The sequence below is a fragment of the Alnus glutinosa genome, chromosome 1 (assembly GCF_958979055.1).
Source record: "Alnus glutinosa chromosome 1, dhAlnGlut1.1, whole genome shotgun sequence".
NCBI lineage: Eukaryota > Viridiplantae > Streptophyta > Magnoliopsida > Fagales > Betulaceae > Alnus > Alnus glutinosa.
Genome location: NC_084886.1, coordinates 28409507 through 28480960, shown reverse-complemented (window position 1 = coordinate 28480960; position 71454 = coordinate 28409507). Strand labels below are relative to the sequence as shown.

Sequence of the window (71454 nt, the reverse complement as noted above, 5' to 3'; positions counted from 1 at the left end):
GTGGTTGCCTCTCTTGTATACTTTTCGTGTTCGAGGCCTTTGTCTTTTTCTTTTCAATATGTTAATGAAAATAAGAAGAGAATGTAGGAAAATGAGTTGTTTTATATATCACCTGTCAGTCTATCCATTCGCTTATATATAGGAGAAGAATTTACAATATGACAAAGAACATTCTAGAAAGAGACAACTGGTAGTGAAACCTCATCAAGGCTATCTTCTAGAAGAGTACAACATAACATTCTCTCTTTAACACTCGCCCTCAAGTTGGAGCATATATGTCATATAAATCCAACTTGGAACAGAGACTTTAATCAACATTGGGGTAAGTGGCCATTGGTGGCATGCATATGAGTTTGCCATGTACATTATACACATGAATCTACCTTCTTTTCTTTTCTTTTTTACCTTGTAGTTCTCGTTCGCTCCCCTCATTGATCTTTCTCTCTTTCTTTCTTTTTTTTCTTAAAATTTAATTTATAATGATATCCTATTTTCTCTTTCCTCTTTTAATAATTTTATTTTTTAATAGTATGCTTTGTCATCTGTTAGAAAAAATTATGGAAATCATAAAATCCTAGCTACTTTGGGAAATACTTTAATGTAGAAGTATATCAATTTCACAATTTACTTGGTCTAAAGCTAATTACTTTTCATGCTAGAGTGCATGGAGGTCTAGTGGCTTAGGCACTCATATTGATATTCTTGAATACTGGATGTGATGTGGGTTGGTAAGATATTTGTTTGAACCTAAGGTCTTTATTGGACTTTTACAAGAATGTTCTGTTACTGTGCCATTTTGTTTGTTCGTACTTCAAATTATATATTTTAATAAATATAGCATGTTTTGGAACCTTATATGTTACACAAACTCTATAGATTGTCCATGCAAAGCTAGGAAATCATATGTATTTCTAAACAAGAACCCTCAACATCCTAGGTATTAAGCTTTTTGAGGAGGCCAAATTCTCACATTCACAAAAATTCTTGGTGACCATTTTGCTTTGGGAGAGAATTTATTAATTCATTTTTTAAAGAGTTGGGACTAATAAAGGTTCTATTTTTCATAGGTATGGCATTTCAGGCGTTTAATACTCGAGGCTCTCGATGGTGACTTGCATGATGAACTGGGTTTCATTGAGAATATTGCTAAGAGTAACTCCAAGAACTATCAGATATGGTGAGCCATAGTATCTGTACATGTTGATTTGTTTGTTTTCCTTTCTGATGTATGTAAAATAGAACAAACATTTAATGAAGATGTATTAAAAATCGTAAGCTGATGTTTTATATCAAACAAGATGCTATCACCCTATCCTGAACTAATTGATTTTCAAAATTGATGTAACATGCTATAGAATCCTTGTTTTGGATTAGCATTTCGAGAGCTAGGGATAGCAACATGGTAGATTTGGTTGCCTTTACTTCTACTTGAATCACTTAGGGAGTCCTGTATCAGATGGCCGGTAGGTTTTGGCCCATCTGGGGAGATTGTTGTGTGGGATCAGGGCAATGAGGTTTGGGTTGGGGAGGATGGAGACTCCGCTTACCCCTTGGGTGTCTGTCCCCCCGACATGCCCTTGGATTGGGTGTCGGATGGTGTTGAGGATGAAGATCCGTCCTTCGCGATTTTGAATGCCATTGAAGAGGATTTCCATCGGGTTAAAAAGGTCGCACGTCTTAAGATCAAAGGGAGGAGCGAGGTGTTGAATCTAAAAAGCTCCATTAACTACGGCAATGCTAGTGTGCCCTCTAGGCTCAGGTGAGGAAAGGCTCAAGTGCTGTAGTGTTGAGTGCTTCTTGTGGGTTTCGGGTTTAAGGGCTTAGGTCCTTGTGGGTTTGTTTGGGTTTCTTTTTGTGGGCTGGTTTGGTTGTTCCTGTGTGATGCAAGCGTGCCCTCTAGGTGAAGGAAATGAAAGGTTCGTGCTGTAGCTTTGAGTGCTGCTTGTGGGTTTTGGGTTTAAGGGCTTCAGTTCTTGTGGATTTGTTTGGGTTTCTTTTTGTGGGATGATTTGGTTGTTCCTGTGTATACTCCCTGTGTACTTAGAATCGCCTTACGCTTTTTTAATAAAACATTTTTTATAAAAAAAAGAAGAAAGATCTGAGTTTAGCTTAAGAATAAAATCGAAGATATATATAAAATTTGAGCATTACACATTTTACCCTCTACTTATTATGTGAGGTAGTTCTAATGTGTGCTTGCAAGCAATTTGTGAAATGTCAACTGTTAAAGTAGTTTTATCTTATCTAGTTATTCTAGAAGTTGTGGTTAGCTTTATCTTGTTGATAGGGTATAACTATCTGATGTTAGTCTTTGTACTGTATCTCTGTTATAAATAATACATATATTTGTGTTTTTGATGGGTAATGTAGCTGTTTGACCCACCATTTATTCATTTACATCAACGAATGGAAAGGTTTGATATACAAGCAGAACACCGAGTACAAAGTGATTTTTTTTTTTTGCCATTTTACCAAAGGAATGGATTGACCTGCCTTTATTTTATTAACGGGGTAAGTTCAAGGTTGCCCTTGTAATTATGACATATTTCTCTTAAAAGTCTTTGTATTGGTGGTTTCATTCTGGTCACAAACAAATCCAAATGGATTAGGCCTGTCGTTATATTAATCGCAAGGGTGAAGTGATGAAGCTATTGAACAGGTTCTTTATTTTTTTTCCTTGAAATCCTGTTAAATTGACTAGGGCCATTCTATCATTAGAACCTTTCGTTTTTATTTTAAGTGAGTGACATCTGATTTTGCAGATTTATTAACAAGACAATCACATGCCCTCTCCATCTGAAAATTGCTCACTCTTTCCTTTTTGGTATCCCTTGATGTTTTTCAATGGTTAGAAGTCAAGGCCTGAAACTTTTCTGCTTTTCCAAATTACTACTCTTCTCAAGTACTTTTTCCCACCATTTAGGGTTATAGAATGAGAGGCTAGAAGCAGAATAGGTTCCAGTCCTTTTGATATATCAATATATGTGAAGAAAGAAAAAGATAGGATGATAATATCAGCTCATGTTGAAGACTGCGTTGAGGCGTGAGGTTAGTTGGTGCGTTTATTGGCTGGAACTGGTGGAACCTTTTCTTTCAAGTGTTTTATCAAGTGGTATCATGTCGTTTTCGCGAAGATGGTCAATGGAATCCAAGGATTTTGAATTGTTAGTAGTGGGAAGTGAAATAGGGATCCGTTTCCGTGAAAGTTGCAAAGGAACGTTGAGGTCTATTCTTATGGATAGAGACGAGATAGCTTGGCTGGTGCACATCTTCGAGGAGCTGGTGGTAGTGGAAGAGTTGGGTTTTTTGGAATCAAGCTCAACCTAGGTTTCCTTGGATCATTGCTCAACGTTGTTTCAACAAGCATGGTGGCTTCTTGGTGGTTGAGGAATTTGATGGTGGGGGGAAAAGTGGCTTGGTCCTAATTCCAAAAGAAAGACGCGGTAGGCTGAGATCTTTTTGGCTCGGCGTTATGTTTGGTTAACGAGCATTTTAGAGCTGGGGTTAGATTAGTGGCGGCAGAACCAGAGGTTCAGGCGGTGAGGGGGACCAGGAGGAGTTGTCACCACTGGAGGAGAGCCTTGGTGTTTCTCCAAAGCCGGTAGCTAGGTTGCCTAAGTGGGTGAGAGAGCTTTCGGTTGGAGTTTCGACGGACAAGTCTATCCAAGCTTCGGCGATCACCAAGAGGAAGATCCAAGCTCTGGTAAAAGTATACCCAGTTTATGGCGAAAGCAATTCTGGTTTCGGTGAAGACTTCCCATCCTCCAGTGAAGCTTTTCACTTTGGGTCCTGCGGTTTCTGAAAAGCAAGTTGCGAAAGAGGGGGGGTGGCTTCTGACGCACTTTCATTTTGTTGAAAGTCTTGAGCTAAAGTCTTGAGCTTTCCAATCTGAGAGAGACGTTGCTGAAGCTAAAAGAGGAAGTAGGCATTTGTTTGATGAGACTGGACTCGGTTGTGGATGGGCTTCTGGGCAGTGAGCCTATGCTGAGTTTACATCAAGCCCTTCCCAATTGTGGACCTAAACTCACCTCAAAGGATCGGGTAGTTAAATAGGCTGGTGTCTTTCAACCCACTGGTGCCTTTAAACCCAAACTCAAGGGTCCGGTTTTTAATCCCAAGAGTAGGGCTGTGTCTTCTAAAAGGTGCTGGTGGATTTGGGTGTGGGTTAGGAGACCGACCCAAAAGGGAAGGTCATTGCCACTGGTGGGTCGGCCCATTCTTGGGTGGCTTTGGACGCGGGTCAGCCTGGTGACCCAGGCGCATCGTCGTCTGCTGGGGGTGTTCCTGCCGTACTGCGACCGCCGGTGTCCACGAGTTGCTCTCTCTCGGTGAGTGGTGCGGTGAGTAGTCCGTTGGGGCTTTCGGGCTATCCTTCTTCAATGGCTCTTTCGGCAAGATTCCGGTGGCTGTTTTGTTGCCTGAGAGGGTCAAGTCACAGTAAAGTCTGCCGGTGAGTGTGATTTTGGTCGCCGATCGTGTAGTGCTGCATCAGTTGCTGCCAGTGAGTGTGACTTTTGCAATCTTCGGTGGTCAAGGTGAGAGATCTGGGGCCGTGGTCTCTGTTCTGAGACTGCCAGTGTTGTGTTTTCTGTGTCTTGGACAGATGGGTTGGGTTTGTCAGTGGATCTCTCTTCGTTTGCTCAGTCTCTACAAAGGGCTGCTTCTAGCTTGCCAATCGGGTGCTCAGATTTGGTAGTGTTTCAAGAGGGTGCTCAGTGTAATGAAGAAGAAAGCAGTAGGGAGGACTTGCGTGTTGCGGAAGAGGTGGAAGGAGAAGTTGAAATTGGTAGGTTGCCTCCTCCAAATACCTATTCCCCATCCTCGGGGGGTCGTTCGGGGTATTCTAATTAGGTTATTTACTGTGCGAGTGAAATTTATCCCATTGTGGGGATCTCGTATGTGGGTCGTAAGTTGCAATTGCTGGGCCTCTTGACTTTTCTTGAAGAAGAACGTCGACTAGAAGCGTTGGTGACCTGTCGAGTTGTAGTATGTAGGGTAAAAGGGAGGTCAAGAATTTGGAGAGTTTAGTCAATTATGATACTAGAGGTTCTTGTTTGAGCCATGGTAAAAGGAAGTAGGAGGGGTCATCCAGTTTTATTATGAAGCCAAGAATTCTTTCTTGGAACGTGAGAGGGTTGAACAAGAGGAGTAAACGCCCAAGGGTTAGTAACTTGCTCAGAGATTGGAAGGTGGATATTATTTGCTTTCAAGAAACTAAGATTCAAAGTTTATTGCGCAATGTTGTGCGCAGCTTATGGGGTTGCAATCATGTGGGCTGGTGTTCCATGGACTCAAATGGGGCCTCAGAGGGCATCCTGATTATGTGGGACACAAGGGTGGTGGAGAAGGTCGATGAGTGTGTGGGGGATTTCACCCTCGTAGTCTCGTTCAGGAACTTTGCGGATCATTTCGTCTGGGCCTTTGCAAGTATATACAGCCCGAATTCTTGATGCGATCGAAGACTTCTTTGGGATGAATTGGCTAACATTTGTAGTTGGTGGAACTTGCCGTGGTGCATTGGGGGGGACTTCAATGTAACACGTTTTCCCAATGAAAGATCTGGCGAAGCTCGTCTTTGTTCTGTTATGACGGATTTCTCTTACTTTAGTTTTGATCATGGCCTCATGGATCTCTTGCTGGTTGCTCTTTTACTTGGTCGACTTCTCTTGATCCTCCTGTGTGGTCTAGGATTGATTGTTTTCTTGTTTCCCATGATTAGGAAGTTTGGTTTCCATTGGTTTCTCAAAAGAGGCTTTCTCGCCTTTATTCGGACCACTTCCCAATCCTCCTTGATTGTGGTGGTGTTTCAAGAGGGAGCAGGCCTTTCAAATTTGAAAACATGTGGCTTAAAGCAGAAGGTTTTTTGTGGGTCTGGTGAAACAATGGTGGGATTCTTATTCGTTCCAAGGTTCGCCTAGTTTTGTTTTAGCTCGCAAGCTCAAGGCTTTGAAATTGGATTTGAAGAAAAGGAATGAAAAGGTGTTTGGCAATGTAGAGAGAAACAAGAGGAAGCTTATTGACGATCTTCAGGCTTTTGATGTTATTGAAGAAAGTAGGGCCTTAGGTGAGTAGGAGATATTGAGAAAAGGCTGAGGTTCTCTTATGGAGGAGGTGAATTGGAGGTAGAAATCTAGGGTGTAGTGGTTGAAGGAAGGTGACAAGTGCACTTATTTTTTCCATTCCATAGCCAACTCAAATAGAAGGTACAACTCTTTGGACTCCTTATTGATTGGTGATACTCAATCCTCTGATCAGACAGAAATCGGCGTGCACATTGTCCAGTTCTATCAAAAGCCTTTTATCGAGCAGTGTAGGTGGAGGCCTATGGTGGATGGAATCTCCTTTGATTTTGTTTTGGAGTCTGAGGCTAGTTGGTTGGACAGAGCTTTTGAGGAGGAGGAGGTTAGGAAGGTAGTGTCAGCTATGGTTAAAGATAAGGCGTCGAGTCTTGATGGCTTTTCTATGGTTTTCTTCCAAGCGTGTTGGGATGTTCTGAGGGTGGACATTATGGAGGTGTTTAGGGACTCTCATGATGGAGGTGTATTTGAAAAAGCCTCAATGCTTTGTTCATTTTGCTTATTTCGAAAATTCCATATGCTATTGCTCTCAAATATTTTCGGCCTATTAGTCTTGTGGGAGGAATTTACAAAATTATTGCTACAGTTTTAGCAAATAGATTGAAGACTATTATGGAGAAGGTAATTTCTAAATCTCAAAGCGCCTTTTGTCAAGGGGAGGCAAATTCTTGATTCAATCTTTATTGCCAATGAATGTCTTGATAGCAGATTAAGATTTGGAGAGCCTGGCATCATTTGTAAAATAGATTTGGAAAAAGCTTATGATCATGTAAATTTGGAGTTTCTTTTGTATATGCTCAGGAGGTGTGGCTTTGGGGGAAATTGGTGCTCGTGAATAGCTTATTGTATCTCGTCTGTGCGCTTCTCAGTGTTGGTGAATTGCTCCCCTAATGGTTTTTTTAGTAGCTCTCGTGTGTTGAGACAAGGGGATCCTCTCTCAACCTTGTTGTTTGTTTTTGTGATGGAGGCTTTGAGTCGAATGATTTATGATGTGGTTAGTGGGGGTCTGCTAGAAGGCTTCAAAGTTGACAATGCTACTTTCTCTCATTTGCTATTTGCCGATGATACTTTGATTTTTTGCAATGCTCGTCCTTCTCTGTTGCGCTATCTTCGGAGTCTCTTTCTTCTGTTTGAAGCTGCTTCAGGCTTGAAGGTTGGCTAAGTCAGTTTTAATTCCTGTGGGGGATGTAGATCAAGTGGAAAGCTTAGCCGGAATCTTAGGGTATGGGGTTGCCACTTTGCCGGTGAAGTATTTAGGTCTTCCACTGGGGGCTTCCTATAAGTCTTCATATATGGGATGGTGTTATCGGGAAGATTGAATAGCGGTTGGCCAGTTGAAAAAGGTTATACCTTTGCAAGGGAGGTAGAGTCACCCTTATCAAGAGTACCATTGCTAACTTTACCCATGTATTTTTTGTTTCTATTTCCTCTCCCGGCAAGTGTAGGTTTTCGCGTTGAGAAACTGCAATGAGATTTTTTATTGGGAGGGGTTAGTGATGAATTCAAATATTACTTGGTGAGTTGGTCCAAGGTTTGTACCCCAATTTCAGAGGGAGGGCTGGGTATCAGGGACTTGGTGATGTTCAATCGGGCTCTGTTAAGTAAATGGTTGTGGCGTTATGGGATTGAGAGAGAAGCTTGGTGGAGAATTGCAATGGACTCAAGTTTGGCAGTTTATGGGGAGGTTGGTGCTCCTTTGAGCCCGCAAGTGCCTTTGGGGTGGGGTTGTAGAAGAACATTAGGAAAGGGTGGGAACATTCTTAAGCTTTTCTAGATTTGAGGTGGGGGATAGGACTAGGACCAAATTTTGGCATGATCTGTGGTATGGGGATTCGGTTCTTAAGGAAGCTTTTTCTGTTTTATTTGGTATTGCTCGTGCGAAGGATGCCTCTGTTGCGGACAATTTGGAGCTCTCGAGTGGTTCAAATCAATGGAGTGTGAGCTTTTCTAGAGAAGCGCATGACTGGAAAGTGGATGTCTTTTATTTTTTTTTTTTTTTTTTTTTTTTTTTTTTTTAAGGTGTTGCACTCAGTTAGTATAAGAAGAGGTAGTAAAGATAGGTTGTGGTGGGTCCCTTCCAAAAAAGGATTGTTCAAAGTCAGGTCTTTCGTTAGCACTTTGGCTTGCTCTATTGAGTCGATTTCTGTGGAAGTGTGTGGCGAACTCAAGCTCCTTCGAGGGCGGCATTTTTTGTGTGGTCGGTGGCCTTAGGCAAGATTCTTACATTGAATAATCTTAGGAAGATGCATGTTATTTTGGTGGATAGATGTTGCATGTGCAAGCGAAATGAATCAGTGGATCACTTTCTTCTTCATTGCTATGTGGCTTACGCTTTGTGGAGTGCTCTCTTTACTCACTTTGATGTGTCTTGGGTTATGCCTAAGAGTCATCGACTTGTTTGCTTGTTGGTGGACGTCTGGAAGGCCGAGAAGTGTTGTGATTTGGAAGATGGTGCCGACATGCCTTTTTTAGTGTGTTTGTAAGGAAAAAAAAAAATAGGTGTTTTGAGGATTTGGAGAGGTCCTTAGAGGATATTTTAGCTTCGTTTTGGACGGTGGCTTTTGTATCCCCTTTGTCGCTTAGTTTTAGTGATTTTCTTGTTTGTTTTTCATTTTTTAGTTAGGTGCTTTCTCTTTTATACCTCCGGTGTACTTATGGGTGTCTTACGCTTTTAATAGGACCAATTTATTAGTTATAAAAAAAAAAGAATGAGAGGGCAACATTAGTATTGAACAAGTCTCAGAACCTCTGGCTCAAAGTGACTTTGGTGTGTGGGCCTACCACTACTCACTAAATAATGTGTATGAGTTTTTAATTTAACCAGATTAAATTTTGACTAATATCCATGTTATCAAAAATAAGCATCTGCATTAGAAGGGAATAGAGTTTCTTGCCACTGTTCCTCTAAGCTTAGAATAACAATGCCTTATCTTCCCCTGCCGGAGTCATTCTCTAGTGTATTTAGTTGATGGGCTCGTTTACTAGTGTAATCTGGCCAACAAATCCTTTTGAACCTAGATTTTTTTTTTTGTAAACAGTAGTTTCGTTTGAATAGGCTCTTCTGATTATGTAAATTCTAGTGAAGTTGTCCTTTTAATCTATTCAACCAACTGCCAAATTGTCGTTGAGATATTTTTTGGGGTTTCTATAGCTTATTTTGCCCTTACCCAGGTACCACTGCATTGATCTAAGTGACAGATATTTGTAGGCATCATAGGAGGTGGGTTGCTGAGAAATTGGGAACTGATGCTACAAGCAAGGAACTTGAGTTCACCAAGAAGATACTTACTGTTGATGCTAAAAATTATCACGCCTGGTCCCATAGGCAGGTTTGTTGCCTTCCTTATGCCAAATAAGCCACACGGAACTCCTCCTTGTATGTATATTTTAAGATATATATATATATATATATATATATATATATATATATATATATATTTGGTAGTAAAATAGTATTTTTTATTTTATTTTTTTGTTTTCTTTCTTTTCTCTTTAGTGCAGTGGGTTCTGCAGGCACTAGGAGGATGGGACGATGAACTTGATTACTGTCGGGAACTCCTTGAAGAAGATGTTTTTAACAATTCTGCTTGGAATCAGGTATTGTGAGTGAGATGTTGCATTTCATCTTTATAGTTTGTTATGTTAGTTAGTTTTTGTAAATCAGCCATCATCATATGATGTTTTGTTTGGAACAGAGATACTTCGTTATAACAATGTCTCCTCTCCTGGGGGGCCTGGAGGCTATGAGAGAGTCTGAAGTGAGCTACAGTGTTGAAGCCATAGTAGCCCACCCTGAGAATGAGAGCTCCTGGAGATACCTTCGAGGGCTTTACAAAGGCGACATTGAGTCTTGGGTGAATGATTCTCGCGTTTCTTCAGCTTGTTTGAAGGTTTTGAGGGCCGCCAAAAACAACAACTGTATCTTTGCTCTGAGCACGCTTTTGGATCTTCTCTGCCATGGTCTCCAACCAAGTCAAGAGTTGAGAGATGTTGTGGATGGTCTCAACAACACTTCAGGCTCAAATCAACCCGATCCTGACTTGGCAAAAACTGTTTGTTCTATCTTGGAATGTGTGGACCTGATGAGAGCTAACTATTGGAGGTGGCGCAAGACCAAGCTTCCTGCTCAGCCCACTTAATACCCACAAAATTGTGTCGTCTCCTCTGGTATTTCCGAGCATGTATGTCTCTGTTGATCTGAGTGAATGTACACAGGATAATCCTGTTCTTGACATGGTAACCTTAATTAAATTAGGTTACATCATTCGAATCATTGTTCATAACTTTCCTAAATTGTGAATCTTAAACATCTCATTCTAACTAATTTGGAAACCTTATGTTTAAAGTCTTGTGAATAATCACATCTTCTTTAGGAAATTATCGTAGCCCAAAATATTCTTAGGAAAATTAGATTCCAAAAAACATGTTTTAGGATCGAGAACAATCAATCAAAAATCTTCAAAGCAGTTGAATTAAAATTCAACACAAGCGATATATCATAAAGCCGATAAACACAAAGAACATGTATAAAATTTAAACTAAGTTTTCTTGAAGTTGGCTCTGATACCACTTGTTGGAGATTATGCGCTAATCAAAGTATGCGCAGCGGAATACCGATTCCAGAAATTTTTTTTCTTCAAGATAAACATGGCAAGATTAATTTAACAAACATGTTCAGGGTACCTACAATCGAAATTGGCCTCTCCTAGGCTACTAGGACTAGTTGACTTTGGTTGATTTGCTAATTTCATGTTGAATAGTGAGGAATGTGTTCTTCGTGTTCTTGACTCAACCTCAATTTATAGACTTGGATTTACACTCATGATAGGGCTAGAAGATAAAATTGGAGTCGTAAGAGAACTATAATTCCAATCCCTACTATCTACTATCTAGGACTAGGATTTTAATCTTACCTTAATTGCTACTAATTTTCTAACATGGGCTTGGGCTTTATCCTTTAGGCTCAATGCTCCTTAATCTCTTTTTAAGTCTTTTGGAATTAATTCAAAGAGCCCATAGCTCTTAAATACTTAAACCTATAAGAAATTAATTCCTTAAGTCCATAGCTATTTAATTGCTTAAACGCATATGAAATTAATTCCTAAGCCCAATCATCTCTAAGTAATGAGCCACTTAGGAATCATATTCCTTTGACTCATGTTTTATCAAATAAAACAATCCAAAATAAATAAATACATAATAGAGGCTCATAGCATATTGTCAATTTACATTAGCTCAAAGGGGGACCTAAAGGGAAAAATACAATTAGTTTTAAACAAGTCTGTGACAATATCACACGATCCTATTTAATCACAAATGATTTCATTAAACAAATGTGACTGCATTTTAATATGTATTTTCAAATTAATGAATCAAGCCTCTCGACGTACTTATTTATTACATATTACCATTCCATGGAATCATTTTGTAGTCGAAACAAAGTCAATACACTGTTACTTAGTACACTCAAGCCCGAGCTTTAGGATAATCAACCTCCATATATATATATAATACACAAACATACAAAATAAGTCGCCACAGTGACATGACTATTTGTCGCTCAGCCAACATATAATACACATTCCATAATATGTACTTGATAATTAGAGTCAACATTTATGCAGCAGAACATACACAACATAATCACTATGCAGCATAATACATATCAATAGCGAAAAGACATCTATATATACATAATTGTTTTACAACAAAAGAGCTGTACATATGTTTATCTGTTTAAGGCTTATCAACATATACATTACATCACAAAATAATGGCTTCACAAAAGGATAGGTGACACAAACGTCACAAGCCATATGCAAAAGTTGACAAAAGAATGGACAACCCCCGGTCTATCACATTACAATTGTCGCGTCAAGCTCTAGTTGTAATATCCCAAATACAGTGTTACGGGGTCGTCATCCACGTCAGGTGTACCTGCAGCCAAAGGAACATCATCTACATGGTTGTGATGGTAGCCACATTCATATAGGTGAAAGTATGAGTTCACCGCCTTAACACATAATACTGAGGCCTCAACGGTTTGATACTCACTGAGTTTTCGCATAGAAACAACCTTTCCTTTTATCATTCGATTACAATATTAGCTACCATTTTTAGTTATGAAAATCCGTCTCTCAAAAACATAACATAGCTGATAAAGTAAACATCAATATTTCAAAAATACATGAAAGCATACTATGTAGCTGTGAACATATATGAAAGTTCCAGTCATCCCACCTTGAAAGTATCTACATATAGACCCATCTATATTATATTACTTTTATAATCGGTAGCTCAGGCATACATGCACACGAGAACTCCTGTTTAGGGTTCAAGCATACAAGTATATCTAAGCAGGAAAACTAATGGCATCATACCTACTATAACAGAGACACCAGCGTTTTCAAGTATAGGTAACGCCATATCGAAGTACATTAAAGCTTAGTGCCTTTGATGCGTCGGCTCAGTCATACATATACACGAGGAAAGCTCTAGCATGTAAGTATGTCTAGGTTGGAAAACAAATGACAATTCACTTATCTATACAAAGACGCATGCATTTCCAAATCTGGTAGCATAAATATCTAAGTACATTGAAACTCAATGCCTTTAAATCATGCAATCTAGCCGTAAGCATATACATATGCGCTGTGTCATTCAACCTCATAGGCATATAGATACGTCTAGCATGAAAACTACTACATTTAATCATGAAAACATCTTAAAGATCATAAAACAATGTTATGCATGCTCATGTATATTCTATTTCACTCTAGGACTTATCCCGACAACTTCAAGGATATCTCTTCTTGTACACTTATTCAACACTATGGGGCTCTCCGAGGTAATGAGAGCTTGCAACCCACTTCTCCTAAGAACTTGTCCTTCACAATGTTATTAGAAACTCATTCAACCAATTTCTACACAGGCCTATCTAGACTCCTTAGTGGGTTGTCCAGACATGTGCTGAGAAATGCAACTTTCTACTAAGCTCATCTGGACACGTTCCGAGAAAAACTTACTGACTAACCCGTCCGGACACAGAATTGGTCCGTCCAAACGCACAACTCAAAAACTCAATTTCAAATGTAAGAAAAGTGTTTTTCTTTCTTATTTTACCTAATTATTCACTTAATTAGTCTAATTCATGTTTTTAGTATTTGATTAACATTTTGAACGTTACACAAATTGTACAAAACACATGAAAAGATAATAATAATAAGATATATGGATACTTCGAGGGAGCCATAACCTCCAAAAACACATTAAACTATATTGTAGAAAATAATAATCAACAATTTTCTATTTCTATCAATAACCATCATATCAATAATACAACGTGAGGCACTTCGAAGTGCCATTCCCACTTTCACTCTTTTGCCTCGAGACTGGAGACACCTACTGACTCTCAACATGAGAGTACTTTATTTGAATAAAAATCCTACTTGTCCTCTCAAATTAAGAGGTCATTTATTCTTATGATTACATCATAATCATTTTTACTTGGACATGACACAATTATTTTCCTTTGAAGTGGAAGGAAATTTAACAATGAAAGCATTTATGCTGTCCAACTCAACGTATTGAACAAATTAATACGGCCTTGCATCCGTAGAACAGATCAACCGGTAACTAGAACAACAAATAGGGGGTTTCCAAGGCCAGAAGCAAGGACATCACGAACAACCTGGTTCTGAGACACCAACATATATTTAAGATGTTCCTAGTCTGTTGGAAAAACTTTAGGAGGCCTTCTTCTGTTTGTACTTTCTGGAAAAAACGATATACACCAACATATTTAAGAAGCTGAGAGCAGCCAAAAGCCAGAAGAAATAGTCAAGATGGCCCTCATTCAAGTTATCTGGTATCCATCCAACATTCCCACCTTTTGTTGTGAGGTAAGTCACAATAGTCAAAATCAAAGAGCTCAAGTAATTCCCCAAAGAATTTGTTAGAAGTGACAATGCACTGCATAAACTACGCATGGCATCCGGCGCTTGCTCATAGAAGAACTCATGTTGTCCAATGAATGTAAATACCTCTGCAGCACCCAACATGAAGTATTGGGGAATTTGCCACAATATACTAAGTGGTACGGCGACGTCTTCATCAACTAAACCAAGCTCTTTTGCAAGCTGCAATCTCTTAATCTCTACGATAGCAGCAGCCGAAATGCAAAGGACTGACACAAAGAGGCCAATTCCCATCCTTTGTAACTCTGAGAAGCCCCTCTCATTGCCTGTAAATTTCCTTGCAATTGGGACAATCCCCCTATCATAGATAGGTACCCAAATTACAACACTTATGATGTCGATACTTGAGAGAGAGGCTGCAGGAATGGTGAACGAACCTATAGTTCTGTCCATCATCTTCCCTTGTTCCACAAATAATGAAGACATTTGTGCATAAACAGCAGAAAAAACAATTCCAGACGCCCAGATTGGAAACATGCGGACCAAAATCTTCAATTCCTCCACCTGTGTCACAGTGCAAAGCCTCCAAGGATTGAACAAGTCTCCACTTTTGATATCAACATCTGAGACTACAGCAGCTTTATCAAGGCATCTGTAAAAAATATATATAACACAAAAACTTTTTTGAAGTGGAATTTGTTTAGCAGTTTAGGAACAACAGATCAAGTGAAACTAAACAGGACAAAATAACAGAATATAATCCCTTCATCATTTTCTTTTTTCTGAATAAAACCATTCCAGCAGCTGTTTCTGCAAGAATTGAAAATAAGCTATCATGTTTATAGAAGTAAACATGATAGCTTATTTTATGGAATGTCAGGAAAAACCCTCACATATGTGCTGTGTTAAATCTATTCTATGTCCAAATGTACAATTTGTATGATGATTAAATAAAAGCAACATATATATTTTTTTAACTTGCCATATTAATGAAGAAGAAGAAGATTACTTCAGCTCATCACTGCGGTCCAGTTTACGACTTCCTTTAATGGTGGATCTTCCGTCTTGGGTTTCATAGAGGAGACTAGTATCCTCTGGGACCTCCACATTTCGCTTATGAAATGCTGCAACCAAGACCTGGAAAATTCTTGTAAGAGGGCTTCCCCCTGGTCTCTGTAATCTATAGAAGGGCGTGCCTAAAAAGAATATTGCAATACCAATGGCCATAACCAATGTAGGAATGCCATATCCAAGACCCCACCCAACATCTTCTTGAATCAAAACAACTAAACTAGTTGATATAAAAGCACCGACGTTGTTAAAAAAGTAAAACCAGTTGAAGAAGGATCCCTTCTTTCCTCTTTCCCTGGGATCTGTATCATCAAACTGATCCGCCCCAAAGGGCCAAATACACGGTTTGATCCCGCCAGTCCCTAGTGCAACCAAATAGAGTCCAATGAAGAACACTGCATACTGAGCTGTTGTAGCTGAAGGGCATACCGAATCCACACATTCAGCAGGCTGTAATGCAGGAATTGATGCACAAAGAGTCAACGTACACATCCCCTGTGCAAAATAAAACAAACATGGAGATGCATGGATTATAAGAAGAAGAAAACTGTACCATTGCCCTCACTAGAGCTTGCTTAATTAATTATGCATGCATGCTTACAAGGAGATAAACTGCGAAGAAAACTATCATTGTCCAATATCTTCCCCAGTATGCATCAGCTAAGACGCCTCCAATGAGGGGTATAAAATAGCAAGTGCCTTGCCAAGTAGTAACATTTCTTGAAGCGGAGACAGTTCCCTCATGTAGTTTGCTGGTAAGGTAAGTAACAAGATTAGAGGAAATCCCATAGAAGGCCAAACGCTCGCAACCTCCACTACCTGTATCGTACGACGTTACAACAACTGTCAGATATCAAATAACAATAATAAATAACCGGGACAATATATATTACAAACAATTACCTAGAATGAAGGGGCATGCTTTCCACTTTCCAGTACTATTCTTCATAACAGGCCTCCCTTTAACGTCAACTGAGCCATCTCCAGCGACCATGTCATGATTCTGATCGAAGAGATAAACCATCATATAACCATCATCATATATATATATATTAAGCTTCTAATTGCCTCATCACTTGAATAACGAATGTACATGAATGTTCTGAAGATAGAGAAATTAAAGCAACCAAATATAACATTAAACATTGATGATCAAGTCGTATATATTCCCACAAGTAATTAAGGCATAATATCCAACGATGAAAGCCGAGTTGTCTGAACCAAAAGATAGAGAGTGCATGAATGTTCTGAAGATAGAGAAATTAAAGCAACCAAATATAACATTAAACATTGATGATCAAGTCGTATATATTCCCACAAGTAATTAAGGCATAATATCCAACGATGAAAGCCGAGTTGTCTGAACCAACAGATAGAGAGTGCACTTCATCCCCCACCCCTTCCACTTCAATGATAAGTGGGTGTCGGTAAAAGTTATATTTAATTAATTGTGTCATTGTGTTTTATCTGCATTTAATCCAAGTCTTCAAATCTATACAACGATGCATATATATATATATATATATATATATATATATATATATATATATATATATATATATACACATACATACTTCAGGCCAAATCACAGAAACCCCACTAGAATTTGGCATCAATTAAATCCTCAACTTTCACAGAAGTTGTCATAAAAGGATATATATATATATAGCAGTCAGCCGTCTAGGAAAGAATTAGAAAACACCATCCGCATTTTTGGCCATGTTCAGGTCACCTGGACGTACGGCATTGTTGGTCAATAGGTTTTAGTGGATGCAGCCCATGGGAACAGTGAGAGGGAAACCATGTTTCCTCTTGTTTTTTCTCTTTCTTAGAAGGCTGACATGTTCTTCGTATGGGTGGGCAAAAAATCGATCGAGCTAGTTTCCAAAATTTCAATTGAGAAATGCTATATAAATATAAACTTTTATAAAGAGAGTCTTACTAAGATGATGTAGAGCTTATTCATTAGTACTCAAATAATTTCTTTTTATTAATTATTTTGATCAGTTCCAATGAATAAGCTTCACATCAATTATTAAGGTTTCCTTTGCAAAAGTTTAAATACATGTAGCATTTCTCATTCCAATTGGGCGGGTCGGATTTTGAAAGAATTTTGAATTTTACCTCTTAAGTTGTACAACTTTTTTATTTTATTTTGCCTACTATGTTTTAAAATTGGCAATATACCCCAATTAATAAGTTTATGAATTTGTCAAATGTAACCATTCCATTAACAAAATCCTTCTTCTTTGACGGAAGAACGCTGGTGCACGCAGGTTTTTTTTGGTGACAAATGTCCTTAAATTACCCTCAACTTTGACGTATGATTTCCCCAAAATGCCCACATTTTTCAAAAAAGAAAATAAAAAATTGGTTGTAGCTAACCCCCATGGGCCATTTGGGGGTGGTTTCGCCCACCCTCAAATGAGCCATTGGCCACCCCTATTTATTTATTTTTTTCCTTTTTTCTTTTCTTTCTGTTAACTTTTTTTTTTTTTTTTATATCAAAGAAAATTGTTGCGTTTTGGACTTTTTATCTTCTAAAATCCCACATCTGAGGCATGTGGGCCTTGTGCCTTCTTTCGTCGGAGAAGATGAATTTTGTTAACGAAATGGCTACATAGACAATTTTAGAAACTTGTGGGAGTACATTGTCAATTTTTAAACAATTGAAGCAAAATTTTAAAAAAAATAATGAAAGGGTGCATGAGATAAGAGAGAATCGAAGATCAGAGACGAGAGGAAGAAGACGGCTTTGGGCTCTAGCGCCATGTGAATGTGAACTATGAAGTGAAGAGAGGAAAAAAAATCTAAAACTAAACACTGAACATAACCTATACGACGTCGTTTTGGTAAATATATTAAATACAAAAATATATATTATACATAAAGAGTTTGCGGATAATGGTTTTTGCAAATTGCATCCGCATGTACAAATAATGAATAATTGCGAATAATAGATACGGACAGTTAATATATGCTCGCATGTACACCCCTAATTACGAATATTACAAATAACTGCATTCGCATCTACAAGTACACCTCTGGTAGAAGGATTTTATCTGTGAGATTAATGCATGATACATACAACAAAAAGTGGAAAAGGAAACGTGAAAAGCAAAAAATATGGCCTATATATTTTGTAGCAAGAAAAGAAAAATCATCAGGGAGAGAGAGAGAGAGAGAGAATGAAAAAAATGTTCTAGGTCCCAAACTGACCTAGAAGTGGGGCCAATTTCTAAATTAAACAAAAGAGAGAGTAATTTGCTTTGGATTTGGAAATGAAAGCAAGAAAAGACCTATAAATGATAAATCAACAATATTTAAACAGTAACTTAAAAACAAAAACACCATTTAAACAGAATTTTATTAAACAGAGATTATCACGCCTTTTGGGTGCACATCTTATCTTAAGCTGACTCACCTTGTGGCTACCAGTTTTATATATATTATAGGAAATAAGTGCGAGGGTGGTTCACATGAGGAGAAAGCAAGCCGCAATTGTATTCTTGGTGACTGGCACGCGGCCTTGGCCCTGGTGCCTTGTGACCAATATTCACTATAAATTGAGACCATGAGAACAGAGCCTTGTGTTTTAACTTTAAGAAGTGAAGGATCATCGTATTCGCATGGCCAAACCATAGTCGATCTTTTTACAACTAGCTAAACAAGCAGAGAGACACAAAAAGAGGGACCAGATCCTCTTCAGTCTAGAGAATCGGTCGTTTATACATAGAAATATTTTTGTAATTTTACTTGGTATGAAATTATAAAAATTCGGTTGATTTTCAACCGAAGAAGATACGATACTAAACAAAAAAGAGAAGAAGAAGAAAAAACACCCTAGGCGTAGAAAAGGCACCACACGCCATTGACTGAGAAAAGAAAAGTACAAATCTGACAAACACAAACAGATAAGAGAGAGAGAGAGAGAGAACCTGTACTACTAGAGCACCATCATCTTCTATCAGCGGTCTCTCTTCGTCCACAGCAGCCATCTCTCTCTCTCTCTCTCTCTCTCTCTCTCAGAACCCAAAGCCACACAATAATATTAGACCACGAATTCTACGTGACTCGCATTAAGAGCGAAGGGGTCAATTAATAGCACAATGGTTGGATGGTCCAAACATAAAAGAATGGTAGCTTCGGCCTAAATTATAATGCACAGTAGAGATGAACGGACGTTAGATCATCTACTGTGATTTCGAAAGGGTGGTTGACTTTGCTTCTCAACCTAACAATCGTACACAGATGATACCCCAAACACCGTTTGTATATATATATATATATAAATCTCTGGCAGATCGAACCACGGCGGGCCCATTGGGGGAGAAAAATCAGTGCAGTTGATTGAGAGAGGCCTGAGCTTGACGTTTTGAATGTCTGTTCGTTCTACCACTAAAAATCAAGGAAGGTGGTGTCAGCGGTTGGGATTGTCGGATTGAGAAGCAGCCAACACAAGAGATGATGGGTCGAGAGCATGAAAATGATATTTGATGAAATATAGAGATATAACTTAGAATTATGTTCATCATTAAATTTTTTTTATTGGAAATATTTAACACAGAAATAATACAAATTAAAGCATTCTGATTCCAGAGAGAGAGACCTTTAGAGAAATGGCTATAACATTTGGCCCATGGAAAAGAGCCTTAATTAGAAAGATAATTTTCTTGGAGAATCCTTAAGAAGCCTTCTTTTCTTTGTACTTTCTGGCGCACACAACGTATACCAACAGATTTAAGAAGCTGAGGCCGGCTAAAAGCCAGAAAAAATAATCAAGATGACCCTCATTCAGATTATCTGGGATCCATCCGGTGCTCCCGCCCTGTGTTGTGAGGTAAGTTACTATTGTAAGAATCAAAGAGCTCAGGTAGTTCCCCAATGACGTCGTCAAAAGTGACAACGCGCTGCATAAACTCCGCATGGCATCTGGAGATTGGTCATAGAAGAACTCAAGCTGCCCTATAAATGTAAATACCTCTGCAGCGCCCAACAAGAAATACTGGGGTATTTGCCATAAGATACTGATTGGTACAGCAACATCTTTGTCGACCAAACCTAGCTCTCTTGCAAGCTGCAACCGCTTAATCTCTACCAAAGCAGCGGCTGACATGCATAGGACAGAAATAAAAAGGCCAATTCCCATCCGCTGCAACTCTGAGAAGCCCCTCTCTTTGCCAGTAAATTTCCTTGCAATTGGGACAATTACCCTATCATATATGGGAACCCAGAAAATAACACTGATGACATCAAAGGATGAGAGAGAGGCTGGGGGAATCTTAAAAGACCCAACACTTGTGTCCATCACCATCCCTTGTTCCACAAACAATGTAGACATTTGGGCATAAACAGCAGAAAACACAATTCCCGTGGCCCAGATTGGAAACATGCGGATCAAAATCTTCAATTCTTCCACCTGTGTTACAGTGCAAAGCCTCCACGGATTGGAGAAATCCCCACTTTTGATCTCGGCATCTGACAATACAGCGGCTTTATCAAGGCACCTGCAGTGAAAAAAAAAAAGTATACTGAAATTTTTCTGTGCAGAATTGTTTTGCAGTTGACAAATTCAGGAAAGAATGCAACAATTTTGATGCAAGTACATACAGTGAAATGACCTCATGTTGTCGCTACAAGAGATTAATATTCAACTAAAGAAACATAAATCTAAAACGACGTCAAAATTTTAAGACAGATAAGGTATTAAACTTTCTTCCCACTACATTTAATTGCAAATGGGACTTAATTATACATTCCAAATCATTGCAGATTGTCTGAACCATGCATACTCACGCTATCTGGTCTTTCCTCAGAAACTGTATGGGACATAAATAACAGGACATCAGCCATGCTCTACAAAGAAAATGCAACAAGAATCTAGGAGACACAAAGAAAGAAGAAACAAACAAACAATACATCCACTGACATCGAATATGAAATCCAATAATAATTTACCTCCCAAGCATAGAAAACATATACAATAAGTCTTCCACTTAATAATATGCATGCAACACATGAAGAAAGGTTTTTCAGTAGTTTACTCTTTGATAAAATGAAATAAAACCTTTAGAAAAGAAAACTCTGATAAGATTCCTAGCACATAACAGCAAAAATAAGGGTAAGAAAGAAACAGAATATGAAAAAACTAACAAGAATTGCTAGGGTCAAACATAGCAGCTCTTAACGAAAGAAAAAAAAAATCACATAACAAGCTTACTCAACCATGAGAGCGAATTTAGCTTCCATGAAACAAATTTTGTTTCATTATGTTTCCTAATGCACCTAAAATAATCTCACAAGTTTTCGTTGGGCTGAAAAGAGTAAGCCATCCAAAGATAAATGACTTGTCTTGAACATGGCAGCTATTACAGAGAGCAGGTTCTTTCAAATGATATGCTTACTCAACCATGACAGAATAAGTAAAGATGAGAAGGGCACTTAAGCTCCAATGAAATGAATATAATTCTACCATGTTCTGCAATATACCTAGGCCCATCACATTTTCATAGAATTCAAACCAATCACCACTGTCTAAAGAATCACCAAGACATTGTCATTCTTTTATCCTCTTCTTTTCTTTTTTTGTCCTTTTTCCTTCTCCACATAAGATACAACTCACTAGACAGACCCCACGCACGCCTTTACCACTTGAGCAAAGACCAAGGGGCCTTCATTCCTATTCATTATTCTGAATTCAGTGATTACCAATTTGACAAGACTAAATTCTGTGTAAATGTTTTTTGTTCTTAAAAAAGGAAGGGTCTCGTTTCATGGGTATCCAAAATATGCACTAATGTGTGTGCTGCATATATGCACATTAGCGAACTAGTTCTGCAATGACAAAAGAAAACCAATAGCGGCTTGAAAACATCTTTCAGAACTGAAGTGTTTAAATTCAGGAGAACATAACAGAGAGATTACTTTAATTCATCAGTATGCTCCAGTTTCCGACTTCCTTCAATGGCAGAGTTTTTGTCTTGTGTTTCATACAAGAGATTACTCTCTTTAGGGACCACCATATTCCTCTTACGGAATGATGCAACCAAAACCTGCCACATTCGTGTAACAGGGCTTCCCCCTGGTTTCTGAAATCTATAGAGGGGAGTGCCTGAAAAGAAACTTGCGATAGCAACGGCCATAAAAAGTGCAGGAATGCCAAATCCTAGACCCCACCCAGCATTGTCTTGAATCCAAACCAAAAAACTGCTTGATATAAGAGCACCAATGTTGATAGAAAAATAAAACCAGTTGAAGAAGGATCCCTTCTTTACCCTTTCCCTTGGATCAGTATCATCAAACTGATCTGCACCAAACGACGAAACACAAGGTTTGATCCCACCAGTTCCCAAAGCAATCAAATAGAGCCCCAAGAAGAAGACTGCATATTGAGCTGGAGTAGCTGACGGGCATACAGAACCCACACATTCAGTAGGCTTCAATGCAGGAACAGATGCTGAAAGTGTCAATGTACACATTCCCTGTGCAAAAATTGATGACTTTGTGTTACAACATTTCAAGTACATAAATAAATGATTTGTGGAAAAGCAATGAGAGCACATCTTGATAAGGAAAAACAATTGTACGCCAGATGGCATCCTTCATTAAAACCTCTTTACTGAGCATTGCATGCATCAAAAAGGAATGCTGGATGCCTTCTGGTCGCATCATAGTATCAAGGTTTGTTCAAAAATTAATTCCATAGGAATGTAGTAATGCCTTTCTGGTTAGAGCTATGCTATTGTAGGCAAAGAAGCACAATGGAGGGAAGAAATTCAGCTCAGAGTGCACCAAATTGGTATTTTAAAATTTTTTGAGACAATCATCGCTCCTCAAATTCCTCTCTTTCATGTCCTTCACCTTCCTTCAATTACTACAACTAATTAAATAAGAAATTTTTCATCATACTGTGTTTAGTAGCATACTTCATAATGCTTACTTATTCTGATTCAATCCTAATTGATCCCTTATTCAAGTAAGATAGTGCCAGATCAAACTTTGTTTAACATTTCACAATACACGGACTAACAAATTCATCTAAACATAGAACATATACGCTAGAATAAGTTCACAATCATCTTTGAAGTTACTGCTTGATCGCTCCTTGAGTAAAGCATTGCCTATGACATAGGACAAGATTTACACTGCAAAATGCAAAGGTGATATATCAGTAACTCCTCAATTCTTATTTTTCCCAAACTATCTTATTTTTCTCTAATCTCTATGAATTGGAAGTGTTAGAACATTCTCAAACAACCAAACTGTGCTCTTCAAAACTAGAAAATGAGAACTGCACTTCAAATACTGATGAGAATTATGCAAGTATGACAGACCTGAGAACATGTATAATGAATGATGAAAAAACCAGATGAAAAAGAAATGAGGACCAATGGCTCTCACTTGTTTGAGGAACATGAATATGTGAGATGTCATGTGGTCCAGCAATGAAATACTTAAACGAGTGAAACAAAGGATAAATATACTAACAATGAAGTAAATTGTGGAGAAAGCAGCAATTGTCCAATATCTTCCCCAGTATGAATCTGCTATGACAGCTCCAATGAGGGGTGTAAGATAACAAGTCCCTTGCCAAGTGGTAACGTTTCTTGCAGCAGAGACATTTCCTTCATGTAGTTTGTTGGTAAGATAAGTAACAAGATTAGTAGCAATCCCATAGTAGGCGAGACGTTCACAACCTTCGGTACCTGTATTCAATGTAAAATACAAATGTCAGGAATAAAACCAATTAGATGAAACATGACCACTGGAGTAATGTCAAGAACAATAAATCACCTAGAATGAAGGGGCAGGCTCTCCAATTTCCAGTATTCTGCTTCAGAACAGGCTTCCCATTAAAGTCAACTGAGCCGTCCCCTGTGTATTGGCTGCTGCTTTCATTCTGAAGATAGAATAAAAAGGTCAGACATGGATAGAGTAATAGAAGCTCTGAATCCTTTATACTAGTCAAATAAAAATTCTTTCTGAAAGAAAGCCTCAATAAAAAAGGCAAGGGCATATTTTAATGAAATGAAAGATCGATAATCATCTGATAATTCAATCAAGGGTAACCTCCTAGAACTTATCAACTTGGTACTCAAGAATTGGTCCAAATAGCTTAGTAAAATCAATTCAAGTAGTAACTAATCTTGAGGCACCTAGAGTCACACATTAGGATGCTATCATTCCTATTGTTCGTTATCTGCAGCAAGCTCCTCCTGGTCTCAGTATATTGTATAGGTAAAATGGACACTTTAGGGTGGAAGGTTTAAATTATGCAGATTGCACAGTTTCTCCTTCCAATATGTGATAATATCTCACATTTCTCTAACTTTTCTGATTTTGTGGATTTTTTGTTCTTCTTTTAATCATTATTGGGTATCTCTTGTCCAATATTTTAATGACATGAATTATTTATCACCAAAAAAAAAAAAAAAATCGATCACGTAAAAGAGTAAGAAACAAACAGTGGTAGCGCGATCTAATGCAAAAGTTATGTATAGACTACTGGGGAGCTAATATGGTTACAACATTTTCTTCAGAAATTTAGTTTTTCGGCTCCTACCCATTATTTTGTGATATTTAGGTTGCACTACATATTGCTCCTGATCTGATATTTCATGAAAGGACTAAATATAATGAGGTTGATTGCCATTTCATTCAAGATAAGATACCAATCTTCTCGCAAGAACTTTCGCCAGGATCTTGTAGACGCTTCCTATCAAGCTGATACCTAAAGTCTCTTATTTCCAAAAGACCAAGCTTCTTCACAATAGACCAACAGGCATGGAAGAAGGCAATGGTGAAACCATCCAGACCCGGCGCTTTGTCTACCTCCATACTCAGCAAGGCTTGAAAAACCTCCTCCTCCTGAAACGGTCTCTCCAGCCAATCCGCTTCTGAAGTGTCTAAACAGGGGAACTCTAAACCATCTAACTTAGGGCACCGATGAGCTTATTCGGTGAGGAGATTCGAGAAGTATTGAACGATAGAATCTTTAATCTCTTTCTCGGAAGTAATAATACCATCGATACACAGGCTAGAGATAAAATTGTTTCTTCTATGAGAATTAGCAAGGCGATGAAAGAACACCGTTTTGTGATCCCCTTCCTTAAGCCAAATACCCTAGATTTTGCCTCCAATTGATTTCTTGCATAAGGGCCACTTCTGCCAAATCATTTTTAGCCTTTTCTATTCTAGCTCTCTCGTCGGCTGCCAGCTCTCTCTCTTTTAAACCATCAAGAGTTTGAATCTCTTCCAGTAAGAACTTTTTCTGTACTTCTACATTCCCAAATACCTCTTTGTTCCAATGGATCAAATCAGCCTTCAATTGCTTTAGTTTGCTAAAAAGGACCTTTGGGGGTGCCATAATAACGATAAGAATTCCACCACTGTTTAACAAGCTCTGCAAACCCTTCAACTTTCAGCCACATATTCTCAAACTTAAAATACCCCGCACCTCTTGTCAAACCTCCACAATCAAGCAAAAGAGGGAAATGATCTGACACAGTGTGAGGGAAATGACGCTAAAGCAGATCTGAAAAATGTTCCTCCCAAAGAGGAGAGAAACTAAAAATCTTTCAATCCTAAACATAGACGAAGGGATTTTGATTATTGGACCAAGTAAAGGAACCTCCAGTCAAAAGGAGATCCAGCAATCCTAACGCAGAAATAAAGTCTGAGAAATCCCCCATAGCAGACGTTGAACGGTGAGCACCGGCGCGCTCATTCGAAAACCGGGTAACATTAAAGTCACCTCCAAAGCACCACAGAATATCCCACCAATGTAAAACCCCAGATAATTCTTCCCAAAGCAGAGGCCTCTCAGAATTATCAATAGGGCCATAGACCCCTGAGAAGGCCCAAACAAACTGATCCATAACTGATTTGAGTTTGCAGGAAATAAAAAACAAGCCTATTGCCTCTTCTAAGCATTCCACAACACGCTTATCCCACATCAAGAGAATACCACCAGAAGTGCCAAAGGCTGGCAGCACCACCCACCTAGTGAAGGGACCACCCCATAGGCTTCAAATTGTACCCACATAAATATTCTCCATCTTGGTTTCTTGTAAACAAACCACATCTGGCTTCCAGCTTTTTAGAAGATTAATAATGCTAACTCTTTTTCTTGCATCATTAATACCTCTAACATTCCAACTAACAAATTTTAAAATCATAAGAGAGATGAGGCCTTACCACGGACACGAGAACGGGGTTTGGAGAGTTTACCACTGGAGTCGTAATTCACTGAGCTAGCCAGATTATTGAGTTCTCTAATAACTTTTGAGCTGCCCCCAGAAGATTTGTTGAGAGGTCTCTTCGGAGTGGATTTGAAATGCTCCTACATCTAGATTCAATCTCAGAGAAAAGGCTATGAACCTCCTGCTCTAAATCTTCATAGGAAACTCCCAAGAATTTTTCCAATTTGTACATAGGCCATTCCCCCCATACTGGGGATTCCATCTCTGATGTGTGAGCAGACCCAATGAATGAGGTGGTCATCACAATCTGGGAATTATCTGATCCCATAACAACGACAAGCGCATTGCTCACTGTAGAACAAAAGGCAGGATTGACCATAAAACCACTGCCCACTGTAGAAAGAGGAGCAGATGCCGACAAAGTGCTAATTGGCATACTCTGAAGAGGTTCCAAAAGCTCTGGTGCAGAATACACTAAAAGTTCATAGTTTGCCGGACAAAACACAGTAGAGTTTTCCGACCTACTCTGAGAAGCGTCCATCAACTCTGACGAGGGCGTCTCTGCCAGCCCACAACTCACTGGAGAGGGAAGACACCTTGCTGATAGAGTTCTCCCTGTCATTCTTTGGAGAGGTTCCGAATACAGAACCACCATCTTCTCCGATAGAGGCTTTGACCCATGAAAAACCGAAAGGTGCGAGAAACTCGATAGAATCAGATAAGGTCAAGTGCCCGTGATCAGGAATGGGTTTAAACCCACAGACTTAGGGATTGTCAAAGAGCAACCCAACCAAATCCAAAAAACACGAGCGGGTGTCTATATGCCGTGGGCTACAAGACCAAGGACACGAGAATAAATTAGAAGTTGATCTAAGAGAGAAGGGCACTGTCGTGGTCCAGATACAGGTGACAGCCCAAGTCTTCATACCCGTCGCTGGTGAGAGAGGACTGGCCCAAAGAATTGCCTTGGGTGAGGTCCAAAGACCACTTATCCAAAGCTCTAGGCCCATCACATGGGGGGAAAGACTGGCCAAATGAAGCATGTGCCTTTTTTCCCCACGCTTGAATGATACATAATCTCTTCCAGTTCATGTCCTGCACGCCCTGTCCAGGCAGATTAATCCTCAACGCTCTACCCACCTTAGGACGACACCTGTCTTTGAAGGATTTAAGGACCTTCCATTCAGGATAAACCACCGCCCCAACTTTTATCCTCCAACCCCCTTTGGCTCCCTCTTTTGTCTCTATGCTAGTGCGTGTTTCAGGACATGGACTAGAAAGGAAAATAAGACATAAAACCGTGTTCCTCCTGTCCGTTACCGAAATTGTACGATGGTTTGTCCTTCCAAGATGAATTCTGGATTTGTCCTGTTGTTCTGTCTAACCACCATTGATGATGAGGCCGAGTTTGATGGAGCAGGAGCGCCACCAAGACCTTTTGGTATGGACTGGGCTTTCTCGGCCAAGATGGATACTGGTTTTGTCCTATTGTTCTGTCCAACCACCATTGATGATAAAGCAAAGCTCGATGGAGCAAGAGCGCCACCAAGACTTACTAGGATGGACTGAGCTTTCTCGGCCAAGATTATCTGAACGAAAGTCCTGCCTACATGGGAGGGGTCTGTCTAAATGAACGTTGGAGAAGAACAAGTTGCCGAAGAAGTCTGTTTCACGGCGAAGAAATGAACGTTGAGGGTTGGGTTGGGGTTCTTTGTTCTTGTAGGTTTAGGTTCTCGTGGGTTTGTTTGGTGGGCTTCTTTCTTTCTTTTTTTGGGCTGTTTTTTTTCGATTTCCAGCTTTGCGTTTTCTCTTGTATACTGCCGGTGTACTAAGGGGTGCCTGACGCTTTTAATAAAGTCAGTTTATTACTTATCAAAAAAAAAAAAAGGCTTTAGCAAAAAACACAGCACCTTCCCAAATCCACACCAACTCCACTTCCCTTTGCCTTCAGGAAGTAGAATTACACCCCGCCTCCCGACTCCTGCCTCCACTAAACTCCTCAATGGCCAAATAAGCCACGGCACACTGTGACTTCTCTGACAGAGGATGACACTGTGGGCATCTCTGATTTTCGAAAGAAACCTTCACAGTATTCCAACCTTGCTACCTCCTCCACCATCGACAGAAGCCAGAAGATACCTTCTTAACCCAAACAGACCGAATGAACAAAGCCTATGCCCACTCAATAATCTTAAGACATAAAGATTTACCCCTCGAGTCTAAAATAAATTCAAATGACTTCGATTCAACACAAGATTTTGCCCATGGTGAAAGCAATCACCAGAACAGCGTGTTGTAAACCCAAAAGAAGTAAAGATAACCATAAAGAGGACCAAGGACGATGATATCCAATGAGCTAGCCGAAGAAGAAGACTGGCAAGCTATCCAGTGAGAGAGAGGACCCTAGAGCATATTTGTTATGCCATCTTCTAGGTGCATGGGTCTGTTTTCCCACAAAGCACTCTAACGCATTCATATTTTGTAGTGACCTAAGAGAGTTGTGAAAGCTTCAGGACCAATACTTGTAACCTTGTGGGAAATGTCTTTTAGAGGGGAAGGGATTGTAACCATCATAAACGGACTGATGGGTTAGACTCAATGGTCTATAGGTAGTCCTAGAGGTCTACGGGTGGTTCTGTAAGTGTAGCAGTCCAAGGTAAGCAAGTATGTGAGAGCCAAAATCTAAGCATTTTCTAGAATTGCTTCATTGTTGGAAGACTCAAGGGCGAGGACATTCCAAATATGTTGAGTTATCCCCGCATTGCTAATTTGGAGCATTTGGAGAGAAATAAATCAGCGCCTTTTTGAGCATCATGAGTCCAATGTGCTACGGCAAAAAAATACTCAGTTTTTAAATCTTTTTTAAATTGAGTTGTAGCCTATGTTCCCAATTTTTCTTCTTATATAGTCTTGTAGATTTAGATTTTCGACACCAATAAGGTGATTGCTTCTCTTGTATATTTTTCGTATACGAGGACTTCAATTCTTCTTCTAATAAATTATTATTCATCAAAAAAACAAATAGAGAAGAAAATCTGAACAGATCTGAGGAGTCATGGGAAAGCGTCTTGGTAAGGTGTCTGGGGAAGCGATTGAGTGTATGGGTAAGTGTTGAGGGGGGAACATTGAAGGGAAAGGTTTGGGGAAGCACAAGAGGCTGCAATTGACAGAATAGAAAGTTCCGTGGCTGAAGTCTACATGAGCTCCGAAATCGGTGTGTTAGAATGTTGTACAGCTGGAAACCAAAAGGAGAGGAAGAGACAAAGCGCTAGAAGAGTGTAGAAGTGGATCTTAACGGGCTGAGCTATTAGGCTACTATAAATCATTGGGCTAGGCTATATTGCATGGTGCAAGGGAGAGGCCCATTTCGAATTATTCTATAATTGTTAAGCCCACCAGTTGTTTACTTTTGCTGTAAGTGTAAAATTGCAAGTGTAAGTGTAATTGCAGTGTAACAGTTAGTAGTTTATTACAATCTGTAAGTGTCTTACATGGCTTAAATACAATATTAACCATATGTGTATGTAAGCTTTTGGGCACCCTCTCCTTGCAAGCCAGTTTTCAAGGGTGAGTTCTACCCAAGATTTGTAACAATTTGGTATCAAAGCCAACAAAGGCGTCACCATCTTCCAATTTGAGAAGAGACTTGAATGTTTTGAAGCAAAATTTGATTCGGAGATGCGTGAGATAAGAGAGTTATTGGCTACCATAAACTCCAAATTTGATCAGCTAATTGCTCCTCCAACAGTGTCATCTCCACACCCATCACAACCAAAAACACCAACCAATTCTAACCACAACCTAGTCCCTTCGACACCCCCACCACCACTAACACCGAATTTTCCACAAAACTTCAACCAATCACTGCCTAAAATTCAAGCACCCGAAACCCACCCGATCCAAACAGCACTGCTAGGCCCCACAGTAGCACCACCATTTTTTACCAAACCGGCCACCACGGAAGCATTTGAAACGCTTAGACCCCAAAGTTGTACCTGAGTCACTTATCACTTTATAGAATTCATCGTTGAGGATAATGACACTTTTAAGGAAGGAGTGTTGCAATCCTCAACAAGTTAGGACTATGAGTCCTTATATCTCTGCCTATCTCTCGGATTACTAAGAGTATGAGTTAGTCTTTGTGTTTAAGTTAGTTTGGAAGTCTTTGTGTTTAAGTTAGTTCGAATTACTAATAATGAGAACCTTACTGTCATAGGAGTCTCAATATTGATGTTGGAGTCAACTATTGTAGAAGAGGGCATCTAATCCTATAAGGTGTGTCACGTGGGTAAGAGTAAGTTCTGGTCTAAATCAGTTTGTAAACTCTATTTAAGTAATGTTTTGGAATAAAGTTGGCAGAGAATTAAATAGCAAACCAACGCCTGCGTTGTGAGGTCTTAAGGTTCCTCTAAAATCCTCTCATATTCTCAAACATATGTTTGAAGGAGGTCCAGGTGCCCTCTAAGAACCTACCCAAAGTATCCCGTTACGAACATAATATTTAGGTTCGTAACATAGTTAGAGCAACTGTTAGAAGTTAAGTTTGTTGTAACGATTGGGCAGAGTTAGGATAGTATAAGTACTGTTGAATTCGGTAGAGAAGACAAGAAAAATACTGTAATCGTTCTGTTCAAGAACTTGGGAGGTTTGGGCTTTCATTCGATTTAAAATCACTACCATTTTCATTTCTTCAACCTTTTTCGGTGAAACTTTTGTTCAAATACCCAGCGTGCAGCCTAAGAACGACTGGGTCAACCAAACCTATTCCAAAGACATCGAACCAGAGCACTTGAGAGGTACAAAATTCACTTTGGAATAAAAAAGCAATCTCCAAAATATATTTATCCTTCTATAATTTGAGGAGGTCCATAACTCCTCTTAGTTCATACAAAAAGACCCAGAATTGCATGTGGATAGTCAATAAGAGATAAATATTCATCAATCATCATCCAAGATAAACAATCTGTCAGATATGGAAAGAGCTTCAGAGAGAGAGAGAGAGAAACAAAACCTGTAAAAGACCAACTTCCAAGAGCGATCTCTCATCCTCCTGCGAACCCATCTCTCGCTCTGTCTGCCTAAGATTCCAAAAGGTAAATGGAAGAACTTCCAAGGAACGAAGATACTTAACAAACACGGAATGGTACAAGGAAACTTTTCTGTCTAAGGTGACGTAAAGGGCGCGACTCGCGAGGATTCCTCGAAAAGCTAACCAGGTCAGTGACTCAGTGGTCACGAAGAATGGTAGGTTGCGCCAATGCGATGGAATTTGTGCGCGTATTATTCTGAAAGCTTAGCAAATAGCACAACTCGCCAAATTAGGAATCAATCACTGAATAGCGATGGGAAATTATCTGACTTTTCCAAATTTCAATAATAATTTCATAAATAAAAAATTATAGAAGGACCGATCAAGCCATCCTTAAGAAGGAAGCTCTTGTAATAATTATAATGAAGTTTTATCTCATAAAACTTCACTTATAACTCCTTATTTTTTTTTATTAATTTTATAATCAAGTGTATTCAAATTTAAAAAGTATAAATTTAAGGAATTTATCTTTTAATTTTTTTTTCAATTTCAACTATCGTTAGAATTTTACATTAAATCCTGTCAAAATTCTCAAAATACCGCTCTTTATTAAAAAAATAAAAAATTTTAAGGATTTAAATTTTAGTTGGAATTTAACAAAATTTGCAAAAATACATATACCTGAACTTGCAAAAACACAAGGTCTTCTGAGAATTTTGATAGAATTTAATGTATAATTCTAACGGATGGTTGAAATTAAAAAAATAAATAAATAAAATTGAAAGATGGATATATATATATATATATATATATATATATATATATATATATCATTTTTAAAGTTTGAGTACTTAATTAAAAAAAAAAATGATGAAAAATCAAGATTTCTAAGTGAAGTTTTTTCCTTTTTATTATTCTGATAGTTTAGTAGTTAGGCCTATTTCAATAGTTGGTTGAGTAGTTAATAGCATGTTTAGGGTTGTATTGGGAAATAGATCTTTTAAAGTCAAAAAGATTTTATTGTTGAAGTTTTTTGCCATTTTTAGAGTTAAAAAAACAAAGAAATACTTTTAGAGTTTTTATATCAAACACGCAAACTTTTTGTTCCGTACAACTTTTTAGTTATTAAAATTATTTTTAAGCTATCTAACGCAATTTCAAACAGGGTCTAAGCATAGTTTGTTAGATTATTAGCTGTGAACTTGTTAAATAGCTTGATGATAGTAATCAAAAGGGCAGTAATCAAATTTGTAAAAATTAGTTTGTAAAGAGGTTTTGGCTACCTCAAATGGCCATTAATCATGTCTTTCTTTTCTTATCTTCTTATCTTCTTTCTTTCTTTCTTCAATTGTTTACAATTCCATCAAATCCTACACCCTTGAGTTTTTATTTATTTTTTTTCGTTTTTTATTATGTGATTATTATTTTTGAGTTGGGCTAAATTTTTTTTTGAGTTGGCTTAAAAACGGGTCGAAAAACAAGGCAGGTAAAACCCGAGTACAATTTTAACTTAAAAAACCAATCCAAACAACTTTTTCAAATATAATCCAATATAATACAATACTCAAACATGTTCTTAAGATCGTTACAAATTGTATCTGAACCCCTCGATCCTACAATAGAGATAGCAAACAATACCAAATGTATTAAATGAGTTGACTTTAAAAATGAGCCAAATTTGGAAAGGTATGTGTTAGTTTATTGGCCACATTCTATTAACAAAATCACTACCATATTAGGGTACTGCTGAAACAAAAACACCATGATTCAAAGAATTTTTCAAAGATATTCAAAATATTTTTACCCAATATGGAAATGGCTTAATATGACAAGTTCAGTGTCACAAGTATCAAGAAATGCAATTTTCGAAAGTCAAGGAAGATTCTAACGCACTTACAGCTCTGCAAAGGCGGTTTCTATTGTGACCGTCCGAACGGCCAGAGGAAGTATTCGGACGCCCACCAGTGTTCGAAGAAGTGTTCGAACACTTTAGCAAACACCAATCACAGAGAGCACTTGTTCGAACAGATGTCCGAACAACCCAGCGAACACCTAGACTCGAGAGCTCATGTTCGATGAGGAGTCTAAACAGTAAACTGAAAAGCTGTGAATAGTGAAGATAGCATGCAATTGTCCGGACGCACTCACTGAAGACTCCTGAAGAAAGCGTGTTATTTGAAGTCGGTTGTTGCTTCACGTCCGGACGTCCTCTGTCCCAGTCTAGACGCCGCCTAGGAAAATTCGAATTTGTGTTAAATTAGATTTTCTAAAGTCTATTTAAAGGGGCTTATAGGCTATTGTTTTATAAGAATTCGGAATTGAATTTCATTGTGTTAAGAGATGGTATTTAGGCAGAGATTGTGAGATCAACTACTTCTCTTAGAGTTTTTCTTTGTGTGTGATTTGATCAACTTGAAGTCTAATTTAGGGAGGAGCCCTAAGTTAAAGCTGTCCATTGAAGACTCCCTCAGACAGGAGGTCTGGTTGGGAAGTGTTCACGTATAGGTATGTATCAAAGTTAAAAGTACGACTACTGCATCGGGTTATGTGAGTACTACTACCTTATAACTAGCTTTGTCTTCTGAATAGTGGATTTCTTAAGTTTAGCTGTTCCGAAGTAGTTTTTCTCTTGGATAAGAGTTTCCACTTCATCACCAAAATATATGTTTTATTTACTTTTCTGTATTTCTATTTTGGTGAATTGTTGATCACACACACTTAAATTAGGAGTCACTGTATATTTTTTAGTATGAAGCCTTTAGTAAATAATCATGCAAGTATATTGGAATGCTCACGGAAGATGTTGAATTAATTTAGACAAGATTTTGAGTAAATTGAACAATCTGATGGAGATTGTAGATATTGAGAACAAAGAACCTTGAAATGACTGAGGAACAACTAGATCAACTGAAATTCATTGAAGAACAATCAATAACAAAAAGATGAATCTATGACAAGCAGGCTATACTATAAAAAAAATAATTAGGCAGCCGCTTAAAGCCCGCAATTAATGAATACTAATAAGAATTTTTTCTATATATTTTTTTTGAAGGCTTAATTATAGTCAATACTTTTTAATTAATGCCTATAATTATAATAATAAGTAATTAAAAATGCTTAATATTATTGCTCCCGCATTTTTATTTGTATAAAATTTTTATTTGTCTATTTAAGTAGTTGACATTTACGATGAAATTTATGAATTTAATTCTCCAACATTCCATTATTAAAATAAACCTTAACAAATTAATAGTATTAAATACCGAAAAATACATATACTCTCTTCAAACTACCACCATATTCTCAATATCCCCATCAAACTACCAATTGTGTCAATCTCCACCCTAAACTACCAAAACAATGTCAATGTCCTCCCAATGACAAAAATACCCTTCATAATTTTTTTTTAATTTATTTTTTAAAAAAATCTTAAAATTATAACAAAAAACTATAAACTATAAAAATAACAAAATAAAAACAGAAAAAACCAAGACAATTAATTTATTTTTTTTTTGTTTTTTTTCTTCTTAAAACTGCAAAAAAAAAAAAAAAAAAGCTGCAAAAAAAACTGAAAAACCAAGGTGATCATTTTGTTTTATTTTTTCTTGTTTTAATTTTTTTTTTTCGTTTTAATTTTTTTTTTTATTTTTCGAAAACAATTAAAACTGCAAAAAAAACTGAAAAACCAAGGTGATCATTTTGTTTTATTTTTTCTTGTTTCAATTTTTTAATTTTTTCGTTTTAATTTTTTTTCTTTCTAATTTATAAGGATATTTTTGTCTTTTTGAAAAAAATTAGGGTCATTTTTATTTTTTTGTTGGCCTTAAGGGAGACAATGACATTGCTTTAATAGTTTAGGAGGGAGATTGGCACAATTGATAGTTTGAAGGAACATTGACAATGGCGTAGTAGTTTAAGGAGGGGTATGTGTACATTTCCCTATTAAATAAAAGAATCAAATAATATTAAAGACATTCTTAAAAAAAAAAAAAAAAAAAAAACATAAAAAGGGGGGGGGGGTTAAATAGAGTATTGGTACTTGTGGTTTGACTTTTTTACTTTTTGCCTTCTGTGCTTCAATTTTTATCACAGAAGATACTTGGACTATGAGAAAAGACGAAAAATGGTATCTTCGTCCAAAAACTAACAATAATCCACGTATCTATTATCAGGTGTTGACACGTGTCATATACATTAAAAAGAATTTTTTTAAAAAAAGCTAATTAATAAAAAACTAAAAATAATTGAAAATAATAAAACTTGAAAAAAAAAGTATTAAAAACGTTTTTTTTAAAAAAAAATTGAGAAAAGAAAAGAAAAGAGGGGGGTGGCCTGGGGGTGGCCGTGGGTGGTTTGCCACCCACAAGGGCCAAACCCCCTTAATTTTTTTTTTGACTGTTTGGCCACCCCTAGAACGATTGGGAAAGGGATGGCCGAATCACCCACATGGCCCTTGAGAGTGTTTCAGCCACCCCCAATGGCCAAATTCCCTTATTACTATTGATATTATTATTATTTTATTCTTTAGCCCTTAGGGTTGGCCGAACCACCCCAATGGGCCACAGGGGTGATTCGGTCACCCTCAGATCAGCCAAGGGTATGGCTCAGCGACCCACCCTTTTTTTTCTCATTTTTTTTTTTAAAGTTTTTAATATTTTTTTTAAAAAGTTTTATTATTTTCAATTTTTATTATTTTTATTAATTTTTAATGCTTTTTATTTTTCAGTTATATATATATATATATATTTTAATGCATATGACACATGTCAACACCTAATAAAAGTTGAAGCATAGGAGAAAAAAAAAAAAAAAATCAAACCACAAGAGGCAAAAAGGTGTTTAACCAAAAATATAAAAAAATAAAAACTCTATTTTTTAACTTTAAACGTTCTATTTTTTAAAACAATAAAAAAAAATAATAATAATAATATTCAATTACGTTATGGGTAGAGATTTTTAAGAAGTTATAACGAGCATTAAACAGCCAAAATTTCAATTAAAATTTAAAATGACAACAATAAATTTTGAGCCTAACTGCCGATTGGATCATTTACAAGAGGCATAATAGTTTACTTTAACATTCAATACTAATAATAAATAATTTATTCCAAATATTAAAAAGGTAGAAATTAAGCTATACAAGTACTCCAACGTTTAGATTTCAATCTTCTCTCTAGGGCTTTCGTCTGTGACCTAGCAGCGAAGGAGGAGCATCTTCTAGTTTGGTTACGGCTATGAAGCATTGTGGGGGTTTTTGTTTCCTTACCCGTCTGATTTTTCCTTTTGTACACCGAATCCTTTGCTGTTGGGGTTTCTCACGGTGGTTCTTGACTAAGATGGTGGAGGATTTATCCAAGTTATGGAGCAAATTCTCTTTATCTGCTGAAGAGAGTGCAGAGGTTGAAATCCAAGAGGAGGCTTTGGAGGAGATCATGACACGGGGGCGCTGGTGTTTGGTGGGCAAACTCCCAGCGGATCAGATGGTGCCGAAGGAAGTGATCAAAAGCACTATGAGGCGGGGGTGAAAATTGATGGGCGCGACTAATTTGAAGGTTCTGGTTGAAAATCTCTTTATCATTGAGTTTGAATATGAATGGGACAAGCCAATGGTTTTGGAAGGTAGACCATAGATTTTTTATGGGAATTTGTTCTCAGTAGAAGATTTTGATGGGTTAACGCCCCCGTCTCATATTAATTTCAAGAAGGCTGTTTTTGGGGTCAGGTTTTACAATCTACCCCTGGCTTGTATGGGTATAGAAACAGGTTTCAAGATTGGCTCCTCTGTTGGTGTTGTGGAAGAAGTAGATGTGCCCTACGATGGAGTGGGGTGGGGGAGAATTTCTCAATTTCTGAGGTTTCGCATTCAATTGGATTTGTCAAAACCCCTAGCACGATGTAACAAGATTGTTATGGATCTAAGGTTTTATGATGTATTTGAGAGATTGAGAGATTGAGATTGGGAGAAATTCTTGTGTTGATACTAAAATCTGATTACACTATTGCACTAGCTAGGAGATTCAAAGAAGCTATGCTAGTTGAGATATTGGATCACAGTTCACCGTGTGAGCCCACATAAGGACGAATTGGGCTTATATAGTCCAATCAGAATAGTAGAGCCCAATCTGTTACACAGATTTAACAAGCCCACTGATTATTACAAGATTACTAAAAAACCCTTCAGTAGTATCTTGAGACTTGAAGCATCAAGCTGGAACCAGCTGTTCAATACTAAGCTCAAAACAAAGCTAACCATCACGTGCGCCAAAGAGACCTATACTAAGCTCTCTCTCTCTTCTCCAGCAAAGTTTGTTCCAACTAAGCTCCATAAGTCACTAAGTAAAACAAACACTAAGAAGCTAACCAATTTTTCAGATCTAGAGAGAGAGAGAGAGAACATGAGAGCCTCAGATAGATCGGCCGGATGGTGGGCATAGGTGCTGCTTCGTGGTGGACTGTGGTGGTTAGAGCTATTAGGTGGTGGTGGGTGGGAGGTGTGGAGGGAAAAAATTTGAGAGAGAGGGAAAAATGAAATGAGACATGATTCCTGTGCTGTTGTCCAGGAATCAAGAGACATGTGTGAATCTCACGTGTGGTGGGTCTTATCACATGGGTCTCACGTAAGACCCACTTCATGTCTCTTATCTCTTGCACAACTGTTGTGTAGAAGACATTAACCAAATAAAACTGAAACCAAAACCACGCACGCAAGAACGCTGTTTTCAATTTGTTTTTTTTTTTTTTTTAAACTATAATGCTACTACGTACGTAGCAAAGCATTAGAGCACTTGTAGTGAACTCACCAAAGTTTAGTAAGATTTTGGCTAAAATTTGCACTTTGGTTATTTTAGCTACCCACTTTTTACAGACATCAAATATCAAACTCTTTAAATATTCTCTACTTCAAATAAATACTATTTTTTTTATTGGTTTTAAAACAACCACTTCCAACTACCATGAAACCAAAATTTATTAGAAATTCAATGTCCATACAGCTCCAACGTCCAACGCCCATACATGCTCCAATGTCATTTTGTGAATTAATGACAATTGATGAGTATAGCTCCAACGCTCATATAAGCTCCAACGCTCATTTTGCTCTTAAAGAGAATTGATGATCAGTACAAAAACCAATACTCATTTTATGCTAAGAATTAATGGAAGTGGTTGGATGTTTGGCTCTTAATGACAATTAATGAGTTCAAAAATGAAAAATCAAAGCCCATACATGCAAAGAAGTAATGGAAGTCCCTGGATGCTTTAATACCAACGTCCATACATGATAAGAAGTAATGGAAGTCCTGGATGCTTCAATACCAACGCCCATAAGAATTAATTGAAGTGGTTGGAAGTACAATTTCCAACATTTGTTCAATCTCTTAAGATTACTAAGAGTGAAATTCAAGCACAACAGGTTGCAGACAAAAAGTTCAAGGTTCAACGTTCAAGGTTCCACTTTAAAATTATATTTAACTTACAGATGTCATACCTTTCTTCCCCATATGGCAAAACAGATTCTCCCTCCATCAAGCTGTCCAGCAGGGATGCTGTTGATGGCATTAAGAAGGAGTCCAGCCCATGCCCATATTACAAGAGGATTAACAGATATGGGAGTGCCTTCCTTAAGCACATTGCCAAGAAGCAGCTTTGCTATAAAAGTTGATGTGCACTAGTTGATACAAACATTCAATTTGTAATGGGCTGCAAGTGGTCAATCTGTTAAGATTACTAAGAGTGAAATCCAAGCACAACAGGTTGCAGACCAAAAACAACAAATCCTTGGAAGACAATATTTTCATTATCAACAGTACGGGACTTGGTTTGAATACATCTCTAAAATCAAACATTTATGGATCACAAACAGATTTTATGGTCTCATAAAGTAACTATTCAACTTATGACAACTAAAACAGAAATGTATGAGGAAATCAACAAGAAGCAAAAAAATCCATATCTATAAGAGATGAACAGCACTGATTATATAATCTATAAGAGATGAAAAAATCTCATATCATTTTTCTCCTATCTCTAAATCATTCACTTCTCTTCTAAAAAAATGTAAACTTCCAAAATTGCAATAGATATTGATAAACATCCACCATCAATCATGAACAAAATAAATCACACTTAAGTTTACTAGATTCAAAATAAGCTAAAGGTTGGCAATGATATCTCCATAAACAATCTGATGTATTAAACAGCAAACCAAGAGATTGGACACCCAAAGAAGTAAAAACTGATACCCAAAGCTAAAGAAAAAAAAAAAATCAATACGAAAGGAGTAAGGTCACAACTTGAGAAATAACAGGAAGCAACAAAATTGAATCATATGAAGCCCTCAACTCCACATCCCCCGGAAAAACAACAGATCCTTGGAAGACAAATAAGGCGTACGCATCACCTGAAACCCAAAAGCCAAATGTAACCAACCAACATATCAAATACACAACCCACATCAAAACAAAATCAAATAATAGCAGAAACACACAATACTTCGCAAGTGCCATTATTCAGCAATCAAAATCATATATCGGGCTTCATTTCATTTGCAAGTGCTAAAATTCCAACAACCGATAAATCCAATGCAAATTAATCTTCCAAACGCCACAAAGATTTTCAAGATTCATGCTCTGAGATCGAACACAGTCAAACCAAATAAAAAACTCACAAGATTAATCACAAAAAAACCATCCATACCCATGAAATTCCTATAGTCTTTGAAAACGTAAAGACCCACGAATTTATGTTTATAGTAATCAAAATCACAAAGACCCACAAAAGAAACCCAATAAAAAGAAAAGCTTAACATACACAGAGTCGGCCACAGATTCAATTTCTCAGATTTTATCAAGATCTCTGCCTACTTATCACGCAAGTCGGCCACAGAGAAGATGAAGAGAGATTCAAGACCCACAAACCAAAAGCAAAATACGAGATTCATAATCAAAATGCATAAACCAAATCATATCTGTGATTCAAAATAAAAACCCATAAACCAAATCAAGTCTGAGATTTAGAATCAAAACCCATAAACCAAATCAAACCTAGGATTCAGAAGGTTGCAAGAGGTTGACACGTGAGAAGAGGCACAAAGGAGCTCACCTTTTTCGCTTCAGGAGATTGAGAACGCGGGAAGGCTAATAAATAAATAAAAAATATGAAGAGACGAGAAAAAGATGGCTCAGCAGACCAGACGAGCAATTTAGCCACTCACCAAATTTACTGTAGCACTGACGAGTTTGTTAAAGACACAATTTTGATGAAACTCGTCTGATTTTAGTAATTTCATCTCTTTGACGAGTTCACTACAAGTGCTCTTACTCATTGGGTTTAAAGACTTTTTTTTTTTTGTGTGCTTTTGTTGAATGTTTTTGAATGGCTTCCATAATATGGTTTGACTGTGGACCCCGATTCCCAATCCAACAACTTTCTCTTTTATGTTATTTTTTTCCGCTCTTTTTTTGGGTCTAAATTTTGAAAGTCTGATGTGTGAATTAGATTCGCCGCGTCCTTCTTAATCGTAATCGTTGATGGCTGCGGTATGCCGGTTTCATCTTGAAACCTTCAGCTTAATTGGCTTCTGGTTTATTAAATTACTTAAACGCCCTTTGAATTTTTTCTCTCTTCTTTTGCCGACACGCTATTACTCCTGTCTTGCTGTTCATACATATAACTAAAATGTCGGGTTCTCATCTTCTCTTCACATGTTATAAAACAATTTCATATGAACTTTATTTTACGGTCAGATGCCTTCTTGCTTCTTCTTCTTTTTCTTTTTTTTAGATATATTTCATGATTTTTTTTATTTTTTATTTTTTATGGAAAGGTACTCTTTCATTAAAAACAACCAAACAGTACAACATCAAACACCACGAAGGTGAACATAATTAGACACCCTAAATGTGTAAATACATCTTAAAACATTACTGACAGTTGCTATTAAAATAACGCAGCCAACATAATGATGTCTCTACGTTGACATACATCTTTACTTGATCAGGGAGTCGGTCACACATTTTGGGCAACTGTCAAAGACTAAGTTAAAATGCACACGAAGCAGACTGTCAAAGGAAACTCAAACAACAACAACACAGGAAAAGCTCAACAGAGAAGCTGTTTGCCAGAAAAACCACCGCCTGTGACGGCGCGTGCAACACACGCGCCGCCACCAGAAACAAACCCATCAACCCTCAACCGCCAAAAACCTCTGATCACCACCAGAACCACTAGCCATGGCGAAAAACCCGAGTTGTGGCCATCATGCGCAGTCCCAATCCGAAAACCACACAGGCGCGTGAAGACCACGCGTCGACCGCCGAGAGACCGCACAACCGTGGGAAGCGGCTGGAGCACCAGAGACTGACGGCGAACAAGGATGAAGGGCGCGTGTCCAACAGAAGATGACGGAAACTCGTAGATCTGGCCTCCAAAAATCTGACAGTGAACAAACTCGACCACGATCTCCGCCATCAACACACCATGGATGGCAAGTTCCCGCCGACACCTTCACCAGAGAACTCTTCTGCCTTTACAAACTAAACAACATAAAAACTAACCTCCCACCGAATCCACACCGGGGAGACTAAACATCCACAACCCAACCGGTTGGGAGACTCAAAACTTCAACAAAAAACCAACTAGCCAAAACCAGGGAGGATGGAGGCGTGGAAGCCTCCCTCCCCCAAACACAAAATCAAACTAACGGTTCTCTCTCTCACTAGAAACGGGAGCTTCTTTTACTCTAGTAATCCAGAAATTAATTCATGATAAGATGAATAAGAGTCACTACAAAAAAAAAAAAAAAAAAAAAAAAAAAAAACATTTATGCTCATAAAATGTTTTCCGTAAAAAAATATTTTTAAGGAAATCATTTTTCGGTGTTTAGCGTGTACGAATAATCACAAATATTTTTAATATTTTCATTCAATCATATTAATCTATAAAAAATAATTTTTATTCACAACATAAAAATATTAATATAAATAATTAAAAAAATTAACTTAATAATTTTAGTTCTGTAAGTGGTCTGGTGGAGGCTCATTGGTAGTCTTGTAATGGTCCGACGGTGGCCCAATGGTTGTCCAATGGTGGCTCGATAGTGGTTTGGCATTGGCCCATGGGTGTCTCGGTGGTGGTACGGGGTGACTAGATGGTGGTTCGACGGTGGCTTGCTGATGGTCCAACGATGGTCCGACAATGGTCTGGGCATGGCTCGGTGGTGGTTTAGGGATGGATTGGTGGTGGTTAGGCGATTGCTCGGTAGTGGTATGGCGATGGTTTGGGGGTGGCTCGGTAGTTGTCAGGCGGTGGCCCAGTGCTGGCTTAGTGGTGGCCGTCTAACGGTTTGAGAAGGAGAAATTCAAATTTGGAAAGTTATTTATGAAATTTAAAAATAAAATTAATTTTCCGAAACTAAAGAAGTTTTTTTGGTCAAACCGAAGAATATTTTTAGTTTAACTATTATTTTCGGTAGCACCAAACACCGAAAAATACGAAAACATCAAAACAAATGAAGGGTGCGTTTGGAATTGCGATTTCGTAGACAATAAGTACAATTTTAAACCAAATCGCAGAACATAAATCGTTTGGGAACTGCGTTTTTAAAAATTGCGATTCGAAAAAGCAGAAAATTTACTTTTTCAAATCGCAGGAAAGATGATGCTTTTTTGAAAACGCAGAATTTTAAAGGTTAATTTGCGATTTTAAAGACTAAACTGGGATTTTGTCAAACGCTTAACTGCGTTTTTAAAAATTACTTTTTTAAATCGCACATTTTAAAATCAGTATTTTAAATCGCAAATCCAAACGGACCCGAAGCCTAGCTGCCTAGCTTCGCTTCTAAAACGTACTGATTAGCACCTTAAATTTTTTGTTTTTATGTATCTAGCAATCTCGTATACCATTTACGAGAAGATATTGAACCTTTTATTACAAGAATGTTAAATGGATATGTTTGATAACAACCAAGTACACGATTTAGTCATGAACTTAAAGCTGGAATTTTTTTCTTTTTTGAAAAACTATCAACTTGGACGGAATTTTTGCTGCCTAAAATTTACTCTTACACTTGAGCTATTTTAAGGTGTGTTTGGTTCGTAGTGATATTCAATATTCGAACCGGGTTTTTATTCAAAAACCCATACCCGGATCCAAGTTAAATAAAACCCATGGATCACTTGAATAAAGTTTGAATAGTTTGAATAAACCTATTATATATTTTTTTTAATTATTTTTTACCATACCAATCATTATACACAACTTTTCATACAATCCAATCATTTCCAATCATTTTATACTATTATAAAACACTTTTTTAAAACCCATCATATATTTTTTATTATTATTTTTTACCATACCAATCATTATACACAACTTTTCATACAATCCAATCACTTTATACTATTATAAAACACTTTTTTCCAATCTTCCAAATTCAACACCCAAACACATATTCAAAAGAATCTAAATTATATTCAACATCCAAACACATTTTCATTGCCTTGAAATCCGTGATCAGATTCTGAATATTATTCATATTCGAAATATTCGATACCCAAACGCACCATCAGTTACCATACTTTAATTTAGTGACATGGGAATAAGAATATGAGTAGGGCTGTTGAGTCTATTATATATGGTGCTATTTTGTTTTACGCTCCAGGAACCTTGTATGAACCTTTTTGACTTGATAATGAGTTAATGTGATGTATAAATTCAAGGAAGATCACACTAATTTGATAATTAAGGACTGCATGTCTAAGGAGATGGCTGTTCTATTTTGATTTTATACTAGTGAGAATGCTTTATTCCTTAAGACAGTGAACGCAGGATTCTTCTGGAACTCTAAAGAGCGTCCGGACATGTTGTCATGACGTTCTGACGTATGCAAACTTGAACTGTTCAGAGCTAGCTTCTTGACATTGATGGGCGTCGGGACGGTTTTGCCACGTCGTCCGGACGGATGTTGCTGACTGAAGAGCGTTCGGACTCTAGACAGGGCCGTTTGGACGGAATCTTGGGATCCGACTTCTCTAAGTTGAAATCTGCACAGAATCTGAACTTCCTAAATAGCATTTTTCATGCTTGTGACACTGAACTTGTCATAATAAGGTTCCTTCCATCTTAGAGAAATAAACTCTAGATAATTTGAAGATTCTAGAATATACGACATCCATGTGAAAATAACATTACATGATAGTGATTTTGTCAACAAAATGCAGCCAATCAAAAACTAACATTAAGGTTTCATAATTTTCAGTCCTTAAGTTTCAATTATGTCGTTAAGGTATCCAAAAGGCTTGGTAAAGTTTATATTTTGTTTTAAATATAGTTTTTATGTTTAAATGGTTTTCAAAATATTATAGTAGCATCGTTGTGATTCCCAAATTCAATTGGGTGTTCCATAAAAGTGTCGTTGTAATGCCCAATTTATATTAAATGTTTTTAGGCATTGGCTATGCTAATACCGTTGCGAGACTCAATTTACTTTAAATATATTTAGACATTGAATATACTAATGTCGTTATAATGTTCAAATTAATTATATATATGGGATTGACTATACTAATGACGTCATAATGCCCAATTTATATTAAATATTTTTAGGCATTTGCTATACTAATGTCGTTGTAATGCTCAAATTACTTTAAAAATATAGTATTTGATGAGCATTGAATGTTGCACATTCAAGCCCCTTAGCTCGCATATATTAGCCTTTAAGTTTTATTGTGATATGATGTTTTGCATTGTTTTTATGTTAACAGCAATCTCAAGAATCAATGGAAAAACACGAGTAATCTTTCGAACTTAAAGGCAAAATCCAGCATTCACCAAGACAAGTGAGCTTGAGCGTAGCACATTGGACTCAAGCGCAAAACCATTCCGCTCGAGCACACATCAGCTAAGCTTGAGTGCATCAGGCCATGAGGCGCAAGCGTGCATCTGGATCTCAAGCGCAATCGAAAGACATTCGCGCATAGGACACCAACCTATTGGGCTCGAGGACACCTCAACTAGGCTCAAGCGCAATAATGCCTAGGATTGAGTGCAATCGTGCAACAGAATTGATAGCAAGACACATAATTTACTTAGGAGTTGTTTTACAATTTCTAATTAGATTAGATGTTCTGATATGTACAAATTCGTGAAAGATTTCACTTGTACTCTCTATAAATACCCTAGACACGTCAAGATTGAAGGAAATAGAGATTAGTTTACTTAAAAGAATAGAAATCAATAAGATTAAAGGCTAGCGTTTTGGAGAAAAAGTGAAGATTTTTCAGCAGGGATTTGGATGGATTTCTCTTCGACAAAGATGATTTCTAGCATCTCAATGAGCGACTAAATCTTCTGTAGGGTATTGATGTAGCTCTTTTCAAGTTGTAATGGTATAATTATGTTTTCTCTTGGAAATTTTATGAATATGGATATTGGTTGTTTTATCTTGAGATTGTTTTTAATGTTTATATTCGATTTTGAAAAATCTTTTATCTTGTCTTAGAAAATTATTTATCTAAATTGAATTCAACTTTCATATTTTTTGTGATTATGTGAAGAATGGTTTTACAACGGTTTTAATAGACACAAAATTAAGAAGGTTTGATAGGCCATACCTAGGAAGAATAAATTGCTTTACACCGTAGTTAGTTTAATTTATGTAAATCGATTTATGCTTGCCAAAAGATGAGTTATTTTTTATCCCTTGATTATGTGTAAGCTAATTAGGATATTTGATAGCCCATGCCTAGGAAGAATGAATTGTTCTACATGCACTCTAGTTTAGGTAAAGTATTCATACCTTTCCGGAAGATGAACTATACTTATTTCTTAATAATTTTTTTTTTTCTTGACGATATCATTGGGTGCTTGACACACACACACACGAGTCATAATATTCATGTACGTGAAATTTTCATGTTAAATGCAATTTAGCATTATGATGAGATTAGAGGTGAGATCAATCCCCTATAACTTCTTCATACTATCTTATTTTTACTTTCACGTTTTTATTTAGTTTCAATTGAAAAACAAAACTTAAACATCTTTTCTAAATTATATTAGAATTAATTTCAGCAACTTAACAACAACCAACAATCCTTGAGGTTTGACACCCTCACATAGACTTATTCTACAAGGATTCATTCTATTGCGAGTGGCTATTTTATTATTAATACACTTAAAACCACATCAGTATCTAGCATTACTCATATGATAAGCCAGAGCCAAGTGGTACCAATTCTCCTACAAACCAAAATTAATGCATTATGGTTTTTGATTTAGAGAAAGGCTAACATCTATGGTAACCTAAGAAGCATATATTAGTCCTTCAATATATATATATATATATATCTTCCATAAAGAGAGATTAGGATTAGAGCTCTGTAAATGAAAGAGCTGCTTGCAAATAGGTTTGGACTCAGCTCAAATTAGTTTAGCTTAAGATTAGTTCATTTACTAAACAAACAGAGTTTGAACAAATTTTTAAGTTCGTTCATTAAACAAACCGAACTCATGTATACTTGACTCAACTTGTATAAGTTTGTATAAACTCATTTAGATTCACTTTTATTATTTTTAACTTTGTAACAAGAACATCTTAAATATTTAAAAAGATAAAAGGAATTTTCTTCATAATGTAATAAATATAGTTTGAATTATTGTAATTGTAAGTCTAGATATGTATGTGTATCTATATGGGTGGGTTTGTGTGTATGTAATATAATGAATGTATATGCATACTACAAGACAAACATATAGACTCGAGATTAGATTGTTTTAGATTCGAATTAATTTATCTAATTAATTCAAATAATAAAATCTTAAGAATAATTAATTAACCGATAACTACTATGAATTTATGAAAAAAAAAAATAAAATGCAATAAATAAGCTAATTGATCAATGGCTTGTGAACAAGTATAGGAGTTTGAACACATTATCTAGATCTAACTTAGCTCGTGTTTGAAAAATAAAAAAATTGAAGAAAGCAAACTTAAACATTCAATATTCTGTTCAATTAGAAGCTTAATTATGATTATAACAAAAAAATTCAAGGATATTGACTAGACGGTACTGGTTGAGGAATAAATTCCCTGCAGTACTCAAAGAAACCCCTTTTAAAGCTTGCTTGATGCCCTGGCCTTCTCATTCCAAAAAACACCCCTTAAATCTTGCTTTATACCCTACTCCTTCCGCGCGTCCAAGAAATTAATACTAATGGAAATAATTAATTAAGAGAGTACGTAAAATGGTTCACTACGTAAAAAGATCCGAACCAATTGAGCGATTAGATTCGATTGATTTAGTTCTTCGTTATAATAGTTTGGTTTTGGATTTTAAAATTACAATTTAAACCGTCCCGGCCATTTAGTTCTTCTTGGGTTGGGACTGGGAGGGGGAGGGTGATCTACCCAATCCAATCAAAATTGAATTTTCTATATTCACTAATTAGTAATTAATATTAATGATCGATAATACCACATGCTTTAAGATTATATATCGTTAATATGCATGGAGTAATAAGTGTATAGCACTCCAATATTAATATTAGCTAGGTCCTGAAATATGTATAGAGTACTCTTTTGAGAAATAACTTAAGTTATATGTTATATTAATTATCTGGGCTTAAATAATTTATTTAAGAAATTGGTTAAATTGCGCGCTTGCTTTGATCAGGTTATTTATTTCGACTTACAAAATAATAATAAAAAAAAAAAAAGAAGAAAAGAAAAAAGAAGAGGAAGCTAGAGAACTTGAAAATAAAAAAAGAGATAGATCCAGTTTTTTAACAAAAAATTAAAGTATATTATCAGAAAGAGGGTATTTATTCATGAGTAATGTATTATTTTTACAAAAAATTAAAAAGAGATCCATAAAATGGAGATGAATCGACCCACCACCCCCCCCCCCCCCCCCCCCCCCCCCCCCAAAAAAAAAAAAAAAAAGAAAAAAGAAAAAGAAAAAGAAAGAAAGAAAAGACTTGAATTAGCTAGTTTGAATTCATATGTAATTTGATCCAGTTTTTCAAAATTGAAATAAATTGACTAAAAATTCTCATAATATTGGGACGAAACGAATGGAGTTGAACACGGATTAGGAAAGAAGTATTCTTTGTTTGGAGTCAAAGAGAAATTCGGGGGTCTATTTGATGCGTTCCACTTTCCATCGGACTTTGGAACCAACTAGCTATAGCTAGCTATTATATATATTGTTCCGGGCAAATGACGTGGTCAAATTGGGCGGCCGGGCGATTTGAATGTGTCTAGCTCGTTCCACGTGGTTTAATGGTCAACGTTGTGAGATTGTATTGAATTCTAGAAAATCAAGAATTAAAGCACACATATATGTTTCCTTGGGGTAGTGCATATATCTCACACACAGGAAACAGGGAGTAGACAGTATTACCATAAACGGTCTTTACGTCTCCTCCAACCAATTACGGTACCCAAAACCCTACTTTCGTCGAATATAAATATGCATACATGATACATTGTCCCTCGGACCCTCCTCCTACTATACGTACTGTGTTTAAATTTGTTCATCAATTATATCAACCATGGTGCTCTCAAAACCAGCTTCCGAGTCCGACCTCTCGGTGCTTTCAACCTCGGCCTCTCGCTATGTCCGGGATTCTCTCCCGAGGTATACGTTCAATCCCATCATCATGATCACCCATTCACCCTTGTTCTTGTTCTTGTTCTTGTTGTTTTTGATAATTAAGTAACTATAAAAAGGTTTTGTTGATATACGTACGTACATGCTGCAGGTATAAGATGCCGGAGAACTCGATTCCAAAGGAGGCTGCTTATCAAGTCATACACGATGAGTTGCTGCTTGATTTCAGGCCAAAGCTGAACCTGGCTTCCTTCGTCACCACTTTGATGGAACCCGAGTGCGACAAACTAATCATGGAGTCCATCAACAAGAATTACGTAGACATGGATGAGTACCCTGTTACCACCGACCTTCATGTATCTCTCTCTCTCTCTCTCTCTCTCTCTCTCTCTCTCTCTCTAGTTAAACAAAAGAAGGCTTAATTACAAGTAAAAGAAAAGACCGAAGAATGAGTCGTCTTTTTAACCGGAAGTCAAAAAACCTCAAAATTTTGGTCCAAATGTCAAAAACTTTTCTTCAGTACTTGGCTAAACGAAATTGTCAGAACCTAGCTGTTGTAAAAGTGATAGATTTAGGAGGAATGATTATGAGTGTAATCACCATCCTCCTCCTCCTGCTCCTGTATTAATTTCTTTTATCCTCTCATTTTTTTTAAAATTACTATTAAATTTGTGAAGTCTTTATGAATTCTACATCACTTCAGATCTAATGGTGATTGAGAAAAAGACAGGAGGAGGAAGGTGTATAGCACACATCAATATTTAATATCTACACCTACATGTCCATCAATTATATATCGATCGATTGCATCTTAAGCATTGGTTGTTGATAATTAGTCATGTGTTAAGCATTGATGGGTTGGAGTTATATATATTCCAAAATTAAATGCTTTTCTTGGTGTTGAATATAAATGAGTTTGTCTATCTTTTTTTTTTTTATTATTATTTTTATTTTGTAGTTGTTATTTTTAAAATTTGGAAGTAAACTGGAAGAGTTAGCTGAAGCTCCCCGATCATAATGATTTTGTATGTGATTTATTGGTATATATAGAATCGGTGCGTGAACATGATAGCACATCTATTTAATGCTCCGCTTGGAGACTCTGAGGCTGCAATTGGAGTTGGAACAGTGGGCTCATCTGAGGCTATTATGCTTGCTGGCCTTGCATTCAAGAGGAAGTGGCAGAACAAGCGGAAGGCCCAAGGAAAACCTTATGACAACCCCAACATTGTCACTGGTGCCAATGTTCAGGTATATATATAGGCTTTTTTTTAATAAGGTTTTATTTTATTATTATCTTAAAAAGAGAGATTCAAACTAATGATCTATATATACTATCCGGAGTTAATCTTTTGGCTGGCATTAGTTTGCACGTGTCTGTATATATGACAATAATTTAACAGTAATTGATGTTATTTAAGTTTATAATGATTGACTATATATATAAATAATACATTGTTTTTATATATGTATATAGGTGTGCTGGGAAAAATTTGCAAGATACTTTGAGGTGGAGCTGAAGGAAGTGAAGGTGAGAGAAGGGTACTATGTAATGGACCCTGTCAAAGCGGTGGAAATGGTGGATGAGAACACTATTTGTGTAGCTGCTATCTTGGGCTCGACCTATAATGGAGAATTCGAAGATGTGAAGCTCTTAAACGATCTCTTGCTAGAAAAGAACAAGCAAAGTGGGTACGTACGAACCACATGCATGCACATATACTTCTTTAGATTAGCTAGCTAGTTCAAAATTTTGATGGAGTCAATCGATCCAAATCTAATAATTTAATTAATTAATTTGCAGATGGGATACTCCTATTCATGTTGATGCGGCTAGTGGCGGATTCATTGCACCCTTCATTTATCCAGAGCTTGAATGGGATTTCCGCCTTCCGCTGGTAAGGAGCATCAATGTTAGTGGGCATAAGTATGGCCTTGTTTATGCCGGAATTGGGTGGGTTATTTGGAGGACCAAAGATGACCTCCCTGAAGATCTTGTCTTCCGCATCAAGTACCTTGGAGCTGAGCAGTCCACGTTCACCCTCAACTTCTCCAAAGGTCGGTCACCAAATCAGCTTCTTAATTAACTATATACTTTTAGCTATATATATATATATATATAACACCAGCTTGTAAATGTTTTGCAGGTTCTAGCCAAATTATTGCTCAATATTATCAACTAATCCGCATGGGCCAGGAGGTAATTAATTAATTATAAAGTTACAATTACTATAAATACTAATTAAATCATGGATCAGAAGTAATTAATTAAGTTGACATAATATATTATATATGTAATATATCAGGGGTATCGTAATATCATGGAGAACTGTCACGAAAACGCTATGGCGCTCAAGGAAGGATTGGAGAAGACCGGGCGGTTTAACATATTGTCGAAGGATAATGGGGTACCAGTGGTAGCCTTTTCTCTCAAGAAGAAGGAGGGCGGGCCTGATGAGTTTGAGCTGTCTGAAATGTTGCGGCGCTACGGTTGGATTGTGCCTGCGTATCCCATGCCACCAGATGCGGAGCATGTGACGGTGCTCCGTGCTGTGATTAGGGCGGAGTTCTCACGAACATTGGCTGAGCGCCTTGTTCATGACATCACAAATGTACTCCATGAACTTGATCACAAGCACCCTCCAAAACCCTGCCTGACTACTACTCGTGATGATCAAGAGAAACAAGTGTCAGCTGACACTGCTGCTCATCAAGAAAAGAGAAAGACTACTGACTTGGAGACACAAAGGGAAATCACCACATACTGGAGGAATTATGTCATTGCTCAGAAAGCAATCAAGCGCCAAAAAGTCGTGGCCACCTAGCTAGCCTCCTAATTAAGCTTATTACAAAAAACCAACATCATTAATTTTGAGTTTATTTCTCTTTAATTTATTGTAATGCTTCAATTCATTTTTGGCTACTTGATAACGTACGTACGTACACAGTACTGACAGTTAATTTTTGAGATTTGCTGCTATAAGATATATAAGATTTTTTCTTTTTCAAAATTTCTGATTGCCATTAATTTTTCCTTTTCTATTTTCCTTTTCCAATTTTTTCTTTTTGACAAAAACAACTTCAGTAATAATTTAAGAAATACCAAGAACACCGACCAAACCCCCATTGGCAGGTGCAATCAGGACGCATTCTTTACATCTTGGTCAAAGTACTAGAGCCATTCAATATTCATTCGTATAAGAAACAAGGAGAAGATTTGGAAATTCCAATTGGACCCAATCCAATGGAGGATCTGAAATCGTCCCCTAAAATTAAGCCAAATCCAAGTTTACTTTTAGTAATCTCCTGCTGCGCCAAATCAAGTTCCTACTTCCTAACCTCAATCCCCAAATTAAAAATCACATTTTCTTCCCAATCAAAAAAATTATCACCGTTAACCATGCACTGGAACCTGAAAAGAATCATCTTTTGAAGCAATATTATGAACAGCTGCAATTACTATGGAAAAATAAAATACTTTAATGCTATAAAATAACTATATTTAAATTAGCCAACGTCAATTTAATTGTAAATAATAACCTTCATGTGAGTAGAGGTTACATCACGCATAAATTTATAAAATAACTTTATTAATAAGACTAGTAAATTTAGACACTAACAAATAAAATTTTTCATACATGTGGGCCTAGGAAAAAAATTATTTTTAATGCCTAATTTACCATCTCATTCTAATTAAATTATAAAGATAATAACTTCCCTTTATGGAAATATGGGGCCAAGTCATTAAATTTGTGATTTAATTACAACATAGATGTAAATTATCTTTATGAGGTTTATGTAAATAATCTTTGTGAGATAATCATTATAAATTTAGAATGTTGTGGCCACATCTAAAAATATTATGACACTTACGAATTCAATAACATCTAATTACCATATAGATGCCAAAAATCCTCTTTGGAGTTTTATAATTTTTTTTTTATATGATTATCATTATGGTTTAAGATTGTTGGGAATAATCCCGTTAGGCCCGGCCCATTCAGTAGATTGTGGGCCTCTAAACCCACAATTGCAGGATCACAGGCTCTAAGTCTGCAAGGCACAAGTCCACAGTTACAGAGTTTAGGCCCCTAAAAACCCCGAGAAGAGACTGCCTCGGGAATCGACATGATTAACTAGAGGCAGCAACTTGTGATCCAGAGAAATCCAAGATCACACATAGTTCCCAAAAATTCAAGACCAGATTCAATCCCAGCTAATCTACCTAGAATCTTACCCCGAGATAAGTAAGGAAAGAGTCCCAATTTGAGTAGAATAAGGATTTCGAGTCCAAGCCTAACTCTGGGGGCGTTCCAAGGTCAAGAGAAGAGTGTGAAGCCCTAATGTAGGTTCCTCTTACCTCAACCTCCTAGCCTATAAATAAGCCCCTATACCAGGTATGAAAAAAAAAAAAAATAAATATTATTGTGTACTTATTATTTACTTCTCCCTCATAAACTTAAGCATTAGAGTGAGATCCATCAATAACCCCAGTGCGTTCTCATAACGGTGTTGGTTTTTTACAATGATCGCAAATTCAAGGGATGGGAAGAACATCAAATAATGTGTAGTTCACACCATACTGAAAACTGTATCAAAAGTTTGGCGCTGTCTGTAGGAACATCTTTCTGTTCTCAATAAAATATATCTATTATGGCAATAACCACATGCTTCAACAGCCAATTCACCCAGCCAAGAAGACAGCAACCAGTCATTTAGCCCAATTTTCCCCCTGAAGGCCAAAATGATCCATCACCTCCTCCACTATTTGCCCCCCCTTGGGTGGTGGAGATCAGAACCAGATGGCAGCATTGGAAGCCCTGATTGTAGCCATGACATGACAAAATGCAGAGCTACTGCTCCGCATCCCTAAGCAATCTCATTTTGAGATTAGCCAAAAGGAGCATAGGGAGGACGTGCAGAACAATCGCGCAGACGACCATCATGAAGACAACTTTTACGGGGAGGATCACAAGAGGGTGACCCCCCGGGAATAAACAACGATGGGGTTAATTTTCGGAGGAATTGAGGGGGAGATGCCGGGGATTTAGGTAGAAAGGTTGTCGATTTGGAGAAAAAGTGCTCCAGCATGGCCCGGGAGATGGAAAAGAAGGAAAAAGGAATCATGGTCATAGTGGACAAACTCTTGCTGGGCAGTGTGTGATCCCGAGAAATTTGGGATTACACCTAGTTCCCGGAAATCCAAGACCAGATTCAATCCCAAATAATCTACCTAGAATCTTACTCTGAGATAAGTAAGGAAAGAGTCCCAATTTGAGTAGAAGAATGATTCCGACACTACAAAAAAAATGACTATTTCTTAACGGTTTTTAGAACCGTCTAGAATTAAAAGTTTATAAACGTTTTTTTTGAAAACCGTCTGTAAAAAATAAATCAAGACGGTTTAAATCAAATCGTCTGAAAAAATACAGACGGTTTTAACTAAACCGTCTTTAAATTTATATTTCTAGACGGTTTTTAATCAATCCGTCTGGAAAATACAGACGGTTTGGTTAAAATAGTCTGGAAAAATCCAGACAGTTTGATTAAAAACCGTCCAAAAATAGAAATTTAAATTTTTTTCAATTTTTTCCAGACGGTTTGATTCAAACCGTCTGGATTTATTTTTATGAATTTTTCGTTCTTAATCTCCTGCCCGTCCTTTACTTTCCCTGCTAAATCCCTAATGTCCCTCCGACCCTCCCCATACACTCAGCCTCCTCCCCCCAACGCCTCTCTCTCTCTCTCTCTCTCTCCCTCTCTCCCGTCGGTTCAGCGACCCAGGTCGACCACCATGAGGCAACTGCTAGTAAGGTTGTAGCATACTCGAGTCTCTGATCTCGAGTCTCTCTCTCACCCTCTCTTTTTTCCCCTCAGCAACGTACTACCCCTCGGTCTGTCCACCACCGATATCCGGCGTCATTTCCAGCACAAGAGCGTCAAGGCACAGATCTGGGACACAGCCGACCAAGAACGGTACCCTCGGCCAAGATCTGGGACACAGTCAGCCAGATCTGGGCTCTTGTTTATTTGTATGTGGGTTTGAGATTTTGTGTTAATCTGATTTGTAAAAATTGGGAAATTAGGCGAAGTTTGTGAATTTTTGGGTGTTTTGGAAGTTTTTCTTGGATTTTCAACTTCGAGAATGAGCTTCGGTGCTTTTGGTTTATTTACTGCAAAGATTGATTTTTTATTTAGATTATTTGATGTCCAGCTTCTCATATTTCTCTGCTTTGTTTGGTTGCTGATAAAATACATTTGCATGATCAGATTGTGATATATATCTTAGGTTGTGTTGCATCATTTCAAGTGAAACAACTAAAAACATAGGATTTTTTATTTTTTATTTTTTACGATTTCTTCAGGAGTACTCTCATTCTCGCCGAGTACCAATGGGAAAAGGAGCGCAAGACTGGAAAAGGAGAGAAATTTGATGGAAAATGAGAGAAAATTTGATGCAAAAAGAGGTTCACGAGTGCGAGGAAAAAGAGAAAAATTTTGATGCGGGATTGATCTTTGAACCAAGAGACATTATTATTATTAAAAAATAATTATTATTATTATTATAATTGAAAGAAAAAAAAAAAGAAAAAGAAAAAAAGAAAAAGAAAAAAGATTCTGGACGGTTTTTGAGTAAAACCGTCTGGAATTGCGGATGGTTTTGCCCAAACCGTCTGTAACCCAAATTAGCGACCCATTTTCCTGGACAGTTTGAAATCGTCCAGAAAAAACCGTCTAGACCGTTTTTTCCAATGAAACCGTCCAGAAATCCTGATCTTTTTGTAGTGCGAGTCCAAGCCTAAGTTTGGGGGCGTTCTTAGTCAAGAGAAAAGCATGAAGCCCTAATGTAGGCTCCTCTTACCTCAACCTCCTAGCATATAAATAGGCACGCCCCTATACCAGGTATAAAAAAAAAAAAAAAAAAAAAGAACACAAAAATTATTGTATTCTTATATACTTCTCCCTCGTAAACTTACGTAAGCATCGGAGTGAGATCTACTAGCGACCCCAGTGCGTTATCATAATGGTGTTGGTTTTTTGCAATGATCGTGAATTCAAGGAACGGAAAGACCATCGAAGGACGTGTAGTTCACAACATATATCAAAAACTGTACCAACAAATATGTTGGGGCTAGCTAGTACTCCTCAGTCAATATTCGCTGCTATATAATGGGCCAATGGCATCATTAAACTTCAATCTTTAATATAAATAATAAAATAAGCGTCTATATATGTTTGTGAAATTAAAAACCAAAAGTATGAACATAAATCATATCACATGATTCAGGTCAATATTTAAATAATGAATAAAATAACTAGTAAAAAAAACAAAGATGGATGGCTCAGTGGTCAAGGCCTTGGCCTATAGTGATCAACCCCATGATCTGGTTCAATTCAAACCACCCAAAATAAACTAAAGTATAAAGCTCTTTTTTTTTTTAAAAAAAAATGATTATTATTGTTATTATTACGCATTCAACCAAGTTTATGAGCGCATGAACACGGCAAAAACCGACAATCCATGATTAAAAAAACATATGATTTTTGTTTTTAATATTGCTATTAGTACTACTGTACAGTATCCAACCAAAAGACATGAATTGATGAGATACGATGGCTCATGCAAAGTGTTTCTCGCATCAACGACAAAAATTAATTCTGAGCAAATTAAATAGCCCAAGGCTAGGTTCGTAACTCTGATATCACATAAAATAATAATATGCTAGAATACCGGGCCGAAAAATATATATATATATATATATATATATATATTTAAAATTACTTCAATTCCAACCATATTTGTTGAAGTCAAAAAACTTCAGCAACAAAAATTCTAAGGAAATGTTTAATTAGTAGATCGAGCGCTAAGTGTCTTCTAATATATACCCACTGATTAATACTTTATTGAGGGAATGAACAAGATCGATCAGTTCTCTATTAATTATAGACTAGGTGAGGGTCTTTCAATTAAACCTTTTTCTTAATTATTAATTCCTCCCATCAAAGAATAATAATAAAAATAAATTGTATTAAGAGATTTCTAGAACTGACAGTACTGCAACTAGCAGCTTGAATGTTCACACTTGTTTTCATGGATCCCACCTACCGCGCGAAGAGTATCTAAGAACATGCGCACTCTACTTAATTAATTGGGGAACCAAAATCATATGTGTCACATTTTTATGGTAGGAATTTGAGTGGGATAATTTTATCCAAATAATTTAAATGATTAACATGTTGAAGATAGTAAGGCACAACCACCCCACTAACTAGTTCAAAAGATTGTTATATATATATATAGTTTCGTCCTAGCTAGTGTATCTCAATTAATTAATTAATTTGAAGGATATATCGTATCGATGGCCTCCAACAGTACCAAAGCATGCCTTGTGGCCGTGTTGGCGTTCATGCTTGCTTGGGCGGCGGCCTTTGTTGTTGATGCAGCCGGAGAGTGTGGGAAGACACCCATTAAGTCGGCGGCTGCAAGCTTGAGCCCTTGCTTGAGTGCAGCTGGGAATGCTAGGGCTAAGGTTCCACCAACATGTTGCACCAAAGTTGGTGCCATGATCAAGATGTCACCCAAATGCCTTTGTGCTGTCTTGCTCTCACCTCTGGCAAAGCAGGCTGGGATCAAGCCCGCCATTGCTATTACTATTCCAAAGCGCTGCAGCATCAGTAACCGATCAGCTGGAAAGAAGTGTGGAAGTAAGTAGCCATTTCTTTTCTAAATAATCACTTTTAATTTAATTCATATATATATATATATATATATATATATATATATATTTGACGGCCAACGGGTACAACTACTCCAACCCCGATTCTATTACATACATATATATATATACATACACACATACATGAGGGAGCTAGCTAGAGATTGTGAAAGTGCTAATTAATACACTAATAGTAGCACTTTTTTGCTTCTAATTAGATAGTGCACCGGCCGTGCACGCTTGCTTTGTCGCACGAAATAAAAATAAGAAATGTCAATGCATCGATCTGACATATATATATATATATATAGGTCGAATGGAACAAGCTAGGTTGACATAAAATATATATGCTTGTCCTTTGATTTTTTTTATAAAGTTTTCAGCTTTTATTTTATTTTATTTTTTTTAATTATAAAGTTTCCCTATTCCTCTTTGCAGGTTACACCGTCCCTTGAGAATGAAAGGAAAGCTGAATGGAAAGCCCCATCGTCGTCATGGGAGAAGAGAAACATGATCAATCTAATGTTATGTGTAGGAGGATAAGGTGCATGTAGCTAGTAAATAAGAGTTGCCCTATTGGGTCATGTCCTGTTAGATAATTGACCCATATTATGGCATTAATTAATTAATAATTATAATATGTCGTTGAAAAAAAAACTTTTATAATATATATGTTGTTGAACAATGTAATGCCAGATCGATGTGTTTATATTTAGCTTATCGACTTGTTTTCTTTCAGTTCATTTTTTACTTGTTTCGAACTTATGTGATAATAAAATTAACCAGAAAAGCGCGTTAATAAAGAGGTGTAACAGTAGTCAAGAGAAGATTGAGAAAAAGAAAAAGAAAAGCAAAAAGGGGCCATCCACGAACTATATATGTAATATTATTCCTTGTTAATGGGGGAAGGATAAGATACAAAATCACTTCAATTAAGGACCTGTTTGAGTTTGTAATTTCAAAAGGTTTTCAAACAGATTATTTTTTACGATTTGATTTAAAATCGCATTTTTTCTTTACGAAATCGCAATCTCAAACGCGTCCAATTTTCAGTTTGGTTCACAATTCACTACATTTGAGACCGACCGGAATATGCAATTGGGCAATATAAGACCACAATATAACAAATACATGGGTCTCTTTATTTTATAGGATTGGTCTTCCTTTTGCTATTGTTAGGTATGGGTGTTGGCTGGGCTGGAGAGGCCGATTCAAGCTGAACACTTGGGCCCGAAAGGCCAACCACTTGGGCACAACACTTCGGCCCACACCCCCATACTAAGAAGCAAGGAAGAGCGCGTAGTAGAGGATTCCCCCCTCCTGTCACCTCAACGTATGACATATTATTGGCAAGGAATTAGGTAGCCTCCATAATGCGGCTAAAAAATACATGACATTGTTTGTTTGACGCCCAATAGCGAGTGCAGGAGGTCGGCAAGTAGGGGCGGAGCCACTTGGGGCTTGGGTGGGGGGACCAAAAAAAAAAAAAATTAAAATTTTGCCCCAAATTTTATTATTTTTTTTAATTTTGGTCCCCCCAAAACTTTTTTTTTTCAATTTGGCCCCCCAACTTGGGGCGCTGGCTCCGCCCCTGCCGGCAAGAATACAGTACATCCCACTACCCCACTAAAAGACACTAACCAAACACCACACCAAGATAGTGTCCTAACAAATGACTAAGCGACATGTGGCCTAAGCCATGCATGTTGGAAACCTGTATGCAACTTTATGTGCATTGCAATATTGCATGTAGCAAAAGAAACCCATAACAACACAACTTCTAGTTAAACATGAAATATAATTTTCAAAAAAAAAAAAAAAACATAACTGAAGAACAAGAAGTAAATCGCATACCTTTTTTGTTAGTAAATTCAAAAATTAATTTTATTTCTCTTGAAACACCACAAGGCTTCTCCTCAATGGCTATCCCTTTAATTGCCAACAGTTTGGGCTCTTACCACACCAACCTTTCTATAAATAGATGTGCTTAATTCCTAGAGTCCAAAATTTTGAGACAAGTCTTAGAGCTTATCTGTTGGTTGCACACTACAAGAGACACGATCATAGTGCTAGGTACTAGGTAGGGGTGTACAACCAGTTGCGGCTGCGAATATTTATTCATAACCGCAATCGTAACTGGATTACCTAGTTATTTTCATTTAAATTAATAACAACATCACAATCGGTTATCCGGTTATTAATTGGTAACCGGTTTTTATACATTGTTTACTTTTTTTCAATTTTTTTTTTTTTTTTTAATCCAGTATCCAACCATTCAATATTCAATACTAAATAGTAAATATTACTGGATATGCATATTTTATTTACCATTTACCATTCATTCATCTTAATGAGCTCACAATATTCAAGTCCATAGATTAAATAAAATGATTGCAAAGAAAATCAAACAAACAAACAACATTACAAATCTAAAATCAATCTAAAACCAGTTTCCTCTATTAAGAATTAAAAAACATTACAAATTCAAAACATTAAAATAAAATAAAATAAATAAATAAATAAAAGAGTCTAAATGTAAAAAATAAAAACTGTTACAAATTCAAAAGTGGATGACTGGATGTTAATGGCAACGGATCTTCGGGACACCATGATGCTAAATCAGTACTCCTACAAGAACAAATTATGAAATCAATTATATATATACCTGTAGAAGTTTAAATCCTTAAGGAAAAGCAGTAAGAAAACTGCCCAGAAATACGTGCAATTGGATTACCGCGGCTAGAGAAGTTTAGCAGTTGGCCATTATTGGTTATGCATATCCACCATGTAATAAACCTGTAGAAGGATTTGCGGCACATTTCATTAAAAAATGAATAAAAAATCTAACAGATGATAACTGTATCTTTCCCTATCCTATCCAATTAAATTCTTTTTAATCAGTGGTTCTTAATTGACCTTCAAAAATTGCAGAATTTTAACTTTTCAGTAACAGATTTCTACCTTAATTGTTCTATAGAAAACTCAGATATTAGTAACTAGATATGTCTCAGTAGATGACAGTAACAACACAACCAAATTATACTATAAGTTGATACCTTGAAGAATTTCTAAACAAATATTATAAAATATATTGACAATTGTATTGTAATTAAAGTATGATGACAATTCAAAAAAATACCAAACTTTCATTATTAAAAAACTTGAGATGATTCATTCCTTGAATTTAAAGTTGAGTTTGAAGCTCATCTACAATATATATATATATATATATATATATATAAAACCGTTTACCGGTTATTCGATTAATAACCGGTTTCTCAAAACCCTATAATCGGTAACCGCAAATAGGGTACGGTACTCGGTTATCCGATTATCCAGTTAAAGGTTATTGGCAATTATTAGTGGTTATCAGTTAGCCGTTAGTAACTGTCCCGCTTGTACATCCGTATTGTTAGGCCTATACCAAAATGGAAATAATATATAGCTTGAGAAATAACCTAAGGGAAAAATCAAACTAGCTCCAATATCCTAAGACACGTGTCATCTTTTGACTTATCCCAAGTTACTATTAATTACAACTTATTCCACTAAAATATTGTAATTACAATATATATTGTTTTTTTTTAATTATACAGAGCTCTATTGACTTTTTATAATTACATTTGAACGTCCAAGAAATATTCATAGTGAAATAAAATCAATTCGAATTTACAGTCACTTTATTTTCACTTCCTCTTAATTAATTCCTTGAGTCTTTGACTTAATCTCTTTAATATTATTCTTACACTCTTGAATCACATTTCATTGAGTATATTTATTTTAGTAATTCTTTACTATAATGCTCAGACCCAAGACTCAGAATAATTAATTCTTATTAAATATATCTCAAAAGGGATATTTCTTATCTCTTTAATTTGTGTTAAATAGATTATAGATTTCATCTTGAAGAATAATGTTCCTATGCATGATGTGATCACCTTATGCACTGAAATTTTGATCAAGAAATGTCTCACTCCTAAATCTATCAAGGCGGCTTGCACTTAGGGGTGGGCAAGGGGCTGGGCGAGGCGGATTTTTGTCATTTTTGCCCCCGCCCCGCAACCCTGCAAGTTCAGAAAATTCCACTCGTGAACCGCAAAAAAATGAGTTACATCCGTGCGAGGTGGATTGATGCGGGGCGGGGCGAGTTTGGGCGAAGAAGACGAAGAGACGAAAATATCTATCTAGAATCCCAGATTGAATACAAAAATATAGAAAGAAATATAAGAAGATTACAAATGTACCAGATTATTGTCGACCTCGTTGATGCAGTGCGACTGCGAGTCGTCAAACTCTCTTTCAGCTTCGGTGGATTTGAAACGTGGAACGGGAAAATGGGTAGTCGATGAGTTACCAAAAAATAGGTTTGAAATTTGCTACAATTTCCGAGAATTGAATGCACAAACGATAAAAGGTGCAATAAACCACATGTCTCTAATCACTGATTTTCCTATATCACCTCAAATCAAAAACTCACATACTCATTGAAAATAAATAAATAAATAAATTAGAAGGAACAAATGAAGAAGAGCCTGGAACAATGGTCGTGCGAGGTGAAGAACAGGGGAGCAAGTTGTTACGGACCTCCGTAACAAAGGAATGAACGGTTGATAATTGGGTTAGTTGGTGCTTGTGATAGTAGGGTATTCGAGGTACCCTAGACCTCCTAATGTTAGGATTATTCGAGAAAACCCTAAAAAAACTCCTAATCAACTACGAGAGCTGAATTATAATTTTTCTTGATATTTTATTCATGCTTCAATACCCCTATTTATAGGGTTACAAAACCGAATTACGGAAACAATAAATAAATAAATATTACAAACCTAAATAAATATTACTAATTCTAAATACGACTAATACCATATTATTAAACCCTATTATTCTCTTAAAGAGAGAGGTAGGAGGTTGAAGAGAAGAGGAAAATGAAAAGGAGGCTGCGGCGCTAGAACAGGTGAAGAAAAATGAAGAAGAGTCTAGAACCTAGGGTTTTTTTTTTTTTTTTTTTTTTGGTTTTCTGCGGGGCGAGGTTGGGCCTAGCGGGGGCCCAGGGTTTTCTAAAATCCCAATCCGCACCCCGCCCTGCCCCACACGGGTTGGTCAAAATCCAACACGTACCCGCAATATAAACACTAGAAACCGACTTGGGCGGGGCGGGGGTGCGGTTTTTGCACAGTCCTACCTGCACTTCACACTTGAGCTCACATTTCTCTCAAGATTGAGAGTCAATGCTATAAGTAGTCATGAGTTCAAGTTATGTAGTTTATAGTAGTTTATAGAATAAAAACTCATGTGGTTTTGTTGTCCCCCAAGACTAATAAAAAGACAAAAATGACTCTAAATTTTTTTCAATAAGGCAAAAATGTCCTTATAAATTTGAAAATTAAAAAAAAATGACTAAAAAAATAAAAAATGGAAATTATAATATATACACACACACACAAAAGAATAAAAAACCAAGTTTTTAATTATTTTTCATTTCTTTTTTAATTTTTAATTTTTTTAATATAATTTTAATAATTTTATGAATGATATTTTTGTCATTAGAGGGACATTGACATTTTTTAATAGTTTTAGGTGGGGCGACATTGACACAAATTGATAATTTGGGGAGGACATTGATAATGAGATAGTAGTTGGGTATGTGTGCTTTTTCCTAAACAAAATCTAGACCAAACAAATCCGATTTTAGTGCATTAACACCAACAATTTTTCACTTGCCCTTAAAGCCAATTTCGCGTGAATCTAGCGACTAATCCTTTCTTAATGAGACTTGAAAGTCTTTTTTTGGCAAGATCATAGTAAAGGGGTCGGCCAGGTACTTTACATATGCAATCTTTGCTGCAACCACATCCTCATGTGTAACAATCTCTCTGAAGAGATGATATTTGTACTCATGTATTTCTTGGTTCTTTAGATTATATAACCATTCCATTGTTGTTGCAAAACAACTTAATAGGAGACTACCTCAATCTCACAACACCAACACCCATTAAGAATTTTTTATGCCAAACAACCTCATTTGCTACTGCACAAGCAAAAACCTACTCAGCCTCTATAGTGGAGTTAGGAATACAAGATTATTTGACACTCCTCCAACTAATGGCTCCACCACTCAAAGTAAACACATACACCAAGGTGGAGCTTCGAGAATCACAGTCCAATTGAAAGTCATAATCATTATAACCAGTTGTAACCCCCCAAAAAATGAAAAATGTATAAATACCCATTAAGGTCAAAATAAGATAAAATGTAAAAGAAAATGGGGTTTTGGAGGTTTGGCCATCCTTGAAGATTTGTTTTTGATGGACCCAAGTCACCTCTCTTTGTATTTGATGATTTGTCCTAACTTTTAAACTTGATATATATTTTTTGGAGATCTAGATTTGATGATTGGTCTATGACCAAGGTGCTTGATGTTATCCTTTTGAGCAAAGTATGTTATGATATGTTTAGTATCTTGCTCTAGTTTAATTAGATATATCTTCCGCTACATAGACTTTTGACTAAGGGATCTATGTAACATTTCGGGTTTCTTACTTGTTAACTAAGCTTTGGAATGGTTTGATGATACTTTGCAAGTTCATTAATGAACCTTGGGGGTGTTATATTTATATCCCACAACTATTTTACAATACTAACGTGTCAATTTCAACCAACTTTTGAACTCTTTTTTTTTTTTTTAAACAATTGCATAACTACAAACGGAAGTGCTAGCAATCTGGATCGTATTGAAACGGTTCTTGAAACATAGCATCAAAGATTCACAATATTAAGAAACGAGGTCCAAGAATAAAGAAAGGGTAAAATTACTGAATGAATATGAGCTGTGGCTAATACATGAGTCATAAAAGAAGCAATTATACGGGATCTCAAAACCACCCGGGGGCGGTGACAACGCACCTTTCCTTTTGACGGAGTACTAGCTTGACACTTTTCCACGAATCTTTCCATTTTTGAACTTCTCTTTCACCATTGGACGACAAATCTTTCCACGAATCTTTGTAACAAGCCCTGATTCAAGGGTTGGGTCAACTTGAAACTTGGTTGGTTAGGACTGCTATGTTAACATGGTTGGATAATTAACAATAATGCGTAAACCCAGCTGAGCATGGGCCGGGTTTTCAATTACATTTTGCTTGGGCTTGAGGTGTAAACTTTTTGAACTTGCACGCTCAGACCCGGCCGGTTTAGATTATTGAGGTTTGGCACAAAAACCGAGACAATGAGATGGAAGAATGAGGCACATCAGCATTCAGCAAACAAACTTGCTTTGCCGTCCGATTGATTGTATATCTGAAAATCCACACGAAATACAATGCGGTTGAGACGTACATAGAAAAATTTGGAGCATTCAAACAAAACCCATTGATGATTGAAAAAATCCCCCCTTTCTTCTACTCGGGCCCCACCAGCATGCGGGATCAGTGGGCCCACCTCCACCCATGAAAATCCACCCAAAAAATTTGGTTAGACTGATATATATATATATATAATATGTGATGATGACCCCACAATCGCAATGAGCGAATGTCGCAAAGAAAAAGTAAGTTGGCAAAGGAGACGGTTGGTGGTAGTAACCAACCATATGAGTCATGAGTCATGAGTCATGACCGACTGACTATACGAGAAGAGAAGGAACACATAAAAAGGAAAAGCTGAAATTTGAATTGTGTCCCTTTGAGAGAGGCCCATTGCTTTACGAATTACGATATCCTTGCCAATTATTCAGTCCCCCTCCCCCTATACAAAAAAGTGACCTCATTTCCCGAATCCCAAGAAGCACCCGCTTTTATAATTTCTTCCCGTCCCCTTGCAGTTGACTGACTGACTCACTGACTAACTAGTGCTTCTAAATACAACACCATTTCCCCATCATCATCGTCTTACTTACTTACTTACTTACTTACTAGCTTGTTAGGAGAGAGAGAGAGAGAGAGAGATGGGTGAGCTTCACTCCCTGGCTTACACTAGCTCTTCCCTAGGCTGGGATTTCCACAACCTCGGAGTTCCCAACGCAGACACAATGTCTTTAGGTACCACTTTTCTTTCCTTCTTTCTTTCTTTCACTGTTTTTTGTCTAGCTACTAGAATGAGTTTTTTCTGATTTTGAATATTATTATCTATCTAGTTATGGATGGAAAAGCACCCTTCTACTCACCTCTTGAATCTGATTTCTCCACCGGCTATTTGGAAGACGCTTTGCTCGAATTTGGCGACCGAACCAAACGAAGACGCTTGCTCTTGTATACTAATACTACCACCGAATCCGATCATCATAGTAATAGCTCCAAGGTATTTCTTTTTCTCTCAATTTCAATGATGGGTAATTAATATATCATAGTGATCGATGATGGCGTCAGAGATCGAGTTTGATCAATCTCATTATCATACATATATATATATATATATACAGAGCTACTGGAATTCAAACTGTCCATGGGGAATTATGTCAGAGAGTATCAATGAATTACTCTCAGGTAATTAATTTTCAGTTTTAATTTGTACCTTGATAAGATTTTAAAATTAACATGTGTAAGCTAGCTTCCCGTAATTAATTAAGCCTCTTCGTTTTGTGACGTCTGCGCGCACATACGTAGATGAGCCTACGGGCACATCAATCAGCGAGGAAGCTGCAAATATTATGGGAGACCCAGAAGATCAGGCCCCTGAAGCTACAGATTCTTCTTCATCTTCTTACAGAGACCTCGCTAGCACCAAGTCCATCAACAAGGAAACCCTATTCTCCATAGGTTCTTCAGGTACGTACACCTCTCTCATTTGACCAGAATTAATTAAATATGTCTTTCATTTTTAATTTTTTAATTTTTTCAGGAGGGTCATGCGATAAGAAAAACAAGAAGGTGATTAATACAGCTGGGGTCGTGTATCCATTTGCAGTGGTGAAACCAGGAGGTGTTGAAGGCGACATAACCTTAAACGACATAAACGAGAGGATCCTAATGGCACCAACAAGGCCGGTTAGGCACCCGGTGGGGGACTTTGCATGTCGGCCATGTGTGTCCCCCGATGGTCCTGGGCTTTCCGGGAAAGCTGTGGTGGCCCTTACCAGAATACAGACGCAAGGGAGAGGCACAATCACTATTATCAGAACTAAAGGTTAAGAAGTGACCATTCTCGATCTCCAGCTTTTTGGTCTTGTCTTTTAAGTGGCATGGGTGCTTTGTAGCTATAGCTAGAGGAATATGTATGTATGAATGTACGTATTTGTTGGACCAGTTTCTTTTATACATAATTGTTACTATTTGTGCTCAGAGATAAGTATATTGTACTTACCAACAATTATTTGATCCTACGTACGGGCAGGAGAAAAAGAAGAAAAGAATTGCAAATTGACCAACAAACATACTAACTTCTAAATCTCATGAATCGATGGATACATGTTTGAAGAGGCTCAAAAAAAACACTAACTGTGTATTAAGATCCCAGGTACGATTTTTCTTGGTGCTAACCCTCTCCTAGGGTCAGTAACCTGGGTTATGTGTGAAGTCTTTGGGGGTATTTAAGCATCTGCTCAATATTTAAGACCAAATACTTAGTGTGGCGTCGAATATTAGGTTAAGGATTAGTTCTTAATTTTCTGACAGATAATCACTGCACTTGGAAAGTTCAATTATCATTTTGGTAGAATGGTCGTTCAGCCAACGAAGTACATTACAACCTATAGCGGCCGGAATATCCTAAACAAAAAAATACAATAATAATAATAATTGGATGGGGGGCTAATTCAATTATTACTCTAATATATCTTAATGTGGTTAGTTAGTGGTCAGCTAAAAACGCCTAAAAATTCTTCATGTTCAGTGGTGTGTCGTGTTCAAACCTTACAAAATTCAAGATACGAAGAAAACCCAAAAAGGTTGTATAACCTTCTCTAATATGCTTTGACTTTTCAATTCATTTTTATTTTTATTTTTTTATGGTGCAAATCCAGTGGCACATCACAGCTGTATGCCAAAGCTTTGTAGGTTTTGTCTCTTTACAACAATGATTATTGGGGTTTAGGTAATAGATTTTGACCTTTTTCTAGCCCATATCTAATTCTCTCTCTCTCTCTCTCTTCCGATTCAAAATGGATCAGCAGGCACACCTTATAAAAAGATAATAATATTTCATTTTATTTATTTATTTTATCAGATGGTAGTAGTCAATTGAATTGCCCCCTTTTCCTTTAATATTTATCAAAAGAAAGGAAAAGCCAAGAAATAAAAAAGAAAATTCTTGGTATACGTGAGAATATTTTGTGATTTTTTTGCTTTCCCAAATCCCCAATCTTGAGAATTGGATTCTCTTTCTGATTTTGATAATTGCTAATTTGCTATCGGGATTCATCCCTTAATTAAAAAGGCTTTTCAAAAATACAAAATCATTACGAATTGGGTGTACCAGTTTAATTACGTCATAGAGATTATGAGGTGATGTCAGCAAGGCTACTTGGGCCGGGTTAAGATTTGGGTCCACCAAGGAAATCTGAAAGCCCAATCTTTCAACTGATCATGACGGTTTTCCTCGGTTCCCTTTGGACTCTATATTTACCTTTTATCAAATATATGGGTGGTTACTGCTTGCATCATTGCATGGTCTCAATGCCACAAATCTATTTGAATACAAATATGGAGATGATACAGAATAGTAAGGGAAGATCAAATCAAATTATATTTTCAATACAATCAAATTTAATTATAGGAGATTACAATCAAATCCCATAATATATACACATTACTACTTGTTGACGTCTCACATTTTGCCACGTCAATAATAAATTTAAGAAAAAATTACAATTTAGCTCTCTAAACTACTAGTCATTCTACAGATAACCCCTTGAACTACCAACGCTTGGACTCCGATCTCCTAAACTATCAAAAAGACCAAATTTAACAAAAAAAAAAAAAATGCATATAATACCCCTACCACGTGTTATCTTTCAATTAAAAAAAAATTAAAAAGAAAAAGAAAAAAAAAAAACTAAAATTTTATTTTCTAAATTAAGAATAATCTTAGTTGATTAAAATTTTATTTTATTTTATACATAAGACAAGGGTCCTCTGTGGCACCTTCGTTAGTTCCTTTTTTTTTTTTTAAAAAAATAATAATAATTGCAAAAGAAAAACTGAAAAAATTGTGGAAGACTTTTTGTCTTTTCCCCCATTTTAGAAAACTCATTTTCCTCAAAATTTCAAAAATCCCCCAAACCTCATCTCTCCATCTCCACCATCCCCCTCCCCACCCACCTCCGACCACTGCCACCCACGATCACCCTGAGCATGCCAGATGCCGCACGCCTACCAAGCCGACCGTTTCAACTTCCCCTTCCCTCACCGACATCGTTTTAGCTTCTCTCCATCACGAGCACCGCCGATCGCCACCCACCGCCAACTAGGAGCTCCAATGCAGACCCACAGTCTCTCTCTCTCTCTCTCTCTCTCTCTCTCTCTCTCTCTCTCTCTCTCTCTCTCTCATCTATGGGTTTTTCATCATAGTTTATGAGCTTATAGTTTATCTTATACCGTAAGACTTTATATACAGTTCAATGGTAATGAGAAGATTCATTCCGCCAAATTCATATCACCTCAATTTCTTTTGATGTGTCCATGATGCTTATGGAATTGATATTTTTTCTCCCTTGTTTTATAGTTTGGTCTATTGAAACAGACTTCTTTTATAGCTTAGCTTGGTCTAATTTCTTTTTAAGTGAAAGTTGTTTAGAAAATAATAATTGTTCAAACACTTGAACCTGTGCAATACACAATCAACAATTTGGATGAATAGGTAAAACTTTGACTGTCTATATAAAACTAGTTTTTCTCCAAGCAAAAGTGCCCTTCAAATGGCCTCACCTACTCCAGTGCAATACATAAGCGTCCAACACACAAGCAAGTGTCCACCTAACTTCAATCTTTTTGGGCTCAATGTTGCTTTTGCAAAGAACTAAAACATTACAGGAAGAAAAAAAAAAGAAAAAAAAAAAAAGAAAAAGAGAAAGAGAACACAAAATAGTGCTGAAATAACAACAAAATACATTGTAACGTTGTTTGATCTTCAATTACATTTATACTTTGCTTCATCTTCACTCTAAGGAAGTTCATCTTCATCTTAAGATAAAAGTCGACCTTTTTTTGATCTTCGATTAAGTTGCATTGGCCCATCTTCACTCCAAGGGTGTTCTCAAAGGTTTAGGCTTTCCACAATGGCAAGGAGCCCCTACAATGTGGAAACAATTTTTCTGAATATATATGACCAAGATAAATGAATAATGTATTTGTGGAAACAAGTTTGATCACACCTTGCATATACATGTAAAAGAATTCCAAGAATGCAAGCAAGTAGTAGTGACAAAGTTTAACTACTAGAAAACCACATAAATAAATAAAAAATAAAACATTACATTGCAATAATTCAAGAAGCATTTGGATGTCTGTGAAAATTAAAAAGCAAACTTCTTTCACCTTCTTACATTTTCGAATTTCATGATCATCTATCATTGCAACTGAATTTATTATAAAACCTATACAAGAACTTAGCAATGCCAAAATATGCAAAAAAAAAAAAAAAACCACACATCACTTAGAAGTAGTTAAATCTAATGATAAAAAAGATAAATGGTTAACCAACCACTTGCCAGTAACCAAAAATAAATAAAAAATAAAAAATTCTAGAGATCTATTTTTTTTTTTTTTGAAAAAGCCAAAGCAGACAACTCAAATATGTGGGAGTGCACAAAAATCTCTTATCCATATGTACAACCAAATCATTGTGGTGAACCACATCGGGTCTAATTAGTGCTTCCTTTAGTAATTGGCAATTACTCTACAATCAAATCAACAAAATAAAAAAACAATTTCTAATATTTTTCCAGAACACAAATTTCTCAAACTCATCCAATAAATATCAAAAAACCGAAGAAAACATTGCAACCCCAACAAAAGTTTCTAGCAAATGAAACAGATAATAACAAAAATTCACTAACATATGACCATACAACCATTTGTTAAGAAAGAAAGAGAACCCAAACATTAGCACAATCTATAAAATGGATTGGCAATGCCATCTGCCATTTAGTTTAAAGTAGAGCCTAGAATCTGTTTGGTTATCTGTGTAAATGGAAGCAACATTAAATCATTATTTGAACTATTGAAGAGAAACAAAGAAAACAGTCAAACACCAAACAAAGAAGATGGTGAGGCCATTCAAACAAGATTGATTAAAATTATTTTTACTGATATTATCAAATGACAAGATTTGAACCTATATCCTAGTGAATCATACAATTAGGTGTGGAAATTATTTTTCGGTACTTTATCATGTTCAAGCTCCAAGAAAGTGGAAAAACTAGTAGGCTGTTTCTTTCTCCTAAAGCTTTGTTTGCTTGAAGAGCTGGCGTTACTACGTTTATATCCTAGTGAATCATATTTGATTAATTGCAGTTAGTAGAGTTGGCAATTCGGGTTCACGGGTCGGGTTCGTGTCAACCCGACCAACCTGATTGCATAAACGGGTTTGACACGAACCCGACCCGATTATTAATCGGGTTGTGACACGTGACCCGAACACGACCCAATAAACACGACTAATAAATGTGTAACTCATTAACCTGACACGACACGACCCGACATCGATTTCACATGTTTCAACTTTCAATTTTAATTTTTAACTTCAAGGCTTCAATTGCCGGTTTCTTTCTTTGATATTTCTTTTCTTTCTTCATTTTCCACTCGGGTCCTTCACAAATCTAATTAACAATTTAACATTTAACAAGTAGCAAACTGCAAAGTGCAAACCGCATGACTTCATGAGTCTCAGAGAAAGGAAACTG

The 71454-nt window shown here is 36.9% G+C and overlaps 6 protein-coding genes across 7 annotated transcripts in view; 4 read left to right on the top strand and 2 right to left on the bottom strand.

Annotated features, from left to right (window-relative positions):
* LOC133878082 (protein farnesyltransferase/geranylgeranyltransferase type-1 subunit alpha-like) overlaps window positions 1-10422 on the top strand; it is a 19972-nt gene extending 9550 nt beyond the window's left edge. The window contains exons 2-5 of one of the 2 annotated variants that reach the window (XM_062316586.1): window positions 1068-1177; window positions 9286-9406; window positions 9591-9674; window positions 9773-10422. In XM_062316586.1, the coding sequence (XP_062172570.1) occupies window positions 1068-1177; window positions 9286-9406; window positions 9591-9674; window positions 9773-10216 (759 nt within the window). In that variant the 3' untranslated portion in view covers window positions 10217-10422. Of the gene's footprint in view, window positions 1-1067; window positions 1178-9285; window positions 9407-9578; window positions 9675-9772 lie in introns of both variants that reach the window. The other variant, XM_062316578.1, reaches the window with a different exon arrangement.
* Window positions 10423-13355: 2933 nt separating this feature from the next.
* Window positions 13356-19280, bottom strand: LOC133878062 (protein NRT1/ PTR FAMILY 8.3-like). The gene is made up of 5 exons (XM_062316554.1): window positions 19003-19280; window positions 15968-16067; window positions 15666-15883; window positions 15003-15559; window positions 13356-14645 (listed from the first exon to the last, which is right to left on the bottom strand). Exons 1-5 carry the CDS (start codon window positions 19060-19062, stop codon window positions 13823-13825), a joined length of 1758 nt encoding a protein of 585 aa, XP_062172538.1. The 5' UTR covers window positions 19063-19280; the 3' UTR covers window positions 13356-13822.
* A 296-nt stretch (window positions 19281-19576) lies between these two features.
* On the bottom strand, window positions 19577-31557 carry LOC133878072 (protein NRT1/ PTR FAMILY 8.3-like). The gene is made up of 5 exons (XM_062316566.1): window positions 31277-31557; window positions 23858-23963; window positions 23552-23769; window positions 21989-22545; window positions 19577-20571 (listed from the first exon to the last, which is right to left on the bottom strand). The coding sequence occupies exons 1-5, from the start codon at window positions 31325-31327 to the stop codon at window positions 19749-19751; spliced, it is 1755 nt and encodes a 584-aa protein (XP_062172550.1). The 5' UTR covers window positions 31328-31557; the 3' UTR covers window positions 19577-19748.
* A 17125-nt stretch (window positions 31558-48682) lies between these two features.
* Window positions 48683-51908, top strand: LOC133858741 (glutamate decarboxylase 4-like). Its single transcript, XM_062294207.1, has 7 exons — window positions 48683-48930; window positions 49055-49259; window positions 49954-50154; window positions 50381-50595; window positions 50708-50961; window positions 51051-51103; window positions 51210-51908. Exons 1-7 carry the CDS (start codon window positions 48845-48847, stop codon window positions 51726-51728), a joined length of 1533 nt encoding a protein of 510 aa, XP_062150191.1. The 5' UTR covers window positions 48683-48844; the 3' UTR covers window positions 51729-51908.
* A 5330-nt stretch (window positions 51909-57238) lies between these two features.
* On the top strand, window positions 57239-58335 carry LOC133858739 (non-specific lipid transfer protein GPI-anchored 15). Its single transcript, XM_062294206.1, has 2 exons — window positions 57239-57609; window positions 58059-58335. Exons 1-2 carry the CDS (start codon window positions 57264-57266, stop codon window positions 58073-58075), a joined length of 363 nt encoding a protein of 120 aa, XP_062150190.1. The 5' UTR covers window positions 57239-57263; the 3' UTR covers window positions 58076-58335.
* Window positions 58336-65287: 6952 nt separating this feature from the next.
* Window positions 65288-66902, top strand: LOC133858738 (uncharacterized). Its single transcript, XM_062294205.1, has 5 exons — window positions 65288-65656; window positions 65752-65915; window positions 66037-66100; window positions 66221-66382; window positions 66456-66902. Exons 1-5 carry the CDS (start codon window positions 65563-65565, stop codon window positions 66743-66745), a joined length of 774 nt encoding a protein of 257 aa, XP_062150189.1. The 5' UTR covers window positions 65288-65562; the 3' UTR covers window positions 66746-66902.
* Window positions 66903-71454: the final 4552 nt, after the last annotated feature.

Bases quoted from the DNA above. Each gene is read 5' to 3' on its own strand.
- LOC133878062 (XM_062316554.1), bottom strand. From the start codon at position 19,062: ATGGCTGCTGTGGACGAAGAGAGACCGCTGATAGAAGATGATGGTGCT. The intron at 15,884-15,967 runs GTAATTGTTTGT...CGTACGATACAG, and splicing joins AGCATGCCCCTTCATTCTAG to GTAGTGGAGGTTGCGAGCGT. The intron at 15,560-15,665 runs GTAAGCATGCAT...TATTTTGCACAG, and splicing joins TCTTCGCAGTTTATCTCCTT to GGGATGTGTACGTTGACTCT.
- LOC133878072 (XM_062316566.1), bottom strand. From the start codon at position 31,327: ATGGGTTCGCAGGAGGATGAGAGATCGCTCTTGGAAGTTGGTCTTTTA. The intron at 23,770-23,857 runs GTGATTTATTGT...CATTGAATACAG, and splicing joins AGCCTGCCCCTTCATTCTAG to GTACCGAAGGTTGTGAACGT. The intron at 22,546-23,551 runs GTTAGTATATTT...ATTTTTGCACAG, and splicing joins TCTCCACAATTTACTTCATT to GGAATGTGTACATTGACACT.
- LOC133858741 (XM_062294207.1), top strand. From the start codon at position 48,845: ATGGTGCTCTCAAAACCAGCTTCCGAGTCCGACCTCTCGGTGCTTTCA. The intron at 49,260-49,953 runs GTATCTCTCTCT...TGGTATATATAG, and splicing joins CTGTTACCACCGACCTTCAT to AATCGGTGCGTGAACATGAT. The intron at 50,155-50,380 runs GTATATATATAG...ATATGTATATAG, and splicing joins TCACTGGTGCCAATGTTCAG to GTGTGCTGGGAAAAATTTGC.
- LOC133858739 (XM_062294206.1), top strand. From the start codon at position 57,264: ATGGCCTCCAACAGTACCAAAGCATGCCTTGTGGCCGTGTTGGCGTTC.
- LOC133858738 (XM_062294205.1), top strand. From the start codon at position 65,563: ATGGGTGAGCTTCACTCCCTGGCTTACACTAGCTCTTCCCTAGGCTGG. The intron at 65,916-66,036 runs GTATTTCTTTTT...ATATATATACAG, and splicing joins ATCATAGTAATAGCTCCAAG to AGCTACTGGAATTCAAACTG. The intron at 66,383-66,455 runs GTACGTACACCT...TAATTTTTTCAG, and splicing joins ATTCTCCATAGGTTCTTCAG to GAGGGTCATGCGATAAGAAA.